The sequence below is a fragment of the Prunus avium genome, chromosome 6 (genome assembly GCF_965620075.1).
Source record: "Prunus avium chromosome 6, drPruAviu1.hap1.1, whole genome shotgun sequence".
NCBI lineage: Eukaryota > Viridiplantae > Streptophyta > Magnoliopsida > Rosales > Rosaceae > Prunus > Prunus avium.
In genome coordinates, this window is record NC_142289.1 from 22,169,561 (window position 1) to 22,241,649 (window position 72,089).

General features: G+C 39.4%; 2 protein-coding genes, 2 non-coding genes and 1 pseudogene across 7 annotated transcripts in view; 3 read left to right on the forward strand and 2 right to left on the reverse strand.

Moving 5' to 3' along the window:
- The window catches only part of LOC110767093 (plastid division protein CDP1, chloroplastic), a 6,045-nt gene extending 2,936 nt beyond the window's left edge, over window positions 1-3,109 (forward strand). For all 3 annotated transcript variants that reach the window (XM_088254220.1, XM_021970530.2, XM_021970538.2), the window contains exons 8-14: window positions 204-572; window positions 736-831; window positions 991-1,110; window positions 1,325-1,390; window positions 1,474-2,247; window positions 2,483-2,673; window positions 2,794-3,109. In XM_088254220.1, the coding sequence (XP_088110346.1) occupies window positions 204-572; window positions 736-831; window positions 991-1,110; window positions 1,325-1,390; window positions 1,474-2,247; window positions 2,483-2,673; window positions 2,794-2,878 (1,701 nt within the window). In that variant the 3' untranslated portion in view covers window positions 2,879-3,109. The remainder of the gene's footprint in view (window positions 1-203; window positions 573-735; window positions 832-990; window positions 1,111-1,324; window positions 1,391-1,473; window positions 2,248-2,482; window positions 2,674-2,793) is intronic.
- Window positions 3,110-3,468: 359 nt separating this feature from the next.
- On the forward strand, window positions 3,469-8,885 carry LOC148293828 (succinate--CoA ligase [ADP-forming] subunit alpha-2, mitochondrial-like; annotated as a pseudogene). The gene is made up of 10 exons (XR_015836362.1): window positions 3,469-3,669; window positions 4,194-4,405; window positions 4,751-4,925; window positions 5,167-5,280; window positions 6,047-6,108; window positions 6,566-6,647; window positions 6,750-7,467; window positions 7,630-7,664; window positions 8,038-8,082; window positions 8,827-8,885. The product of XR_015836362.1 is annotated as a succinate--CoA ligase [ADP-forming] subunit alpha-2, mitochondrial-like (transcript).
- Window positions 8,886-24,215: 15,330 nt separating this feature from the next.
- On the reverse strand, window positions 24,216-24,322 carry LOC148293829 (small nucleolar RNA R71). Its single transcript, XR_015836891.1, has one exon. It is a non-coding gene; the product is annotated as a small nucleolar RNA R71 (small nucleolar RNA).
- Window positions 24,323-39,709: 15,387 nt separating this feature from the next.
- Window positions 39,710-40,129, forward strand: LOC148293830 (uncharacterized). Its single transcript, XM_088254616.1, has one exon. The coding sequence runs from the start codon at window positions 39,710-39,712 to the stop codon at window positions 40,127-40,129; it is 420 nt and encodes a 139-aa protein (XP_088110742.1).
- A 12,162-nt stretch (window positions 40,130-52,291) lies between these two features.
- Window positions 52,292-52,398, reverse strand: LOC148293831 (small nucleolar RNA R71). The gene has a single exon (XR_015836890.1). It is a non-coding gene; the product is annotated as a small nucleolar RNA R71 (small nucleolar RNA).
- Between the last annotated feature and the right edge of the window lie 19,691 nt (window positions 52,399-72,089).

Sequence of the window (72,089 nt, forward strand, 5' to 3'; positions counted from 1 at the left end):
TTGTTTTGCAAAGTAGAGAACATATATCTACATAAGAAAACAAAGTATGGCGGACCAAATGTTGAGAAATTAAGTTGTTCTTAGTCAGATTGACTTGGTGGTTGAAAATTCTAAAATGTGACAAATTTCTGTTAGACATCATTTAACTTTATTCCATGCCTGTACTTGGCCTAAAGTAAGCACATGTTGGTCATGTTTTATAGATAGAAGAATCTTTGGAGGAGCTTGCACCTGCTTGCACATTGGAATTGCTAGGCATGCCTCACTCACCTGAGAATGCTGAAAGAAGAAGAGGAGCAATTGCAGCCTTGCGTGAATTGGTCAGACAGGGGCTTGGTCTGGAAACATCGTGTCGAGTTCAAGACTGGCCATGCTTCTTGAGCCAAGCATTTAATAGACTAATGGCTTCGGAGATAGTTGATCTTCTTCCATGGGATGACTTAGCTATTACAAGGAAGAATAAGAAATCACTTGAATCACAGAATCAAAGGGTTGTTATTGATTTTAATTGTTTCTACATGGTGTTGATAGCTCATATTGCCCTGGGGTTTTCAAGCAAGCAAAAAGAATTGGTAAATTCTTTCTGCTCCTATGTCCAAATTATTATTTTTGAACATGAAGCCTGCTGAAATAGTAATCTTCAAATTCTCTCTCTCTCTCTCTCTTACTTGGGGCAGAGGGCGTTGCTGCATATTCCATTTTGTTAATTTCATCCCTTATAATACGGTTGTGCAGATTGACAAAGCAAAGACTATATGCGAGTGTCTGATTGCATCAGAGGGTACTGATCTGAAACTTGAGGAAACTTTTTGCTTGTTCCTTCTTGGTCAGGTAAAATTTTCAGTTTCCTCCTAATTTTATTTCTTGTGCTGTTTCATTAGAATAGTTTTGGATATCTTGCAGAAACTATGAATTTATTTTTCCTTTTTTCTTATTCAATCCTTCTCTTGTGTTCCTCAATGGAATACTTGGTGATACCTCGGTTTCCAGGGTAATGAGGCTATGGTTGTTGAAAAGCTTCAGAAGCTTGAATTAAATTCAGATTCTGCTGCACGAAATCCAATCTCAGGGAAGGAAGTTAAGCATACTTTTGGAGCGAATCAAACATTGGTATATCTCTTATTGTGTGCTGGAATTCTCATCTTAGCTGTCATTAGGAGCATGCTTATCTTTACTTTGAAACATCGGGTAATGGGAAGGTCCTGAAAAGTTCAATGTGTTCTATATTGTGCCACTTCACACGCTACTTATTTCACTACAAACTTTATGTTTGTTTTAGAGGTGAATACTTTCTCATGTCGGACTGCCTGTTGAACTTGATCAGGAAATGTGGCTGAAGGATGCTTTCCTTGTTGTGTTTCCAGACTCACGAGATTGCCCTCCATCGTTGGTGAGATTCACCAGAATGGACTGTTAAAGGATAATAGCTTTAACTTTACCAGAGGGTTTATGTATGTATGTATGCCCTTGCAGGCCAACTTTTTTTGTGGTGAAAGGAGGACTTCTTTGAGCAAGAAAAGCAAAGTAGCTCCACAGAATTTGCCTATTTTAAGTCACAGACCAATTTCCACTACTCTCGTGTCAGAGCGGAGAGATTTCGATGAGTCTCTTTCCCATATGAACTCTTCTCAACATCTTGGAGCAGCTGTTAAGCAGCTGGCTCCAACTGATCTTCAGAGTCCCTTGATATTGGGCAAGACTGGCAGTGGAAGCAGTGCTAGTGCATCATCTGTTCAATTGAAAAGGAATCTTGGCATGCACCATGACAAAGTTTGGAATGGTTGGGTTGCTAGAGGAGTTTTGGTGGGAAGGATCACTTTTGTGGCAGTACTGGGGTGCATTGTTTTTGCTTCCTTAAGGTTAACAGGCATGAAGGGAAACAAGATGAGAAGTGCTTCTAAATGGGGCCCTAGTAAGCCAAATACGCACACAAGTTCCAGTTCTTGGACAACAGATTCATCTGTGGATTCTAGTCTAGTACCTGCTTATATCAAGGGAAATGGACTATCTGGCAGGCTTAAGAAGTTTTTGGTGACTTTTATGAAGCAGGTCAGGACCTGCTCAGATGCCGAAAATCCACAAATTTCATATTTGTCTTCTTCGACAGCTGTGTTCCGGAGGCTAATGTCTATTGAAGAAGCTGAAGACCTTGTGAAGCAATGGCAAGCAATTAAAGCTGAAGCTCTGGGGCCTAGCCATGAAATTGATAGCCTCTGTGAAATCCTTGATCAGTCAATGCTTGTTCAGGTATAATTTGTGGAGGTTTTTGAATATTTGATATTGTTATTTAAATAGTATTATCTTAACAAAGTTCAGTGTATGAATACTTATGACATGGAATAAGTTGGATATGTCCCAAACATTTTATTGTAATACGTTCGGTAATTTACTTTAACATGTTTTCTTTTCGTTGATGCTTCATTTAAGTTTACTGCTTTACTCTACGTATTTGTTTGGTTACTTTCGCGTGCATGGTTCACAGTGGCAGGCTTTGGCTGATGCTGCAAAAGCGAGGTCTTGTTATTGGAGATTTGTTTTGCTACAATTGTCTGTCCTGCGAGCTGAAATTTTATCAGATGAAGTTGGCGGAGAGATAGCAAAAATCGAGGCTGTCTTGGAGGAAGCAGCCGAACTTGTTAATGAATCTGAACAAAAGAACCCAAGTTATTACAGGTGAGTTGAATTTATGATGTGTATTTAATGGATAATCTGTATTTGAGTATTAGATTTTGGTTTGCATGTTTTTAATGCTAAATTTGATATTTGACTTCTTTTTTCTTGGATTGACTGCAGCACGTATAAAATTTGGTATGTTCTAAGAAGGCAAGTAGATGGTTCGTGGAGGTTCTGTGAAGCGGAAGTGCAAACACCATCATAACATTGGCCTAGTTACTGGAATGCATGAACCAGCAGCTGCCACACCGAATAATGCTTTGCTAACTTGGTTCCTCGCATCTATAATTTTTCTTAACTAATTAGAAATGTGGATCTCAATTTAGGAGGTTTTTGGCAGAATTCTAAAATTTCAAATGGGTTTAGTTTTGTTGATGTTGATAACTTTTACTTGTAGCTGAAATAGAATGAGCGGAAAATAGTTATTGGTTTCCTTTCCTTTGTGTCGTTGTCTCCGATTACTAGAGGCATTTAAGGCTAATTGAAATTGAATTGTTTGACATCAACTATCGGACTACTGTACAGATTATCTAACTCAATGAGGATCCGATATGTCATCTGAGTGTGCTTATTTTAGTTTATTTTTTTTGGGTCTGAGTGCTTATTGTTTATTTGGGCCTGAACTGAAGCCATTGTTTTTCTTTTTTTATTTATAAATTTTTATATTAATTTTTTCGATGAATTGATGTAAATTTAAGCCCATATAAAAGCAGAGCAGAATCTGAAGCTCCTTTAAAAGACTAGACTAGAGAGAGAAGCAGTTTGTTGATCGAATCCTTGAATTGAAGCACAGCATCAAAAGAGGTGATGGGTCGCCAAGCCGTAGCCAAGCTGATCTCCGTCTCCATCAACTTCTATTCTTCAGTGTCGACATTACTCCCTGGCTCCGCCACCGCCGCTGGCGGTGTTTGTCGACAAAAACACTCGCGTCATATGCCAAGGCATCACCGGCAAGAATGGCACTTTCCACACCAAACAAGCCATTGAATATGGCACCACTCGTCTCTTTTATTTGCTTTATTGAGTTTTTGGGGTTCTTCTTTCTTCTATTTTTGTTTTTCCTAACCCAAGCTCTGAAATCAATTACGGAATTAAGAAAATTATGCTTTATTCTAGTGCCGCCTGAGATTATTTTGCTGTATTACAGTTTTGGGATTTTCACTGATGCTGGTACTGCATTATTTGTGCTTAGATTCATTTTCTCATTTGCTTAAACATGCATGTCTCTTACTATCAAAAGGGGAGTTTGAATTGGTGAAAATAATTGGAAAATGAGTTCTTGTTGACATGTGAAACTGAGATATGGGTTTCTTAGGCTAATGCATTAAAATTAACTGGACTCCTAGATTAGAATTGTCACGACTTTTCACAATTAATTGACTAAGTTTGAAGGTTTGAATTTCCCATGATAAGTTTTCCTCTGAAATGCTACATAACGTTATAAATTATAGTCACCTTCTTTGTTTCAAACTGTTATGTATTTTTCCTTTCTTTCTTTCATTTCTTTATACTATTGTGCTGAAACAGGTGGGTGGAGTAACACCAAAGAAGGGTGGGACCGAGCATTTGGGACTCACTGTTTTCAACTCAGTTGCAGAAGCAAAAGCTGAAACAAAGGCTAATGCCTCAGTCATTTATGTTCCCCCACCATTTGCTGGCAATTATGGAGGCAATGGAAGCAGAGCTGGATCTTGTTGTGTGCATCACTGAGGGGATCCCGCAACATGATATGGTTGTATATTTTTATCATTTTAAATACGAAAGATAAGTTTACATATTCATACATGACAATTTGGATCTTGGGTATAACATTTTGTTTTGTCGATATAATTCAATTTGTATCACAATCCTATTAGCTGATATGTCAGTTATGAAATCTTTTGGGACTTCCAAATGCTTGGTTATTGAGTTTTGTCCTTCCTGGACTATCATATGATTTGGAATGTGAACTTTGTTGAACTTGGTCATGGCTCTGATTATTAATTTCAGTTGACTGCAAGCCCAGTTGTTAAGCTTGAGTTTAGTGTTGTGTGATTCATGTGAAACTGTCCTTGAACCTAATAATTATGAATTTCAGGTACGTGTGAAGGCTGCTCTTAACAGGCATTCTAAAACTCGGCTCATTGGACCAAACTGCCCTGGAATTATCAAGCCTGGTGAATGCAAAATCGGAATTATGCCTGGTTACATTCATAAACCTGGTCGTGTAGGAATCATTTCTCGATCTGGTACCTTGACCTATGAAGCGGTGAGTACGAATTGTGACCCAGTTAGGATGTACGAAGGGAGAAAGAAATATTTTGCCTTTCCAACAGAAAATTTTGATAATAAATTGGTTTTTCGGAAGATTGGGTACTATTATTATGGTCATATCTTCATCCTCTTCTTGTTCAATGTTTGGATTTTGTGGGTACCACCTCCAATTTACATTTTATGCCAGTTTTCTTATACTTCTAACTAATATTGCCCCTTTACCTCGCAGGTTTTCCAAAGCAACTGCTGTTGGCCTTGGACAGTCCACCTGTGTTGGTATTGGAGGTGATCCTTTTAACGGTACAAACTTTGTTGATTGTATTGACAGATTCCTAGAAGATCCTCAGACAGAAGGTTAGTAGTTCGTATTTTTTGGTGGATCCTCAGACGGAGCTTGCTTCTATGAATTTGCTCTGGAGGTATCTATGCACTCTGTTTGTTTATGGTTGCATGTATAGGTCCATGGTTTGCCTTTTACTCACCAGATCTGTTCGTGTTTTAATGCGCGACTGTGCTTCATGTAAGCTATTACTAGTGCTCATTTACGAAGAATGTTGTGTATCATATAAAATATCAGGATACTCTGGGCCTTAAGAGCAAGTGTATAGAATTCTCTCTCTCTCTCTCTCTCTCTGCCATTTGCTTGAAATATTTATATCCATCAACTATAATGTTGGTGGTTGCCCATTTGTCAAGTAATGAACCTAGGCTTGATCTTTTGTGATTCAGATTTGTGTGGTGTGCCTTTGCGTGAGTTCTTGAATACTTGCCATTCAAGTTCAACCCTTAGGACTTTTATCTTTTCTAATTGTGGATGCTCGCCTGACTCTTTTTTATTGCTTAAAAATTCCATTGAGCACATTTTATTGATATAGTATTGTATGTTAGCTAAACTTCATTGATTGGAAAAGAATTATTTGGATATAAGAAAAACAAATGAAGTAACTCTTGTGTGATGATTTTTTTAAATTTTTTTTTTTTTTACGTGCCCCTTTTCACTTGATGTAAGGTTTCTTACCCTTTAATTTGTGCGGATGTTTTGGGTAAGATTTACAGAAAAAAAAGTGTTGAAGTAGGGGACATGCGATTTGAACGTAATTCTAGGATGTATGTGTTTCAGGTATCATTCTTATTGGAGAGATAAGTGGGACTGCAGAAGAGGATGCTGCTGCATTGATAAAGGTAACAATCCCACTATCTTTCACCCCCACCCTTTGAGCAGAGTAGAAAGTTTGATAAACCCTTTTAGCATTTCTATTTATAACATAGTACTCGTAAATATGCTCTACGAGTCAAGAATTGAGTTTTGCTAAGGGGATAACCGGAGAGAATTATCTTTTTGTTGACCCTTACCTTTTGAAGAATCAATTGATCCACATATTTAATTTTAGATGAACATTTTAAGATAAATACTTGATTTAATTTCAGTTAGTTGTAAAAGAAATGGTTTCTTCCCTTTCCATTTAAGGAAAGAGTCCCAACCCCTCCCCCCCCCCCCCCCCCACCCCCCACCTCCCCCACACACACACACACACGCTTGACTCTCAGCATCGTAAATTCTCACAGTTAGCTTCACTGCTACCATCTTTATCTGTTGTCTGTATATGGGTGGCAACTGATTATCTGACCAATCAAACAGGAAAGTGGAACTGAGAAGCTTATTGTTGCTTTTATTGCTGGACTAACTGCTCCTCCTGGCCGTCGTATGGGTCATGCTGGAGGTAGATGATCTCTTTCTCTCATTGTCTATGGTTGAGTGTGGTTTCATATCATTCTCATAGCATGATAATCACACATGTCATTGGTGGCATCTGCTTGTGCAGCTATTGTGTCAAGGGGGAAGGGTACAACACAAGACAAAATCAAGACCCTTAGGGAAGCTGGGGTGACAGTGGTGGAGTATCCAGCAAAAATAGGGGTTGCGATGCTTGACGTCTTCAAACAGAGGGACCTTGTGAATTAGCTTGGACAATAGCTGTTCATTTGCAGTCAGCTGCCTATAATGTTTTATGGCAAGATGCCCAAAACAACATGATTATCTCCAATTCTTCACTGATTATAACTGTGGTAGAGCATTTGAGTGCTCAGAGTTTTCCCTGCCATTTGCCACATTGGGTGGTGTTTGGGGATCCATTAGAGAGTTGATCAGAAGGAAAATTTTAGGCGAAATTCATTGTGGAGGCTTCCTGAATAAATATAAGAAAATTTGGAAATGAGTTTCCTTAAATAAAAGAAATGGAGATGAATAATTTTAGAAAACTGCTTAGATCTACCAATGCCAGTTGAATTATGAAATTATGGGAAACTATATGAATCTGGAAGCATTTTGATTTCCTTTTTTCGTCCATCTTCCATCCTAAAACTCATGATTTATTTGCTCTGTGTATGAATTTGATTGTTGGTGAGTTCTTGAATTTTCTCTAAGATGAAATTTTGATCCTTGGTTTTGATTTGCAGGAATTTCTAAATGTGCAAAAGCGATTGCACTTTTTGGCATGAGAAAAATATGATATTGGGTGCTAGAATTTGTCGAAGGATCAGGTCTGAGTTTGACTAAAAGTGATGTTAATTCTGTTTTCTTCTCTATTTCGATCCCTTTTGTCTCCTAATGTCGTTTGGTGTTAATTCTGTTCCCACTCATTTACCTTACACTTGATATTTGCCTATTTTTCCAACAATTGAAGTATCATATCTACATTTCAGGCCCACGGAGAAATCAAAATTCCCAGGATTATCAGGTATTTAGCTTCTCCATGATTTCGGTGCAGAACAAGTTGAATGCTTTTAAGTGTTAAAATATCTCTGTCTAGATATACTATAGGCTTCTGTTCACGTTTGCATATATGCACTACATGCGCACACAGGCACCTATATTGGGGGCTGAGTAGAATTGATTGCCTTAACATGAATGGAAGCTTTAGATGATTAAGTCATCACAGCCTAGGCAGGCCTTTTCCTGATTTCCATTTATAATTTTTCTTCCCAAAATATCCTAACCATAGATTTTGTACCTGGAATTTTTTCTCTAGATCATTATGACATTCAAACTCTTTGTGTGAGAAATATAATGAGTTGAATATATTGAAAGTTGAAGCATTTTCTTACTTGCAGGTTATTTGGCAAGACAACATTGATCCTGATAGCATGACTTACGAGGTTTGCTACTAGTTTTCTCCTCCTCGGAATTTGGATAACACATTTCTATTATCATTAAGTAATCTGTCTTGTCTATTGAAAAGTTTTGATTTTTCTCTAGATTATGTATTCATTAGGATGTTATGCTAACAAAAAGGATATTTTAGCAGTTCATACTGAATTTTGTTCCTTGATGGTGTAGATTTACTTCATTGGTAGGAAGGTTACTTGTGCTAAAAAAGTGTTCATTTCATGACTCTTTTTGTAATTTCAGTTCGTTCTCAATGACGTGATTCTTGCAAATTTGTTAAGACACTGGTTCTTTTCTTTTTTATCTCTCAACTGCACAATTTCTACCTGTTACTGGGCACTGGGCATACCTTGAATTCATACTTTGTTGTCATTAGTTTAAGTGGATTGTTTTTCGTTTTTTGTTTTCCTGAAATGCTACATTCCTTGCATAATAGTGTAGAATATTATATTCCTAGCTAGTCTCATCAGCCTCATCAGCTTTTACTGGTGGATATGATTTTTGGTTCTGGCCATAGAGTTGTATTCTTGGTGGGGATATGACTCCATAATTGTTAGTGAGTGAATCTCTGAAACATAACCATGTTCTCTAGTTTAAGCTGTTGTATGTCTTTAACACCTTGTGTCGTATGGAAACATCTAGTACTTGTTAAAAACATTTATTTGGTTCCTTATATTTTTGTGTTTTTACATATATTTTGAATAAATATTACTGACAATGTTTTTCATGTTCAGGAATTACTTGAGTTAAGTGAGGCAGTTGGAACTCAAAGTCGAGGTCTTTCTCAAGATCAGATTTCTTTGCTTCCAATCTCGAAGTACAAATGCAGCTTTTTCTCGAGAAAGAAATCACGAGATGAGAGGTACTCTCTCTCTCTCTCCAACAGCTCCTCAAATCAAAATTGGAAATCTAAAGTCCTACTTTATGGAACTGCTTATGGTTTATTATAGCACCAGACAGTTTAATATCGACTAATGTTTGCAAGAATAACATTTTCTTGATTTCATTAGTATGGGATTCTGGAGAGATATAGAACACTAATTTATCGGAGAATGAAGGTACCCTTTTGCACAAGGCTGTTTGATCAAAATGTTTCTACGATAGAATGATGACATAAATGTAGCAAATAGGGTATTATAAGCAAGGTAGCTCACTGTCAAGCATAAAAGTAACGACTTGATTTTCTGCTGCATCATGCTTCAGTGGCTCACTGTCTAGGACAATTATGTCGTTTGCTGTCTGTGATAGAAATATATGTCCGACATGTTCGATAGAAATATATGTCCAACATGGTCATTCACTAGGATAGATACTGTTCGGTGTATGAGGTGAGAAAGTTTGTAATAATCCTGTATGAGGACCTATGATTTAAGGTACTGGCTACTAGTCACTAACAAAGTCTTTAGGCCTTATGCTGCAAGACTAAATTATAATGTGTAGTTATATTGCACTTTTCTTGTCACTTCAATTTTATGTCTCATAGAACTCATATCTGCATCTGATGAAAAATTAAATATATATGTCAAGAAGCTTATCATCCATCCAACCTTAGATGGGATTAGATTGGTTTGGGTTGAAAAATCTACAGAGAGACCAGTATAAGTATTGGATTGGATTTAGTTTTGCTAAAGTTTAATGGTTAGGGTTTCATCTTGGTAAGTGATTTATATAATTAGCTCCCATCCCATATTAGAAGTTTTCGGGATCTGTCTGTGCCTACTACATGGTGCCTTCCAATGGTACTGAGTATTTATCTCCACAACCAAGGACATAGTTCAAATTCCCCCTCCCATTTTGCGCTCTTTTGTAACAAAACACTTTTGTTTTTTTTTTTTCTCCATCATTAACTTGTATTCCCTTGTTGGACGTAGATGTGTGATTTGCCAGATGGAATATAAACGAGGGGACCGACGGATTACTCTACCGTGCAAACACCTCTATCATGCTGGTTGGGGGACCAGATGGCTTAGCATCAACAAGGCAAGCTGTTCTAGTATTTTTCGGATATGAATATGTTGGTGTTTTGAATCTGTTGGATTAAGTTTACACTGAGGTGTTTGCTGATGCGTCAAAGTGCGAGAAATAATCCTGATGAACTTAAAAAAGACGAGAGCCTTCAGAGTCGATGATTTTTCTTCTTCAAACGTGGCGGTTATACAGAGATGTTTGCTTCATTTTTCCACGTTATTTGTAGAATCATTGTGTTAGCTGTTATAATAAAAATGAAAATATACCAAGTGAAGAATTCAGATAAGTAGATGGTGTTGTCTTGGGATTATTATGCTTTCTTTGTTATATCATATTGGGCCCTATTTTTTGTTTTCACAGAAGGCTCCTAAATTCCAGGATCGTCCCCATCACAAGTCAACATGGATAATAAGTGCAAAATATAAACATTGGAAATAACACTCTTTGGCTATAATCATATCAAACTTGCAATCATTTGCATCAAACACCTGCCAAAAAAAAGAACCGACTTTACTACTCCTGAATTTTTCTATGAATATCAGTTTATACATAACTAAACAAAATAAATTTTTTGGGTCTGTTGAAGGAAAATGTAAACCTCCTAACATAATTTCATCACCACTATTTAAATAATGGAGTTTTATTATTTTGATTGCAATTGCAAATCATGTCTCTTAATCACATGATGGGATCGAAAATTTAATTGCGATTGCGTCTATTGGGATGTTTGCCTACACACCCTTGGTGGGATCAAACCGCTGTAGTTCCAAGTTTGGAAATTAATGGGTAAATATGACCCACAAATTTAGAATTTGTGTTTGAGAGATTAAATTTAATCATTAACACATGCATTTGTATCCATGCATGATTTGGAGGATTTAAGATTAATAGGCTATTGTGGTTGACAAACCCGTTAATCCATATTGATTCTCCTTTAGTATCTTTTGAGAGCCAGCTTGATGCTCAGTGTATGACCAATTATTTATTTGGATTGGAGTCAACGTCACAACATGGTTGAGTAGCTTGGCACTCCTTTATGAATAGCTTCTTAGCCACAGTGATTGATTCCCACATTTCTTAGTGGGGCTTTTGATGTGATTTTGTACCACCTGGGCTTTCACTTGACGATTTGGAAACTAATACGCATTTTTGGATTTAAGCTCATTAATTCATAATTTGTGGATTTGAGACTGTTTCCATCTTTTCGGCCGTGTAGGCCGATTAAAGGAGTTTTTGGTCCTTCTTTTTTGAGTGCGGGGCGTGCCACCACCAAGCCCCGAATTTGGGCTTGAATGGAATGTTAGTAGATGGATGTGTTGCGTCCGAGATCTGACTTTAAGCAAACGATTGTTCGGCCGAGCAAGGAACCTTCTCACGGCCTAGGTTCTTTCACTACCTCGGAGTCAAGGCTTTATGTGAGCAATCAAATGATGTAGAGTGGGTGGAGATGAAGATTGAAGGTGAAATGTAATGAAACGAAGAACACGTGCGTAAAGTAAAAGGTGCTTGAATTTAAATATAATTAAAAGACAAGTGCGAAAAGTAAAGTGCTTAAAAATAAATAATTTAAAGACGAGTGCGTAATTTAAAGTGCGTAAAATAAAGAATGTAAAAACGATTGTGTAATGTAAATTGCATAAATTAAATAATTGAAATGCGAGTGCGTAGAGTAAATTGCATAAATTAAATAATTAAAATGCGAGTGCGTAAAGTAAAGGGCGGAAAGTAAACTAGATTACGAATAACAGTGAAGATAACATGAATTGAAATTATTGTAATTGAAATAGAATTGAAAAACAAGAACAAGAACATAAAGGCATAATTGAAATCTTCGGAAACTAGAGTGGAAAAAATAAGAACTAGGCTATGGCTACATTATGCTACTCCTATGATAGAAATTGAAGAGAATGTAAAATGACAAGTTGTGTGTTGTGTCGGGGGTCCTTTCTCTCTTCTATAAGCTTGGTATTTATAGGGGCTTCGGTGCGTCTCAATTTGGTCGGTCGTCAATTGGCCTTCAAATCAATCATAATTGCTCCAGAATATCTTCAATCCCTTGTCTCATGCATGTGATTTAATATGAATAATAATATTTGATTTGATTTTCCTTCCATCTTGAGCTCTCCCACAATAACTTCGGTTGACCATCAATCTGGCATAATTCCTTCTATATTTGAATTGTAACCTATGAGAAAATCCTCCTACGAATTATCTCTCTCCTTATTTAAACATTGGTTGATTTCATGTATTCGGCCGCTTTTAGTCATTCGATCGTATCTACACTTTCGGCCACTTTTATGCTCTTGGCCGTATTGATATGCTCGGCCAGATTAATGTACGCAGCCACATGTAGATATTCGGCCACCTTTATGATTTTGGGCTTCTATCCGACCTTATTGATTAGGCCCACTGATTGGGCTCAATGTTAATTTACTTGTTGGATCTTGGGCCTGACCCGGTCAAATTTCAACCAGTCCCAAACATTGCCCCCCAGTTTTTATGAATTTTGCCGCAACCTAAGTTTATGAAAACTTAAATTTAGTTCTTCTTTACGAACACCCGGCCGGTTCAGAATTTTGCTCTCATATCGGCCTCTAGATGCTCTTGAACTTTTAAACTATTATTTGGCCAAAGATCTTACGGGATTCAATTATTTTAAGAAAGGAAGAATATATATATATATATATATATATATATATATATATATATATATATATATATATATATTAATAAGATTCTTCAAGTCAGCCATTAATTGGCTAGAATCATGGAGAAATATTATGGGCAGGTGACTTCTCCCTCTTGCTTTATGAAGCCACGTAAAATAAATGCAATCTCCTTCTTCTACTTGCTCAAATAAAACTTGGTTGTTATGGGAAAGTATTTTATGCCATGTAAAAAATTCTTTCTTTACTTTTCTTCAAAGCAACACAAATATTCTGCCAGTCAAACTAGGATTCCCTCCATTCTTCTATATAAACCTCAGTGTACTAATTAATGAAGTACATCATCATTGTAACCACCAAAAAGAGTCTTCGGCTATTCTCAAGGGTAAGCCACTTCTATCATCTCTTCTTCAGGTCCGTGTACACACACATATATATATTTTTATATATATATATAAATTATGTTTCCTTACTCACTATTTTTCCTTTACTTTTCCGGCACACAATCAAGACTTGGAAGACCACGCGCCATTCAAGACTGTCTCTCAAATTTGTGAGTTTTTAATTTCGGCATAATACTTTGTTAAGGTATTTACCGTTGCTTTATATATGAATAAATATATATTTCCTAGCCATACGAATATTGGCCTGTTAACACACATGGCCATCTGAATTTTTGTCGCTGCAAGGCCACCTAGCTGGCCTCCCTTTTTCTATATATATATATATTTTTTTTTTAACATGCATGCGGTTTTGACCAATTTGGCCCAAAAGGCCATTCATTTTGGTCGTGAGGTTATTTATTTAACCTAGCATGTAAGGACAAATTATATATATATATATATATATATATATATATATATATATATATATATATATATACAGTTATTCTCTTATCCGGATGTCCGCACGTTATTATCGTGCGGATCCTATTGTAAACAGGCAGGAAAACAAAGAGGGGTAGTACAAAATACACTGCGTCCGCATGATAATAACGTCCGGATGTCCGCATAAGAGAATTTATGTATATATATATATATAATAATTTAATATTACTTACAAATAATATTTTTGTAGATTATCAACCTCCTACCTTATTGTCGTTCTTGCATGTCTCCTGAAGAAGCAAGAGAGTACAACAATATCTTGGTTGACGCCCTTAATGAAGATGAGACCGCTTTCTCCAACGACTTTTATGATTTTGCGCCGGTGCCTACCACTCCACGCAACATGGTTCTTGGCCCCTATTTCTACGGCCGTATGCCCAGCTCTGTTGTTAAAGTTATGCGACCGCAATAAAAAGACATTTGTTTGCTCGGAAAATACCTTAATTGGCAAGGTTGGGATCGGCCCAAGCTTATGAGGGGTTGGCCTACTTTAGGGCCAGAAAAATGGAACAAGTGGCTTGATCGATTGTCAAGCTTGTGCAATGCGCAATGGAGGGAGGAGGGCATCTATGATGCAATCATGCTTTGTAAGTCCAGTCTCACATGTGACCGTAATCTTGTCGCAGCTTGTCTTTGTTTTTGGTCACCTTCTACCAATACCATGAAGTTAAGATTTGGGATGATGACCCCAACTCTTCTTGACTTAGCTGCCATGGCGGGTTTTCGACCATGTGGTGGTGAAGTAAGTGCTTTATCTCCATCAAAATGTGAGGTTGATTTTGGTTTCACCAAGAAGAACAAAAGCTACAAAGTTTTCATGGAAGCTAATGCTCAAGAAACAGGGCCACTCACACATAAAGAACATACAGCTTTTCTCATGATTTGGCTATGCAAATATGTCTTCTGCATGGCATCGGGACAAGTTACCTTAGAAGTTCAACCTTTGGCAGAAGCACTAGCGAAAGGCCATCGGTTGGCCCTTGGGCCAATGGTGTTGGCGTATTTATATCGAGGTCTCTACAATATGGTGTCACTCAACCCAATGAATTGCAATACCACAGGGCCGATTTGGTTGTTTCAATTGTGGCTTCAAGTATACTTTCCAGAAGTACGGCCAACTCATGATCTGTTTGCTCCTAATTCTCTTATTGGAGTAAATCTTTTGTCTCTTCCTCTTTCTGGCCTCAAAGTCGAAGATTACTTTAGAATTTTATATAACTGTGAAGGCCGCTCCCCAGACGAATTTTCTATTTGTCTAGACCGAGAATTTCCTTCTTATCTTGGGCTGAAACTAAGTTATCCTTCCCCAGCCAATAACGGCCGAGATGCCTTTCGTAGAAGCCTTTGGGCTAGCATTTTATTGAGTAGAGACTTACACCTTGGCCTGTCAGTGGGTACGCATGCCAACTACCCATGCAGGGTTGAGGTTTATTTTCCTTCCGCAACTGGTCGTCAATTGGGTTTTACTCAAGCTATCCCTCTTCCGATCACAGAGTCTTGCAATATGGGCACATCCCACAGAGCTAAGTTCAAAACAAAAGCTGAATGCAATGTAGTTTCTGCAGACAGCAAGAAAGTGCGAACAGCTTTTAACATGCATATTCGGGATGCCAACTTTAATTCCACAACCCACTTTGATACTTGGTGGAAACACGTCACCCGTGACTGGTTTACATCGGCTGCTGATATTGTTTTTGCCAAGCTTTTTCAGAAATGGCCGTCGACAATTAAGGATGCTACGTCCTGCAACTCGGTCAGTGAAACCGGTATGTGCTATTCATGGCTGCAAGATTGATTTTCAACTGCTCATATAATTATAATGATTCTCAACAATTTTTTACTGCAGGTTACGTGGCCAAAGAGATCAGTTCTGCTTCACCAGCATTACCAAAGAAAAAACTGCTCCTCAAGCGAAACCATTCAACCATGACTGGTAACGTCCTCACTTCTCTCAAAGAATTTTGTTCTCAGGCTTTGTAATCATTTTCATTATTTGGATTTAAACCAGGAGGTTCATCCGGCCATGGTCAGGCCGCTGCTTCGGCCAAGCCTAAAGTAGTCTCAAGGCCTAAATCTCTTGTCATTCACAGTATGTGACTATCGCTTCTCCCATAACTTCTTTTCTTTGGTTACACGATATCATTGTAATTTTGCTTGACTTGTAGCTGGCCGAAAAACTAGCATGACGTACGAGTCAAGTAGTGATGAGGATGATGAATAAATAGCAAAAGCTCCAACAAAAAGGGCCAAGAAGGATCCCATCATTGAGGTACTCTCACTAAAGAATTATGTTATTGTTTTTATAATATTCTTGCACGGGCTAACCATTATTTTTGTAGGATCTACCTGACCTTTCCTCTCCCGGCCATTCTCAAGAAATCATAGGCTTTGAGACCGAAGATCAATTTGATTTGCCGGTCGATAACACTGTCATAGCTGAGATTAATGAGGCCGTTGTTGCGGCCTTAGCTGATGACCACCCAGGCAAACATGTCTCCCCTTTCAATGTGGTTGAAATAGTTAAGGATACAACGCAGGTAGACATTTTTCTTAATCAAACCTCCTCCTTTATCCCTTATGGATGCTCACCCTTGATTTTTCCGGCAGGAAATTAACGTTAGGACTTCAAAAACTATAGCTTCATCACAGACTCCAGTCGAAGTTGAATTTGCTCTACCTATTCAAGACACTACCGCACTTACAACACATGAAATGAGTGTTCTGCAGCCTAAAAAGGTACTTGTTTTAAAATATATATTTATATATATTATGTGAATGCTCGACGGCCATCATGTTGCTCATGTTATGCACCTTTGGCAGGAAACACTCCCCTCAGCGGCTATATTGGAATCACTTCAAGGCATGAGAGATTACTTGGCTGCAGCAAAGGCCGCTACCACTTCTTCATACAACTCTTCCTTAAATATTGCGGCCAAAGCGACTGTCCAAACTATTCTTGACAAAGACTATGCCGATTTAGCTAATGAAGCTCAACATGCTCGTCTTTGCTCATCCATTCAAAGTCTCGTTGATGCCCATTTTTTCCCAACTGAGGACGAATCCACAATCAAGGGTTTCATGAAGCAATTGGCTGAGGGCATCCAGGCCTACAACCAAGCTGTTACAGAGTACAATGCTGGCCAAGCCTTGACTGAAAAGATTCAATCAACTAACCATATTTTGCAAGCCCACCTACATATCTGCCAAGAGGGAAAAGAAGAACTGGACAAACTAGAGGAGGAGCAGAAAAAGATTGAGGCCAGAAAATCAACCATCCTAGCCAAGATTGATAATGCGGTTCAGGACTCTCGGCCACATCAGGTCGAACTAGAAAAGTTTATGCAGCAACATGCCGATTTCCAAGAGAAGGAAGACGACTACAAGACCTTGATGAGCGCAAGGGCCGAATTATGGGTTAACTTCAAAACGGCCATCCAAAAGCATCTCTAAACCCTGTCATGGTCCTTTTATGACCCTTCTGTATTTTTATAACTAGGCTGCATTTGAACCTCAAACTATTTCTCTTTTATTTAGTTGATGAACTTTTGATTTCCATCAATAAATTTCAGCCTTTATTTTAGGCTTTGGATATGACTAAATTTCTTGTTTTTTGAAGAAAATAGTATCAAATTTTATCCACTATTTTGCTTCTAAGTTTAGGCCGTAATTTCGGCTTAACACCTTTGCATGTATCTTCTTCATAAAAATAATTTGCGGCCAAAATAATAGACTTTGGTTCGGCTGTTCTTGGATTGAGAAGAAACTTTTGACGGCTGACACTAATGTGGCCACTTTTGTCTATGAACTTTTGCAGTGCCCAAATCACTAACAAGTTCTTTACTTCTTTCATTTTTTATATAGCCATAATACTAACATGACATTTGTTGGGAATATTGTCGGCCTACTTATTTGGGTATCGGCCGTTGAAAATAATATTTTTATGGAGACCAAGGGGGTGGCCACCCATGCTTAATTCCAAGTCATGACCCCTTCTTATTTTCGGTATGGATTTCGCGATTGCGCAAGCTGTAAATTGGTGTCCCAGTCACCTTGGTACGACCAAAACTGTTTTTTCCCTTTATGTTGGCCGAATTTCCTTGCCCCCCAAGTCCGCTTGATTGGCCGGACTTGGCCTTCTGTTGGGGTCTGATAAACTTGACCATTTCTAATTGTGGTCTAATCACATCTGATTGGTCCCCTACCACCATGTCTATTATGACTACTTCAGGTTGGGTCATGTTCAGACATTTCTCTTTTTGATATTGTTGGTCATTAATTTCAAGAATGGATGTATCAAGTTGGGTCATATTTTGGTATTCAACCTCGACCGCTTGTTGGATCACATTCTCTTGGGGGAATCTTTCTTCCTCAACCAACGTGAGAGTTTCAATAGGAAAGTCGATTTGAGTTTTCAACTCTAGGGCTGACTCGTCCACTTCTCTCTCATTCACATATTCCCGACTAACTTCATTTTCCTATAGGAAAGTTGGTGAAATGGGTGGCCGGACTACAACCATACCGAGACTTTCCTCTTCTTTAACCAATATGAGGTTTTCAAAAGGTAAATGGGTCGGAGTACTGAATTCCAAGGCTGATTCATCCACATCCTTTTCCTTTATATATTTTCGGCCAACCTCATTTTCCTCCACATAGGTAGGTAGAACAAGTGACCGTATTGTAGTCACTTGATGATTTTCTTGCTGTGGCTGAGATTTAAGATTGTGATTAAGAGTTTGCTCTTCAACCGCAAGTCGCGAGGCAATTTCAAGCAAACCTTGGATCAAAAGTTTGTTGGAAGCATAAAACCCATCCGCCATCTCCATAAATACATCTTTCACTTTAGATGTTTCCTTTATGAAATTTTGATGTTCTTTTTCCATGCGGTCAACATATGGCCTCCCACTCACGCTAAGAACATTTTGACCATCATAGCCATTAGGATGATTCGTTTGGTGGGAGCCATAACTAGGTTGATCATAAATATTGGCCGGATTATTTTGGGCATCTAGGTAAGTGTATTGCCCTCCGGCCACCTGATTGTACTGGCCATTATAGTCATGTTGGCCATTCGCATAATTTTGATATATCATATTATTTTCTCCATGATTGTTGTTTCCGCCATGTTGGCCATTGAATTGGCTACCAGAGCTATATTGATATGTAGAATCGTATTGGCCGCTATAGCCACCTTGACTGGTTTGACCACCAAAGCCTTTTTGCTCATTCGAACCATTTTGGTTCATAAGATCATATCCGCCAATATAATTGTGCCCGCCATATTGGTCACCAAATCCTCCAACATAGTTGTGCCCACCATATTGGCCACTAAATTGACTACTTGAGCCATATTGGTATGTAGAATCGTACTGGCCGTTATAGCCACCTTGATGTGTACAATTATATTGGCCATTTTGGTTGTGGTTACCATATTGGGCGGTGGATTGGCTACTCGAGCCATAAGAATTATAGCCACTATAGCTCGTCGGCTGGTAGGAATAATTCCATTGATTTTGATTACTCATATAGTGTGTCCCACTGGGCGTGCCAAATTATGTTTCCCTCTTTTCGGCCCGGTAGGCCGATTGAAGAAGTTTTTGGTCCTTCTTCTTTTTTGAGTGCGGGGCGTGCCACCACCAAGCCCCGAATTTGGGCTTGAATGGAATGTATGGATGTGTTGCGTCCGAGATTTGACTTTAAGCAAACGATTGTTCGGCCGAGCCAGGAACCTCCTCACGGCCTAGGTTCTTTCACTACCTCGGAGTCAAGGCTTTATGTGAGCAACCAAATGATGTGGAGTGGGTGGAGATGAAGATTGAAGGTGAAATGTAATGAAACGAAGAACACGTGCGTAAAGTAAAAGGTGCTTGAATTTAAATATAATTAAAAGACAAGTGCGAAAAGTAAAGTGCTTAAAAATAAATAATTTAAAGACGAGTGCGTAATTTAAAGTGCGTAAAATAAAGAATGTAAAGACGATTGCGTAATGTAAATTGCATAAATTAAATAATTGAAATTCGAGTGCGTAGAGTAAATTGCATAAATTAAATAATTGAAATGCGAGTGCGTAAAGTAAAGGGCAGAAAGTAAACTAGATTACGAATAACAGTGAAGATAACATGAATTGAAATTATTGTAATTGAAATAGAATTGAAAAACAAGAACAAGAACATAAAGGCATAATTGAAATCTTCGGAAACTAGAGTGGAAAAAATAAGAACTAGGCTATGGCTACATTATGCTACTCCTAGGATAGAAATTGAAGAGAATGTAAAATGACAAGTTGTGTGTTGTGTCGGGGGTCCTTTCTCTCTTCTATAAGCTTGGTATTTATAGGGGCTTCGGTGCGTCTCAATTTGGTCGGTCGTCAATTGGCCTTCAAATCAATCATAATTGCTCCAGAATATCTTCAATCCCTTGTCTCATGCATGTGATTTAATATGAATAATAATATTTGATTTGATTTTCCTTCCATCTTGAGCTCTCCCACAATAACTTCGGTTGACCATCAATCTGGCATAATTCCTTCTATATTTGAATTGTAACCTATGAGAAAATCCTCCTACGAATTCTCTCTCTCCTTATTTAAACATTGGTTGATTTCATGTATTCGGCCGCTTTTAGTCATTCGATCGTATCTACACTTTCGGCCCCTTTTAGTCATTCAACCGCTTTTATGCTCTCGGTCGTATTGATATGCTCGGCCAGATTAATGTACGCAGCCACATGTAGATATTCGGCCACCTTTATGATTTTGGGCTTCTATCCGACTTTATTGATTAGGCCCACTGATTGGGCTCAATGTTAATTTACTTGTCGACTCTTGGGCCTGACCCAGTCCAATTTCAACCAGTCCCAAACAGAGACTTTGCACCACTTTGCCAATTGAATTTTCAATGGACAAGTTCATTGGGCTTGAGACTTGCACTTGACAGCCCAACATATTTTAATGGGCATAGCCCATGACTCTATGTCTTGGGCACTAGGCCTTATTGCGTGGACGAACCCATGAAGCCCATAGTCCCTTATTGACTCAGCTTTGAATTTTGGTGGAACTATATTTATTGCAAGTGGACATTAATATGGCTCTTTTTGTATAATTAATACTAGTCCAATTCCATTTTTAGTTACTTTATAATTGAATTTCACCAAGTTCTCCAGCTTGTTTGTGCCTAATAAATCTCGGCCGCGAAAGCCGACCGAGGGAACTTCCTCTCAGCCTTGGCACCTGCCTAGGAAAGGCAAACATGGCAGGGTGTTGTTCGTTTTCTTTCATGCACCTGCTCAGATACACGGCCAAAGTAGGAGAATCAAGTGATATCGCCACATGGCATCATGGCCCCACGCTTCATTGAATGAAGTAGTGCCTCTGATCACAATAGAAAGCCCATGATCCACAAAGAGCATTAATGAGCCAAGAAAGGGGGGACGTGATTGAAGTCAGATGCGGTGAGTAAAATCAGGGATTAGGTGTGAAAATCCCACGATTTTGTAAGGTTAACCCACCAACCATCAGACTAGAGCATTAAATGCGTCTCCACGGCCAAAGCAGAACCCACGATCAAGGCGGCGACCGGGATTTATGGGGTCACACCACCATGCTTCACGATCCCAAATGCCGATTTGACTACCCACTTGCTCTGATCAGGCCCATCATGCAGAGTTTCAGCCTCAATTGTCTCTTCAGAGCTCCTCCTATAAATACCAAGCTCGAACTACATTCAAAGGGTTCAACACCAAACACAAGCCTCCCACGGAGTAGAGTACATTTTTCTGTCATTTACTTCTTGTCATTTACATTCCTGTAATGCCATTTCAATACATTTACTTGTTTTCTTAGGAGTAGTGGCAGTTTGTAAAAAAATCAATTCATCAATATGTCACACGACCCTTGATTTTCAAGGCGTCGGAGCACCATCCTTGTTACTCTTTCGTTCATCCCATATATCATACGACCATCGCCACCCAGCGACGCGTCGGAGCACCACCTAAAACCACCATCAGCACCACCATCAACGGCCTTGTAGCTCAGGCCGTGAACCTAACGGCCGAGATCAGTTCCTCTCTTGGCCACAATCGTTTGATTAAAAGTTAGACTCAAACAGGCGCATCACTCATATATCCAACCAATCATATCACCCTCAAACGCACGGTGAACCGTGCTGGCACACCCGTGCATCCAATCGCACAAACCCAAGAAGGACGACCTGTGTTGACGCAGACCCACTTAGCCCGGAGCACCAGGTCGTGAGATTCGCGAACGCCAACACTTTTTGGCACGCCCGGTGGGACCTCTATATCATTGTCGGAACCTTGTGGTGGAAACTAGGTCGCAGGCAAAGCACAAAAACAAGACAGTCGAAATGACTTATGAGTCTCCTGAGTCAACCTCGCCGATAAATATTGATAAGCCCATATTTTATATATATTTTATGCCTCCTTTACTTATCTATTTGTTAATTTCCTTGGATTAAATTGGTTGTTTTAATTAGTTTTGTGAGATTTGTGAAGGAATTGTAAAATTTGAGAAATTGAGGTAAAAAGGGGCAAGAAGATGAAGATTGGAGATTAATCAAGTCAAGAAGCCAAGTCATTCCTTTTGTCGCAAGGAATGTTGTCAAATTTCCTAATTCAAGATGTTTCAAGTCTTATCAAGTCAAGCAAGGAGAAATAAAGAAGACCCTATTTTGGAAGGAATCCTACTTTTATAATAATTGTAATTATACCTTAGATAGGTAGGATTTGTAGGAGTATTATAAATAGGGAGTTTAGGTCATTGTTCAAAGGACCGATCGAATTACCCACCATCAAATTCCTACACATTCATACTCATAGCCGAAATATCCAAAGGAGAATACGAAGAGAGCTTGCGCAACCTTGGCATTCTACTTGGAGAATTCGGTGCCTTCCATGTCTTCATCAACTATCAAGATTCTCAATAAGTCCTTCATGAACTAATTCCTTTTACTAGGGCTACGATGTAGCCTAGCTATGAATACTCAAATTCTTTGATATTGTTAATTTTATTTATCTATACATGTTGAGTGCTTGTTACCGTTCTTAATGCTTTCAATTAATTGGCCACTAATTGCATGATTGGAAGAATTAGGTTGAAACCGGAAGGAGATTCCTAGTAAATAGCTTCTTGTAACAAGTACCATAAATTACATAGCCGACTCGGAAGATTAGGTTATGGTTTGTGTAATCTTCATTGTTTTCCACAAATCTTAATGGGTTCTTAGCTATCTAAATCCATAACTAGGAATAGAGTGGGTTGACTGTAAGGAATACAACTAATATAACTCGGAAGAGAGTATTAGTGAGGTAAGGGAAAACGATTATCAACATGTTAGGTAATTAGGATTAACAAGCTAGAAGGATTTGGGAGGGATTAGTTAGGTGAAATCGATGCCCTAGTGCTTTATCATCTTTGTTTTCATCTTTTACATTATTTCCATAATCTCAATTTATTTTGCTTGCTTAATTAGATTTTAATCATCATAATTCTCTTTTCGTTTAATTCAAATATAATTAGAAATAAATCACTCTAGTATTTAATAGATTACTTGATTCCTGTTGGAACGATACTCTACTTACTACTATATTAATTTGAGCGATATTGTCCACTTGCAATTAATCACATCAAATTTTGGCACCGCTGCCGGGGATTGACTTAGTCTGTTATATTAGTGCGCTTTATTTTCTAGTTATACCTTGAATATTTAATTAGTTAATTTTTTTTTATTTTAGGTACTTTTTGAGTTCAATTTGAATTCATTTTAAATCAAAAAAAAAGAAGAGGAAACGTGAAAAGCTTCAAACCATCAGCAAACAAAAGGCAAAAAGAAAGAAGCCCAGTGGCAAAGAAAGGAGAAAAGAAAAAAAAAAAAAAAAAAACAGCAACAAAATTTTTTTCACGCAGCCATTAGGAATTCAATTTCTATTTCCATTCAACTTTCTGTTTTCCTTTTACAATTAAAATTTCTTTCCAATTTTATTTGGGTTTTGTTTCCTTCTTTTATTCTATTATCTCCTCCTTATTTAAACAATCCTTTGTCATTGTTTGCAGGTACAACAACTTCGTTTCTGAGCATACAGTGAATGACTGGTACCCGTTCTTCAACTAGCCAACTAGTTGAATTGGAACCTGAGATTGAACAAAAACGTCAAGCAATTCGTAGGAAACAAAAACAAGACAGAGAAAAGAAGAATCAACAACAAGAAGAAGAGATGGCCCTTGTACTGAATGAAACAATGGGAGACCTTGATATCCCAACAATTCCGACATCACCTTCAAGCATCGTTCTCCTTGCAGCTGCCAGGAATTATGAATTGAAAAATATTCACTTTAATATGATGCCTTCTTTTCATGGTTCTGGTTCTGAAGATCCTTTAGCTCATATTAGAGATATTTTTAACATGGTTTCTAACATGGCTTTGACAGAGGGAGTCACTGAAGAACATCTCAGGATGAAAGTCTTTCCCTACACATTGAAAGATAAAGCAAAGATGTGGCTAAACTCCTTACGGCCTGGATTATTGACTAGCTAGACAGAGGTACAAAACAAGTTCTTGGAGAAGTTCTTTTCGACTCAGAAAACTGATGCACTAAGGGATAAAATCATGCAATTCAGTAAACAGGCCGATGAGTCATTTTCAGAAGCGTGGGAACGTTTCAATAATTTTTTAATACAGTGTCCTCACCATGGTTTGCCTACTTTAGTTCTCATGCGTATTTTTCATAAGGCACTAACCGTTTCGAGTAAGGCTGCAGTGAATAACTATGCAGGTGTATCTATTAAGAACAAGACGCCAACTGAATGTCAAACCTTGTTTGATACGCTAGCAATCGAAACACAGCATTCTGATACAAGAGGTAAGCGTGCCGGAATTTATGAAATTGGTAGTTCTAATGCTTTTGCTTCTAAAGAGCAGGTTGACGCTATAACTAGTAAATTGGACGCCTTGCTTGCTATGAATGGGAGAGCACCAACACAAGAGATTTGCTCCATTTGTGCTGTTCCCGGTCATGCCACCATATCGTGTCCTCATGGAGTTGATTTTCCAGAATTTTTGCAAGAACAAGCCAACATGGTGAATACCTATAGACGTCCCGGCAATGATCCATTCTCCAACACATACAATCCGGGATGGCAAAGGCACCCCAATTTTTCATGGAGCAATAATCAGAACGTACAAAAACCACCAGGTTTTCAACCACAAGAGAAGAAAAATAACTTGGAAGACATAATCGCACAACTCGCCACAAATACAAATCAATTCATGAGCAAGACTGAGACGACCCTACAAAATCAAGCCGCTTCCATTAGAAATTTAGAAGTTCAAATGGGTCAATTGGCGAGTGCACTCACGGCACGAGAAAGAGGAGTTTTGCCCAGCCAATATGAGGTTAATCCGAAAAATCAAGAGCATGCGAAGGCAAATACACTTCGAAATGGGAGACCCATCAAAACCGCTATAGATTTGGACATAGAAAAACACCACCAGCAGTTGAGAGATACGGGAAAAGCTGAAGAAAATGCCCGAAGCTCCACCGAAAATTCAGCAACAACGACAATAAATTTGGAAGAGAAGACCAATGAGCAAGCATCCACAAATCTCACCCCAAAATCCTATGTTCCATCGATTCCTTTCCCACAACGCCTGAAGAAAAATAAGAAGGATGCACAATTCTCCAAATTTCTTGAAATTTTTAAGAAATTGCAAATTACCATTCCATTTGGTGAAGCACTGGACCAAATGCTGAACTATGGAAAGTTCCTCAAGGACATCTTAAGCAAAAAGAGGCGTTTGGAAGACACAGAGACGGTGAAGTTGACGGAGGAGTGCAGTGCAGCAATACAAAGGCAATTACCACCTAAGCGAAAGGATCCAGGGAGTTTTTCTATTCCTTGCACCATTGGCACTATTTCTTTTCAAAGAGCTTTATGTGATCTAGGTTCTAGTATAAAATTAATGCCTTTATCTATTGCTAAAAGAATTGGTTTGGGAGAAATTAAGAAAAATACTATTTCTTTGCAGATGGCGAATAGATCCCTTACATATCCTCACGGAATTCTTGAAGATGTACTAGTGAAGGTGGATAAATTCATACTTCCAGCTGACTTCATTATCTTGGATATGGAAGAAGATGTCAACATTCCAATTATTTTAGGCCGCCCATTCCTCATTACCGGAAGAACATTAATTGACGTAGAAAAAGGTTCTTTGATCCTACTAGTAGCTGATCAAGAGGTGGAAGTCAAGGTTTTTGATGCAGCCAAATACCCCATTGATTCAGAGTATTGTTTCCAATTAGAGGTTATAGATCATGTTGTTCGACGACAATTCAAAGTGGAGTACCCGAAAGATCCATTAGAAGCAAGTTTGGTCCATGAGATAGAGATTGTAAACGAGGAGCCACGCATGCTTGAAATGGTGAACTTGCTGGAAGCTACACCGTCGTACAAACCACCCTTCCACCGAGAATTTGAGCCACTTGGTGCCGCCGCCACCAAGCCCGTCCCAAGCACCGTTGTCGCACCAACCCTCACTTTAAAGCCACTACCCTCGCATTTAAAGTATGTCTATCTTGGTACAGCTCAAACTCTCCCAGTCATTATTAACTCTGAGTTACTTGAAGAGGAGGAAGAAAAATTACTTCAAGTTCTAAAAAAGCATAAAACAGCTATTGGGTGGACCATTGCGGATATTAAAGGGATTAGTCCTTCTACATGCATGCATAGAATTGTATTGGGGGAAAATTTCAAGCCAACAGTAGAAAATCAAAGATGGCTAAATCCAAATATGAAGGAAGTTGTTCGTGCTGAAGTTCTCAAGCTTCTCGATTCTGGAATTATTTATCCAATTTCGAATAGTAATTGGGTAAGCCCAGTCCAAGTAGTGCCAAAAAAGGGAGGAATCACGGTAGTAAAGAATGACAACAACGAGCTCATTCCTACAAGGACCGTGACCGGTTGGCGTGTATGTATTGATTATAGGAAGCTCAACACCGCAACTCGTAAGGATCACTTCCCTTTGCCGTTTATTGATCAAATGTTGGAGAGGTTAGCTGGCCATGCCTATTATTGTTTTCTAGATGGCTATTCGGGATATAATCAAATCCCAATAGCGCCCGAAGACCAAGAAAAGACTACCTTCACTTGCCCCTTTGGTACCTTTTCCTATAGAAGCATGCCATTCGGTTTGTGCAACGCCCCTGCTACTTTTCAACGTTGCATGATGAGTATATTCTTTGATATGGTGGAGCGCTTTATTGAAGTATTCATGGACGATTTCTCTGTTTTTGGGTCATCATTCGATTCTTGTCTCTCAAATTTAGCCTTGGTTCTACAACGCTGCGAAGAAACTAATTTGGTTTTGAATTGGGAAAAATGCCATTTTATGGTAAGAGAAGGAATAGTCCTTGGGCACAAGATTTCAGCCAAAGGGATTGAGGTTGACAAAGCCAAGATAGATACTATTGCCAATTTGCCACCACCTACCTCCGTGAAGGGAGTCCGAAGCTTCCTTGGTCATGCCGGGTTCTATCGTCGTTTCATTAAGGATTTTTCAAAGATTACGAAGCCATTATGCAATCTCCTTCTCAAGGATGTCACATTCCACTTTGATGATCAATGCTTGGAGGCTTTCAAGATTCTAAAGGAGAAACTTACATCCGCTCCAGTCATTATCGCACCAACTTGGGAAGTACCGTTCGAAATTATGTGCGACGCGAGTGACTATGCTGTAGGGGCTGTTTTAGGCCAAAGGAAAGACAAATTGCTTCATGTGATTTCCTACGCTAGCCGAACTCTCAAAGATGCCCAATTGAATTATGCCACAACCGAGAAAGAGCTACTAGCCGTTGTCTTTGCATTAGACAAGTTTCGTTCCTATCTCATTGGTTCTAAGGTAATTGTTTACACCGATCATTCCGCTTTGAAGTATTTATTATCAAAAAAAGATGCAAAACCACGGTTGCTTCGATGGGTATTGTTATTACAACAGTTTGATTTGGAAATACAAGACAAAAAGGGGTCTGAAAACGTCGTGGATGATCATTTATCTCGGCTGATCCAAGATAGAGACAAGGAAAAACTAGCTGCTGCCATACCTATAGCTGAGACATTTCCCGACGAACAACTCTTCAGCATCCAATCTTCCATTGCCCCTTGGTATGCCGACTATGTCAACTATTTGGCTAGTAATGTCCTTCCACCCGACATGACTTTTCAACAAAAGAAAAGGTTCTTCTCACTAGTAAAGTATTATTATTGGGATGATCCTTATTTATGGAAGCATTGCCCCGATCAAGTTATCCGAAGATGCGTGAATGAGTCCGAGATGGTTGGTATTCTTCATCATTGTCATTCACTAGCATGTGGAGGTCATTTCGGAGCCACCAAAACAGCGGCTAAGGTACTCCAATCGGGATTCTTTTGGCCAACTTTATTCAAGGATGCTCATACATTTGTCCAAGCTTGTGATCGTTGTCAAAGAACCGGGAATATTTCTAGCCGAGATCAAATGCCGTTGTCCAACATTTTGGAGGTTGAAATATTCGACGTTTGGGGAATTGACTTCATGGGACCTTTCCCACCATCTTACAACAATCTCTACATTTTGGTAGCCGTTGATTATGTCTCTAAGTGGGTTGAAGCCGTGGCCTTGCCTACCAATGATGCCAAGAGTGTGCTCGGATTCTTAAGAAAGAACATCTTTACTCGTTTTGGTACTCCGCGTGCCATAATTAGTGATGGAGGTACGCATTTTCGTAACCGTTCTTTTAATTCTCTTCTTGCTAAATATGGTATTACACATAAGGTTGCCACTCCTTATCATCCCAAAACTAGTGGGCAAGTAGAGGTTTCGAATAGGGAATTAAAACACATCTTAGAAAAGACGGTTAGTGCCTCTAGGAAAGATTGGTCCTTGAAATTGGATGATGCACTATGGGCCTATCGAACGGCATACAAAACACCCATAGGTATGTCCCCTTTTCGACTTATCTTTGGGAAAGCTTGTCACTTACCCGTGGAACTTGAGCATAAAGCTTATTGGGCTGTCAAGACACTTAATTTCGACATGCAAGCCGCCGGTGAAAAGAGAACCGTGCAATTGAATGAGATGGATGAGTTCCGGAATGATGCATATGAGAATGCAAAGATTTATAAAGAACGTACTAAGAAATGGCACGACAAACATATTATTCGGAAAGATTTTTATGTGGGCCAAAAAGTTCTTCTCTACAACTCTCGTCTTCGACTCTTTCCCGGAAAACTCAAGTCTCGATGGTCTGGACCTTGCACGGTATTGCAAATATTTCCGTATGGTACTATTCAAATTCAACATGATGCTCTCGGCACTATCTTCAAGGTGAATGGACAACGTTTGAAGCCATACTTGGAAGCAAATTTTGATCACCAAAAGGAGACCCTTGCTCTCCATGAACCCAAGTGATCATCTTCAAAAAGTCGGGCTAGCGACTATAAACCAAGCGCTTGTTGGGAGACAACCCAACTAGGTACCTTCGTTCCTTTCTTTTCAATTTATTTTCCATCCTTCTATGCCTTTACTAATTGTTACATGCATTTACTTTAAACATTGAGGACAATGCTTAGTTTAGGTTTGGGGGTGTGGAATTTTGTTATTTTGTTATTTTTGTTGTTATTAGAGTTTTGAGTCATAAAGAAAATAAAGAAAAGAAAAAAAACAGATTTTATGTTCCAAAGAAAGGATTTTTGTGTTTCAAAGAACTTTTTTTCGATTTTTTCTAGCCCCAAGATGATTGGACCATGTTCCAGATGTGTTATAGATGTAGTTTTGGTCATTAGATGACTTTAAAACCCAGAAAATAGCAAAAGAGGGTATTATGTTCTTATTTTGGTCAAAATCAATATTTTTGCCTCTTTTCTTTTTTGTTGTTTTTCATGTAAATTTGAAGCCACCAACATGTTTAGAATGGTTATTATGATGATTTGAAACAGGTTTGGGGGTCTCAAGTTGTTTACATGACGTTTTAGGAGGATTTGAAGCTAAAAAAGTGGCCTAAAACCCAAAAAAGGCTAGCTGCAAATTGCCCAGAAATATGAAGATTTTTTGTCACAAAAGGGTTTTAGCGACGACTGTGCATCAGATTTTTCGTTGCTAAAGGTTTTCAGCGACAGTGTTCATCAAATTTTTCGTCACTAAAGGTCAATTTTCCAGAATTTTCTGATTTCATTCCAAATCAATTCCGATCTATTACATTCGCGATCAAAGATTTCTAGGAGCTATTCCAGGTGTGTCCTCTTCCTTTTGATGAAATTTCTTTGTTCATAAGCGATTAGAACTCATAAATTCATGCATATTTGTTTACAAAATCACAAAATTCCTTTAACTTTTTAAAAAATAAAAATTTGTTAAAGTTTTTACTTTCTCTTACTAATAGTGATGTATATGTAATGTTTAATTATATTTCTTTAACTAAAGTGTTGCCATGAAATTTTATGCATCATAATTATAGCACTTCACATAGCCATGCTTCAAGTATTTTGATGGACAAGGTAGCTATACTTGGATGATTGTGGAGAAATAGTGGAGACTACCATTGTGAAATACTTGAGCCAAATTGCCATTTATTGAGAGAGTATTTGAGATTATTCTTATTAGCTATTTTCATTCCTTCTTATTATTAGATTGATCTCATTAAGCTTTTAAATTGAATACTAAAAACTAATCTCTATTTTGTATGAGTCATCTTATGCTTTTACTTTTGAGTTGGATGGACCTTGAGAGATGATGTTAGGCTATGCATGTTTTAACCATTAAATAAAACCTCATGTCCTACCCTTTGTGTGTGCCATCAACCCTTTGAAGCCAAACACTAAGCCTTTTCTTTCATCACCCACAATTTTTTATTACCCCTTCTCACCCTATTTTTAGCCATACCCTATAACTTGAGAGATGCCATGGCACATGAAGACAAAGATGAAGGTTGAGCTCTACATCAATAAAAGAGGTGCGTGTACCTAGGAAATATGTGCTCAAAGTTCAAGAAAAAGAAAAAGGAAATAGAAGAAAAAAATAAAGAAGATATATATTCAAAAAGAAGAAAAAAAGAAAAAGAAAGAGAAAAAAAATAAAATAATAAAGCATATCAAAAATCCTGGACGCCTTTGTGAAGTAAATTTGAAGAGCCAAGCCTTATAACACGATAAATGCCTTGGTATGTCTCAAGTTCTAGTTTTCCTATCCTTTCTTTCATAACCCATAACCTAGCCCTTCATTACAACCATAGTAAAGACCTAATGGATCTTTGGGGACTTCTTACTCAAAAGTGGAGGTATGTACTTCATCTATGGTTCTTAGTATTTGATTTCCTTTCCATGAGATCTATTTTTAGAAATTTCCTTTTATTCATTTGGATGCATATGTGTCTTATATTTTGATTTCTTCACCTAACTTCATTCACATATGCGGGGTAAGAGTGCAACCCTAGGTTCTGTGAGAAAATTGAGTGTTATCCAGTGAGGCATAGAGTCGAGGCGAATTTGTACACACGCCGAGTGTGGTTATCTTTAAGTTCGAATGCTTGAAGTATTGGCTTTACACTTTACACTATGGTGCATTTTATTTGTAGTGGCATAACTTTAGTTTTTGAATTGTGATTGACATTCATTGGTTATTATTAGTTTGTTGGAAGTATTGTTTTAACGAATTTGTTTTGCAAGGAGCGTTTGTGGGTGTCGTGACTGGTAAACCCTCAGGAGACACAACTCCTCCTATACTAGGGACACCTAGAGGTTTAAAGGCTTGTGGCACATGCTAAATGCCATCGAGATTACCTGCGAAAGTGGTTTAGTTTAGTTTGTTTGTTTTATTTTATTTTTTATTTTTAGTTTTGCTCGAGGACTAGCAAAAGATAGGTTTGGGGGTATTTGATAAGCCCATATTTTATATATATTTTATGCCTCCTTTACTTATCTATTTGTTAATTTCCTTGGATTAAATTGGTTGTTTTAATTAGTTTTGTGAGATTTGTGAAGGAATTGTGAAATTTGAGAAATTGAGGTAAAAAGGGGCAAGAAGATGAAGATTGGAGATTAATCAAGTCAAGAAGCCAAGTCATTCCTTTTGTCACAAGGAATGTTGTCAAATTTCCTAATTCAAGATGTTTCAAGTCTTATCAAGTCAAGCAAGGAGAAATAAAAAAGACCCTATTTTGGAAGGAATCCTACTTTTATAATAATTGTAATTATACCTTAGATAGGTAGGATTTGTAGGAGTATTATAAATAGGGAGTTTAGGTCATTGTTCAAAGGACCGATCGAATTACCCACCATCAAATTCCTACACATTCATACTCATAGCCGAAATATCCAAAGGAGAATACGAAGAGAGCTTGCGCAACCTTGGCATTCTACTTGGAGAATTCGGTGCCTTCCATGTCTTCATCAACTATCAAGATTCTCAATAAGTCCTTCATGAACTAATTCCTTTTACTAGGGCTACGATGTAGCCTAGCTATGAATACTCAAATTCTTTGATATTGTTAATTTTATTTATCTATACATGTTGAGTGCTTGTTACCGTTCTTAATGCTTTCAATTAATTGGCCACTAATTGTATGATTGGAAGAATTAGGTTGAAACCGGAAGGAGATTCCTAGTAAATAGCTTCTTGTAACAAGTACCATAAATTACATAGCCGACTCGGAAGATTAGGTTATGGTTTGTGTAATCTTCATTGTTTTCCACAAATCTTAATGGGTTCTTAGCTATCTAAATCCATAACTATGAATAGAGTGGGTTGACTGTAAGGAATACAACTAATATAACTCGGAAGAGAGTATTAGTGAGGTTAGGGAAAATGATTATCAACATGTTAGGTAATTAGGATTAACAAGCTAGAAGGATTTGGGAGGGATTAGCTAGGTGAAATCGATGCCCTAGTGCTTTATCATCTTTGTTTTCATCTTTTACATTATTTCCGTAATCTCAATTTATTTTGCTTGCTTAATTAGATTTTAATCATCATAATTCTCTTTTCGTTTAATTCAAATATAATTAGAAATAAATCACTCTAGTATTTAATAGATTACTTGATCCCTGTTGGAACGATACTCTACTTACTACTATATTAATTTGAGCGATATTGTCCACTTGCAATTAATCACATCAAATATTGCTGAGACCGTGCAAATAGTCAGCACCTCGGCCAGCGCTCCAATGACGGTCACTTGCATAGCCGAGTCCATGGAAGAACAAGCTCTGGTGGAGGATCTGATGGCTAAGCAGGCCCACAGGATAGAGACATCCTCTATGGCCACAATGGACAAATTTTCCTCAGAACTACGGACGCTCTTTCAGGAGAGGATGCCAATAACTTCGCCCGCTACACCCCCCAGAGCCGGGCAGAGAAGCCAAGAGCGCGAAAGGATTGAGCCCTACAGGGAAAGCAGCAGCCTCGGCGCCACTGGCCGCGCACCAGCGTCAGGCTACGGTCAGCATTCTCTGCCGTCGACGAATTGCTGGGGGCAGTCCCAGCAGACATGGGCAAATCCCGGCCCAACTTACCCAGCAGAAACGCCGTACGGCCCAATCCATGCTTTGGCCGTATCATTAGGGCAGAATAGCCCCACACATTCCGCGGCCCAACAACTCAGTCCAATCCATACTTTGGCCGTCCAAACGCAGCCTGGCCCCAACGCGTCCACGGCATCATTACAGCAGTACGACCATAAAACTATGGCCGTAGTGCAGCCATTGCAGACGCCGATATTCCCGTCGGGTTCCCAGCTTCAGTACGGTTCGGCCGTCCCGACGACAACACAGACGTACTCAGGCTCCCACTACCAGAGTGGTCCAAACCGGCAACAGGTGGCCACGCCTTTGCGGCAGGTAGACCACACGCACTCTGGCCAAGCCCATAACGCTTACCAAGTGCAGTTCGGTTCAGTCACCGCGGCCGAGCCCATCGTTTAAATGGCCCAGCAGATAAGGCCACAGAACGATGCACAACAGGTCTTGCGACCGTTTGCAGCCCAGCTGGAGCCGCCCCCTCAGGGTCTTCAAGCCGAAGAGGTTCGGCAAATGATGTTGTTCTCCGGGGACGGACATACCTCCTCCATCGAGCACATAGGCCGTTTCACGGCCCAATGTGGGGAGGCTGACTCAGATGCCCAAAAACTCCAATTGTTCGTTCATTCCCTAACCGGCGTGGTGTTTTCCTGGTTTATAAACCTTCTACTGAATTCGGTAAGGGACTGGGCCGACATGGAAAGGATCTTTCATGAACACTTTTACCAGACTAATCGGGAGATAACCATAACCGAGCTGGCAAGGATGAGTCAGGCCGTAGACGAGACACCCCGTGATTACTTGCAGCGATTTAAGACGTGCAGGAACTAGTGCCGAACGAACCTACCGGAAAGGGAGTTCGTCAAAATGGCCGAAGAAGGGTTAGAGTTTGAGTATCGGAAGAAGTTTCAGGGGATCGAATTCCGAGACATGCACGACATGGCGAACAAAGTAGATCGGTACGCTTCCTTGCTAAAAGAGGAGATGCAGAAGAAGACGGCCTCAAAAGAGACGTATTACAAGAACCCCATTGTCTGCTACGCCAAGGCAGACGGCCTAGTCGAGGCCAAGGACGGCGAGATTGAAATAAGCTCAACCAAAGTCAGCCTAGACAAACCGTTCATCTGTAAGGAACTTGTCAAGACCGACAACAGCCGAACCAAGATCCACGATGCCAAGTTTGCGGCCCGAGAAACGAAGGCCTACACCTTCGACCTGATGAGGGTTGAGGCTGTCTTTGATCTACTATTGGCCGAAAAGAAGGTTAAATTATCTTTTGGTCATAAGATTCCAAAGGCCGAGGAACTCAAAGGGAAGACATTCTGCAAGTACCACAGCTCCTGGTCCCACAGCACGAACAACTGTATTGTTGTACGGGACGTTATTCAGAAGCTGATAGATGAGAAGAAACTCCAGTTCTCAGAGAAGGCCGTCATGAAGGTTGACGCCGAACCGTTCCCTCCGCCGGTCATCAACATGGTGAACGGCCAGTTTCAGGCCGAATACAGGGAAGTGCATCGGCCTGGTAAGGCCGCGGTAGGAGGCTCGTCGTCAACAACAACAATGCCGGCCAAGCAAGAGGAGTTATTGCCCGAACCAGAGCTAGTGTTTTGCGACCGATGCAAGGATGAGATCGGCCGAGCCAGGCCACAGGAGAACAAGAGGAAGGCCACAGAGTCTTCTCGACCGATCGCGAAGAGGTTCGCCGATCAACACGGCCACCGACGGCTCCATAAGGCCGTTTTCGATCGATTGGGGGCACGTCCTCCCAGTATCTTGGATAACCATGAGGCCCAGGCCGCCCCAAGACACATCAAGACCTTCAAACCTCCGGCCGTGCAGGATGATCGCTGGTACCATGCACGGCCTGGAGGCAGGACAGAGCCGTTGACAAAAACCCAACTAAGAAGGATGCAAAGGCAGGCTCAGTAGGCCAAGGCGCAGTCAGCCCAGGTCGAGGGTTCCAAACGCCTGAAGGAGACGACAGTTGCGGACGTACGGCCGTCTTTCTTAGCTAGCACTTTTGTAACCAAGGAACCTGCCACTAAGGGTACGGAAGTATGGCGTCCTCGGCAAGACAAGAACCCCTGTGGGGTAGCAAACACCCCCAATGAGGCGAAAGCTGCGGCCCCAGACGGGCCAGACGAGGGTACCGTCGACGTTTACCGTGGAAGGGACCCCCAATTCTCGGCCAACGGTTTGTCCTTCCTCATAGAGTTCCACAAGGATCACTCTACTGCTGACCTATACGGTATGGTACCTGAAAACCGAGAGATCGTGGAGCTGGCCCTTAAGAATACGAAGGCAGAGGGGCTCCTTATTACCAAAGAGTCTAACGCGGCCATCAAGGCCGTGTACCAAGCAAGCCGGGAGGCTAGAGCGAAAGGAATGCCGGGCTACCAACCTAATGAAGGAGGATTGGAGGTCAAGGCTCCTTTTAGCAAAGACAATCTGGAGTACCTCCGCCAATACTTTACCATAATCCGGGCTGATTCTATCTTCGGTCTGATGGCCGAGGAAAAGATCCGGGTTAGCCGATTGGACGAGTACTTAACGGCTAGAGATACGTTGGCTAAGGTGAGACGAGCCCTCAAGGGGAGGTCTAAGGTTTCGAGCTTCTCTGCGGCCAAAATCACCAAGAGCGACATCCCTGTGACCACGAGTCCTATGGATGACTGTGCGGCTGAAGAAGAAGCCGATAAAAGAAACCTGCACAGGCCGAAAGAAGTAAACATGAACATGGTGTTGGTTTTGCCCGCTGAGTTCACGGCCCCAGGGGGATAGAGCAGCAGCCTGGACAATGACGTGTTCGAAGAGCAGTCTAATCAGAGGCCGAAAACAAAGGAGGAGTTGTTGGCCGTGGCTTTTAACGAAGTAATACCCAAAGACGAGCCAAACAAATACCGGCATCTGAAGCCATTATACATCTCGGCTCATGTCAAGGGGATGCCTGTGTCCAAAGTCTTCGTTGACTGCAGTGCAACGGTCAATATTCTCCCCTATTCCCTGATGAGAAAGCTAGACAAATCAAAGGAGGACCTCATCCCTAGCGACGTAGTCATGAGCAGCTTCGTCGGCTATAAGTCCAAGGCCATTGGGGTATTGCCGTTGAAAATCACCGTGGCCGATCAGACGAGAGTCATGGCCTTTTATGTGGTCGAATCTAGTGTGGACTACAACATATTGCTCGGTCGTGACTAGATTCATCAGTCCGGGTGCATACCGTCTTCTCTCTTTCAACTGTTCTTCTTTTGGGACGGCCAGAAGGTATCCATACACCCGGCTGACGAGAAACCATTCGAAGCCAACGCCGTACAGGCGCGGATTTACGACGACGACGTCGAATGGGTCATCCTCACCGGCCACGACCCAAGCGGCCGACCAACCAGGACAACGGCCTAGAAAGTGCTGGAGCTAGGCGCCGAGAATGTCCGACAGGATTCAGCGCGCGAAGGTTTGATCGACCTTACTAGCCTCTAGATGACAGACAAAGCCACCAAAGAAGAGGGAACAGCGGCCATGACCGACTTGCTAGAAAGGCTGCTGGAACATTGGGCGGAAGAATCCTTGCGGCTGAACTCACCTATCAACTTGATCGAGTTCCTCCACGAATCAGATGACGGGGACGTCTTGACCATCGACAACTTGGAAACGGCGCCTACCGAGATGGAGGATGACTACCCCGAAGTTCAGGACCCTTTACTAGAAATAAATGTAGGGACAAAAGCCGAACCACGGCCTCTTTTTGTAAGCCAACTTTTGAATCCTAAGTTAAAGGCCGAGATTATCGGCTTGCTCCATGAATGTAAAGATTGTTTTGCTTGGGATTATCATGAGATGCCTGGGTTGCCGAGAAGTTTGGTCGAGCATGAATTAAAAATCACGGAGGGGTTTAGACCTTTCCAACAACCACCGAGGCGGTTCTCGACCGAAGTACAGCTTAAAGTCAAGGAGGAAATTGAACGGCTCCTTAGAGCCGACTTCATCCGAACGGCTCGATACGTTGAATGGCTGACTAATATCGTACCAGTTTTGAAAAAGACTGGGGCTTTGAGGGTTTGCACCGATTACAGAAACCTGAACCTCGCAATCGCGAAAGACGAATATCCCATGCCTATGTCCGACCTCCTGGTGGACGGGGCCGCGAAGCACGAACTCCTTTCCTTTATGGACGGCCATGCTGGTTACAACCAGATCTTTATGGCCAAGGAAGATGTCCACAAGACAGCATTCAGATGTCTAGGTATGGTCGGAACCTACGAATGGGTGGTCATGCCATTCGGCCTAAAGAATGCCGGTGCAAGGTATCAACGGGCTATGAACCTTATTTTTCACGACCTTATTGGCCGAACCATTGAAGTCTACATCGACGATGTGGTCGTAAAGTCTCCATCCAAGGCCGACCACGTGGAACATCTCCGTCAAGCCTTCGACCGATTGAGGGTGCACGGTCTGAGGATGAACCCTAAGAAATGTGCTTTTGGCGTCACGGCCGGGAATTTTCTCGGTTTCTTGGTTCACCAACGAGGGATCGAGGTGGATAAAAATAAAGCTACGGCCATTATGTAACTCCAGTCCTTCCTCGGCAAAGTCAACTTTTTGAGGCGTTTCATATCCAATTTAGCAGGGAAGATCCGGCCATTGACTCCCCTGCTCAAACTGAAGGACACGGAACGGTTCGTATGGGGGGCCGAGTACCAAACGGCCCTCGACGAGATCAAAAGATATTTATCTCAACAACCGGTCCTTATGCCACCAAGGAGAGGGAAGCCTTTGAGGCTCTACATTTCGGCTTCTGAGGGTTCTATCGGCGGGAGCAGGCCGTACATTATCTCAGCCGCACCCTTAACACGGCCGAGTTGAACTATTTGCCAGTCGAAAAGCTGTGCTTGGCACTCTACTTCGCGGCCACTAAATTACGACATTATATGCTTCCTTCAATCGTTCAGATCATTTCCAAGACCGACCTTATCAAATACATGCTCACCAGACCGATCATATGCGGCTGCATTGGAAAATGGACGATGGCGTTATCAGAATTCACCTTCCAGTACGTGGCCTAGAAGTCGGTCAAGGGTCAGGCTCTTGCCGATTTTCTGGCCTACCACTCGGTTCAAGGGCAGGAGGAGGAGTTGGAAGTTGAGATTGGCATGGCCCGCAAGGAGAAGAACTACTGGACCATGTACTTCGACGGCTCAAGTACCGAGACCACATCTGGGGCCGGGGTAGTGATTGAGTCCCCTCAGGAGCAGAGATGGCAATTCGCATTCCAACTTGATTTCAAATGCACCAACAATTAGGCCGAGTACGAGGCACTCATCATCGGCCTTGAAATTTTGAGGGAAATGAAGGCGACTCGCGTTTTGGTCTACAGCGATTCTCAACTAGTGATCAACCAGCTAACTGAGGAATATCAGTGCACGAGCGAGAATTTAACTATGTATTACGTAACGGCCCTTAATACGGCCGATGAATTTTTTAGGATTTCTTTCGTTCACGTGCCGTGTGCTGAAAACCACGAGGCCAACGAGATGGCCCAGGTAGCGTCAGGCGTGAACATTCCGGACGGTGACCACAACCTCGTGATAAGAGTCGAGAGGCGTACCCTGCCGGCTTTGGCTGAACGAGGAATGACGAGACAAGTGTTTTCAGCCAAAATCACCAACGAAGTCGACGCGGCTGAAGCGGACTGGCGCTACCCTATAGTTAAGTGTCTGCGTGACCCCTCCAGCAATCATGAAAGGACTACGCGCTTCCGAACTCGGTGTTATTTGATCTATCAGAACGAACTGTATCGAAAGGGGTCAGACGGCCTATTGCTCCTATGTCCTAATACTGAAGACGTTTAGGTGATTATGGCCGAGTCTCATGAAGGGATTTGTGGCGCCCATCAGTCCAACATCAAGATGAGATGGTTGGTTTGAAGGCACGGCTACTACTGGCCGACTATTTTAAAAAATTGCATAAATATGTAAGGGGATGCATCAAATGTCAAATCTACGGCCCCATACAAAGGGTACCGGCTGAAGCCCTTCACCCGATCACCAAACCATGGCCGTTCAGAGGATGGGCCGTGCACATCATCAGCAAAATCTATCCGGCCGCGTCCAACCAACACTCATGGATTTTGGTGGCAACTGACTATTTTACTAAATGGGTCGAGGCCGAGTCATATCGGTCAATATCTAGTGCACAGGTAGTTAAATTCTTTGAAAACCACATTGTCCATAGGTTCGATATACCTGAGACCATCACGGCCGATAACGGCCCGGTTTTTGCTTTCGCTGAAACCCAGGAGTACGCCGAAAGAATGGGGATCAAATTGGTTCATTCGACGCCCTACTATCCTCAGTCCAACGGACAGGCCGAGGCAAGCAATAAGGTGATCAAAGGTATCCTTGAGAAGATGATTGATGAGAAGCCTAGAGCTTGGCACGACTTGCTCCCTGAAGCCCTTGGGCTTACCGAGTCTCAAAACGCTCGGCTACTGGCACGTCCCCTTATGCCTTAACTTAGGGCCATGACGCTATCGTTCCAATGGAGTTAAAGGTTCGGTCTCTCCGTGTGACCGAGCAACCAGGGCAAGAAAAGAAGAACTACGTGGAAGCCATGGCTCAGGAGTTAGAAGATTTGGAGCAATCGAGACTTGATGTTTACAACCTGATGCAAGCTCAAAAGCAGATCGCAGCAAGGGCCTACAACAAAAGGGTCAAACAGAAGACCTTCGTCGAAGGCGACTTGGTATGGCGTGCCATACTTCCTATCGGGACTAAGGATCCTCGGTTCGGCAAGTTTTCACCAAACTGGGAAGGGCCGTTTGTTATTGAACGAATTCTTGGCCGAGGAGCGTTTCAGTTGAAAGACAGAGATGGGGAGCGTGACAACTTGCCAATTAATGGCCAATATTTAAAAAGGTACGTTCCATCGCTATGGGAGACGGCCGAGAATGGAGCATAAACAGTAAATTGGCCTGAGATAAGAGAATTTACAAGTAATTCGAAGAAAAGATATACTTGCTTCTTTTTGAAATCAAGAAAAGAACGAGGTTCGTATCTACAAGGAACGGCCAGTTATGGCCAACTAAAAATATACGTAAGATATAAAAGTAAGTCTATTAATGGCCAAGAGTTTAGATTTCATTTAAATTGGAGTTAAAGTTCGTATTTACAGAAAAACGGCCACTTATGGTCGAGTAAAAATGTGTACATATATACATAGAATGTTATGGGTCCTAAAAATCTATAAATGGCCGCCTAGACCCCCTCGCTGAACATTCCCCAAATCAAGCAGGTGATCCGCCTCCAGGTTATGTCCTTGCTGTCTATATCCGCCTGCCACCTCGCCCTGATAAGCTTCCTCTCGGCCAGCGCCTTCTTCTTCTCAGTCGCGGTCTTAAGGATTTTCTTGGCCGAAGACTTCAGCTTGGTGCCGATCGCAACCGCACCGTCTCGACGCTCGAGGATGAGATCCCGATGGGCCTGGAGCTCAGCAATTTGGGCCTCAACCTATGCAAGCTCCTCATTCTCTCTCTGGACAACAAGGTCATTTTCCTTCAGTCGAGCCATAGCAGGTTGGACTTGTTCTTTTATCGCCGCCAGTTCTTTCTCGAGCGAGCACCCCTCGGTCATCCTCATGTTGGCTTCAGCGTATCGGCCGATCATCTCCTCGCCCTTGGCCAAGCGAGCCTGTAGCTCATCCAGCTGAGTCGAATCCAGCAGACCAAGCGCCATAGCTGTATCCAGGCAAGACCTGAACTCCATAAAAGCCTCGGTGGTGGTCATTTGGTGGACTCCCAAGAATAGGAACTCTCGGAGCCGTTCAACAGCGGCCCTGGAATCCTCGTCCAAAGGGGCCGAGGCCGAGCTGCATCCCTCCTCATGAAGGCTAGCGTATAGTTTGGCGAGGTCATCGGAAGAAGTAGGCTCCTGTAAAGGGGGAAAAAGGTTAAGTGCAGAAGGAACAAAAGTTAAGGAAAAGAGAAAACGCTAGAGGAACAATTACCTCGGCGGCCAGCGGCACGGTAGGGATTTCTGCAGCCATGAGCTCAGTCAAAACCGCTGAAACAGCCAGCGGCGGGCTCGGCAAATTAGTGACCATAGCCTCGGTCACGACCGTTGACTCCTGGGACAAAGGTGCTGGGGGCATGGTCACAACACCCGTGGACAGGGGCAAGGTTGGTCTGGGGGGCTGAGAGCAAGAAATCATTGGTTAGGGACGCATAGCAAAATTTGAGGAACTAACGTGTTACGAAAGAGCGAACACTTACCACTTGGGCGACGAGGGGAGACCGACGGCGGCCAACGGCGATTCAACAATTGAAGGAGACCCAGCCACGGCGGCCAACGGTGATTCTGCAGCGGCCGCCTCAGCATGTGATGCCTCTGCGACTGCTATTTCGGTGCTTGGCGCCTCTGCAGCAGCTTCCACCGCCATACCCTGAAAAGAAAACCAAATTGTTAGTACAGAGATATGGCATGAAGCGGGCGAAAAAGGAACAAGGGGATTCCCTTACGGTCGCAGGAGGAGCTTCCTCCTCGTCCTCGCCCTCCGAAAGAACGTCATCACGCCTTTTCCCCGGCGGTTCCACGACCGCCGCCCCAGTCGTCTCCTCTACGGTCGGCGCTTCTACGCTTGCGCCAGCCGTGGCTTCTACTACCCCTGCCTCATGAGGGGCCTCGGTGGCCGTGACCTCTCGGCTCCTTTTGCGGCTTGGAGCTATAAAATCGAACGAATGAGCCAGACATAGGTCAGAAGCAAAGGAAAGAAAGGAAAGAAGAAATGAGGGAGTAAAAGGACAAGTACTTACCAGCAGCAGCACTCGGTCGAGCTGGCGGGGGAGATGACGCGGTCGTAAGCGCCACGGTCCTTGGCGCTGCCACTGCAGCCACCGTCATTGAAGCCGGAACCGTGGGGGATGCTGCGGCCGATGCCCTCGGTCGTGTCACGGCCTGAGCGCTTGGCCCAGTTATCGGTGCATGGCGTTGTTCGGTTGTTGCGGGCCGAGGCGCGGGAACCACGGCTGCAGATGTTGTTTTCTTCCCCCTGTTAGTCTTGAGGAGGAGGGGATCCCAATCTGCATTCTTCAAGGCGCCCCTCACGGCCTCCCCAACTGGCCGAATGAATATGGCTGAGATAAATTCCTCGTACCAGACCCTCCCTTCTTCGTCGGTCGCGTTACGACGCATCCACAGCCTCAGAGTGAGGAAGGTCATCCCCTTCTGAAACTAAAAGGAGATCCCAGCCACGCTGTGGTTCTGGGGGACATCGGCCCTCTAGGACGAAAGCCGGTTGGTTGACAGAGGGAAGAGGGGAACTGTCTGAATCAGGCCGAAATTGCCTCGCCGGGCAATTCGGCAAGTAGACCTCGGCCCCGGCCTTGGAGAGGCCGCAATGAAGGTCACACGCGACCAGAAAGGAGCCCCAAATCTCCTTCAGATCATTCTCTGTTTCACCATCAGGGATCACAGAGAGGTCGTGCGCCAAGAATAGGGGGAACTGCGGAGTGAGGCACACGTGGAACTACGACCCAGTCCTCTCGGCCAGCTCATTGAAAAATTTGAAGCAGAAGGCCGTTGTGTTGTGCTTTGTTAAGCTCATAATTTCATACATATACATGCCCAATTTACTTACTTCTTTTGCTTAGTTTCCTATAATTCTGAGTTATTTGCCTCTATTTGTGTGTTTTGTAGGCCAATAGAGTAAGAGAGCATAATTCATGCAATTCAAGCATGTTTAGGCCTGATTTGGATGAATGGAAGAAGAGCTTAAAGACAAACTCATTTTGGCTACAGCCCCCTGCCAGTCCAGTTCCGTAGGTCATATTGCAAGCTTTGTTTCAGCAATCTACACAGCTCGGATGAGGCAGAATTCTTCATGAAAGTTGTTCCAATGGGTGTGTACTATAACATATCCAAACTTCATCCCCATTGGATAAATCTGGAGTCCGTTACCTAGCAAACACAGAACCATGCTCAGGATGGATTTTGTCAGCGAGCAAAACGAGTTAGCAATTTGTTTTGGCCTTAACTTCTTCATCCGAGCTTGGATTGGGCCAATACTTGTGTGGTTGGATCAAACACATTCTGAACTTCACAATAGACATCTTAAAGTCATCATTTGGTTCAGCCTAGCCCAATTCGTAAGCCCAAGAAGTTGCTGGTGAGCTAGGCATGAGCTATTGTAGCTGGTTGGAAGCTTGGTCATGGTGACATGAAGATGAGCTAGGGCTACTGGTGGGATTTATTGGTGAAGTGCATCAACCAATTCAGATTTTATAATGCAAGTGTTGTATGCATTAGTGAAGTGCATCAACCAATTCATCTTTTATAATGCAAGTGTTGTATGCATTAGCCATATTGAATTCAGATTTATCACTCCCCTCTCCCTATAAATACCACATCCATTCCACATTCAAGACACAACAAATCCTGGGATTCACAACCCCACAATTCACTCCAGCCATCCTCAAACACTCTCAAAATCCCAAACACTCCAACAATCACCAAAACAACTCCAGCAAACCTCTCTTCCATTTCCCTACGAATTTCATCTTCCTTAGCCATCACCACTCACTCAAACTCATCCCAAATCACCTCCATATCCTTCATACATCTTTCTAGAAGTGGGGAAGCTCTTGGAGAAGCATTAGAAGTGGAGAAGCACTTGGAGAAGCCTTGGACACCACAAGAACTTCAGAAAAAGGGTTTTTCTAATCTTATTGCATTCATTATGTTTTCTCATTTCTGTTCAAGTCTCTTTTCCATTATGAGTAGCTAAATCCATAACTAGGGCTTCGATGTAACCTAACATGAATATTCTGGGTTTATAAGTTTGGAGTTTCAAGTTTGATTCATGATTCATGTTCTTATTCATTATGCTTATAAGTTAACATGCTTGTTTGAATGATTGATCACCATTAGAACTTGTTTGTTAACTATCTTGGTTTGAATTAAGAGTATACACCATGCTTTAATTCGAATTGAACTATGAATAGGAAGAGTATGTATGGACATTCGACAACAGGGATTAGATACATACTTGGTTGTTTAAAATGTTCTTCTATGCTTAATGGGTTCCTAATGCTTAATTTTAGGTTAGACAACAAATGATCAAATTAGGGAATTAGGAACACAAGGTTAGGACCAAACACCATGGCCTAATCATACTTTAGCTAGAATCAATCTTTGAATCTGAATTAGACTTGTTACTTGAATCTTTATAACCCATAATTGAATTGTTATGGTGATTCGAATGCCCTAGTCTCAAAATCTGTTTTCCAACTCTTAAAACCACTCTTTGTTACATTTGTTTACTTGTTTTTGTTTGCAATTTCATTTTGCTTCTTTTGTTCAACAATCACAACCACTCTTGTTTTAAATTCTGTTTTAGACATAACCTCCTACTTTCTTGAATTTGGTAATCTAAGTACATAACTAGTTTTAACTTCTCAGTCTTCGTGGGTACGACCTCGTACTTGTCTTGCTATACTACTAATTGCCCCGTACAATTGCGAGTTAACATAATATTAACAACATGCTTCCTGGGGGCCCTAGGAAGTATGCTTGAAGCCAGAACTGAAAGGCCCAGAAGGGGCCGCCGTGCTTCGGTTTCATCCCATCAGTGACGATGTCATGAAGCGTACGGTAGATGTGGTCGGGGAGAAATGGGCCGAGCGCCAGTGTTCCGCCTTGCGCAAGATAGTCGGCCAGGTGGGCGAACTACAGGGTTACCTTGTTCGCCTGGGTACAGAACACGAACTTGCACAAAACCAGTACAGCAAGAACGCGGCATGTTCAACTTCGCCGAGAGAGGCGACGGCGTCGCCTTCGGCGTTGTCCTCGACCCCAAAATTGCTATAGAAGCTGGAGTAGTTGAGTATGTTCTTCGCCTTGCTCCCAGCGAGCCTGGCGACTGTGGGCCACGCGGCCTTGAAGCTTCCCTCAGCCTCAGGGGCAACCAGTGCGGCGTACACTTCCATGCCGAGAGGAGAGAGGCCGAACAGGGCGGCCATGTCAAGAACAGTCGACGTCATCATGTCGAACCGAAGGTTCATGGTGTTCGTAGCCGAGGAAAAGAAGCTCAGAGCCACGGCGAAAAGCGACTGGTCCATGATGAGTGGCCGATCAAGAGCTTGATCAAGTGGTAGATGCCTTGATCTCTCCACTGCTGGCCGAAGAAGTGCTCCATCCTCGACAGCCATTTTTCCCAGTCTGGGGTCGAGGTTGGCCATTGGGGCTGCGGCCGAGCAACGTTCCAATCTTGGTAGTCCCCCCCATCAAAGACCGAGAGATCCACCATGTTTTTTAGGTGAGAAGCCAGCCTCTCTGGCATACCACCGTCCAGAGAAGGGCTGAGGACGCATGAGTCAGTAGCGGTGCCGTCATCATCAATCCAAGGCGCAACGATATCGAGTAGAACCGAGCCTTGGATTTCTCGGCAGAGGTTTTCAAAGCCAGTCTGGAAGACTTGGGACAGAGCCTCGACAGATGTAGAGGTGCTGGAGGCCATTAAAACAGATTGAGGTTAGGTGTTTGGGAGAAAAGTGTAGAGAGAAAACGATGAACACAAAGAACATCGAAGGAAAACCCAGAAAAGGCTAAGAACTTGTGAGCTTTTAGAAAGTCGAAGTTCAAGAATGATGAGTCAAGGGAGAATCGTGGTTACAGACAAGAATCACTAATGAACTTCGAGACTTAGAGTTCAAGAGGGTTGAGGGATTGAGAGAGAATTTTGGCAGAGCTTCGGCGTCTGAGAATTCTGAGAGCGTAAGGAAAAAACGAAGAAGATTGGGCTTTTATATTTGCGCTCAAATACGAAACGAAAGGGCGTGGCTTTCTCGAGAAACGTAACGGTCTGACAGCGCACTCTAGTGCGCGATGACGTGTCGAAACCCCAGAGGCCGTCGTTTCAATTGACGAGATGAAGTGACAGCTCGCGCGAATCAAGGCGATGATGGTCTAAATGACGTGCTTATGTATTAAAGACGCCGACCGACTCGCGCATTTAAGGCACCAACTGTGAAACTCTGGGAATGTGGGGGCAATGTTTGTGCCTAAAAAATCTCGGCCGCGAAAGACGACCGAGGGAACTTCCTCTCGGCCTTGGCACCTGCCCAGGAAAGGCAAACATGGCAGGGTGTTGTTCGTTTTCTTTCATGCAACCAAGATGAGGTGTGAAGGCGAAACTCCCACGGCCTCGGCATTGCAGGCCGAGGCCGAATAAAACAAACTCCTCAGATACACGGCCAAAGTAGGAGAATCAAGTGATATCGCCACGTGGCATCATGGCCCCACACTTCATTTAATGAAGTAGTGCCTCTGATCACAACAGAAAGCCCATGATCCATAAAGAGCATTAATGAGCCAAGAAAGGGGGGACGTGATTGAAGTCAGATGCGGTGAGTAAAATCAGGGATTAGGTGTGAACATCCCACGATTTTGTAAGGTTAACCCACCAACCATCAGACCATAGCATTAAATGCGTCCCCACGGCCAAAGCAGAACCCACGATCAAGGCGGCGGCCGGGATTTATGGGGTCACACCACAGTGCTTCACGATCCCAAATGCCGATTTGACTACCCACTTGCTCTGATCAGGCCCATCATGCAGAGCTCCTCCTATAAATACCAAGCTCGAACTACATTCAAAGGGTTTAACACCAAACACAAGCCTGCCACGGAGCAGATTTAATTTTTCTGTCATTTACTTCTTGTCATTTACATTCCTGTAATGCCATTTCAATACATTTACTTGTTTTCTTAGGAGTAGTGGCAGTTTGTAAAAAAATCCATTCATCAATATATCACACGACCCTTGATTTTCAAGGCGCCGGAGCACCATCCTTGTTACTCTTTCGTTCATCCCATATATCATACGACCGTCGCCACCCAGCGACGCGTCGGAGCACCACCTAAAACCACCATCAGCACCACCATCAACGGCGTTGTAGCTCAGGCCGTGAACCTAACGGCCAAGATCAGTTCCTCTCTCGGCCACAATCGTTTGATTAAAAGTTAGACTCAAACAGGCGCATCACTCATATATCCAACCAATCATATCACCCTCAAACGCACGGCGAACCGTGCTGGCACGCCCGCTCATCCAATTGCACAAAACCCAAGAAGGACGACCTCTGTTGACGCAGACCCACTCAGCCCGGAAAATTGGAGTAAAAACCCTTATGACCAAATACCTCTTAAGACATATCCTTAGTTAAATCTCAATTACAACTACGGTGATTATATCGGTGCCGGGTACACCATATTTTATCATTAGCATCCCGATTTCAGTCACTCATGGTTCATTAATTTCGATGCCAAATTCGATGCCCAGTTCCCTTTCTGGTTTCTTCAATGGTGGAAAATTCATGGCCCTCATTGGGAAATCATTACAGCCAATCTTCAGAAGTCAGTCAATTATTTCAGTCATAAAAAGAAGCTCCATCAATCAGAGAAGTTTTTCCCTATACTCCTTCATTTTATGGCCAAGTACAAAGTCCCTTGGATTCTAAAATGGAGTTATCAAGTCAATTGGGACACCAGAAATTTGTCTCGACATTTTGCAACAAAACGGTGGGATAAATTCGGAACCGACAGAATCATATGCCAAGTTGACGCAGAGTATCCGCCTCTCCAAGCGCCAGTCAATCCAGTCAAAGATGCCTCTCCCAGCAGTTCTTGTGCCTCTCTCAAAGGCAAGTCCAAAGAAGAGTTAACAGAATTAGCTGAGCAAATCCTAGCCCAAGTTACACAAATGAAAGATGAAGATAGTGATGATGCCAGTCCAAAATCTGAGTCCTCTTCCAGTCAGCCGCCGAGCCAGCCTTTCAGTCAAAAGCCTAAGCCCAGATGGTCAGACTATGCTCCCGACAGTCAGGACCCGTATGATTTGAATGAAGACTGAAAGCAAAGCAAGACGCCCCTGAGTTAAAGCAAAAGACATAGTTAAAGCAAAGATGCCCCTGAGTTAAAGCAAAAGTCAAAGTTAAAGCAAAGATACCCCGACAAGTTAACGTCCAAAGTTTTTCATCCAAGTTAAAGTAAAAGTAATTTCAAAAGTTTTTTTGTTTCCTTCTACATTCCAAGTCTTTAAATTGTTACCCCAAGTCACTTGTGTTTCCCAAGCTTGACTGAGTAAGCATTGTAATTTTTTCAGTTTTCAAAGTTCTCTCAGTGTTCTAGACCTGAGACAACACTTAGTCTAGGAGTGTGAGTGTCCTTCGTGGCATTGCTCGAGTGTTGTAAGAGTGAGAGTGTGAGTGTCCTGCGTGGCATTGCTTTCACTAGGAACTAATATTTCTGTAGTTTTTACATTGTTTTTCAAGCTTCACTAGTTAATAAAGTTAATTTCAAGTTAATCCTATTTTCGTTCCTAAGCATTATTTTGAGTTAATTCATGTATGAAGGATACTTAAATTATTTTTACATTCCATATTACGTATATATTCTCCAAGTCTGTATTTATTCAATTTGCAGATTTTATTTTTATTTCTATCGAGTTATCTGGTTAACCTTACCCACAAATCACTATTATACTCTCTTCATGCGTTATTCTGGTTCCCGTATTCCCTATGCCTATCTCTAGTTAAATCCAAGTCTTCCGTTGTCTCTGCCTTCTGGTATCAGAGCCGTAAATGTTGAAGGAGTTGAGTCTAAGTTTGCTACTCATATCGCCCAAGTGGATGATTTAGGACTTCTGAGTTAGCAAGTTTTTGAACAGTTATTCCAAACAGTTATCTTAGAGTCATCTGTTCCTTTTAGGTTCCATCTCTTGAGAGTCTGAACCCTTATGTCCAGGGCCAAACAGTAAGTCCCAGGAGAGGCCTGAGCGGTTGCGGCAGGAGATCGGTGAGAGAGAGAATGCCTTAGGATACAGGTACCTTTGAGCTAACCCTAGGAGTTTCTGTAGATCTTCTACCTCTAGAGTCTTGAGTCCAAAACATGGATAGCATGAGTCGTCTATTTAGAACCAACTCAGTTAATTCTTCTAGTTCTAGAACCAGTTTGAGTCAAGTTCCAGACATAGTTAATGAAGAACAATTAGAGTTTGAATCAACTAGTAATGAGTTACACTGTAATGATTGGAACATACCCAGAGTCTCTAGTAAAGAAATTTATAAGCAAAACTGGTCAATCAATACATTCAAATCAACTACGCATATTAAGACAGTAGAACAAGTTTATGCTCTAGGAAAAGAACATGAAACATGCCAGTTACTTAATCTTGAGTCAATTAAGAAACATAGGAAAGAAGGTAATAATTTTTTGCATATAGGATTAGTCCAAGTTGCAGTTAAACCATTAACTAAATTAGGTCTTAATGCTTCAATTTTATTAAGTCTAAGAGATGCTAGATTTAACGATTTCCAGGATGGAGTTTTAGGAATTATTGAGTCAAGTTTATGTCATGGTCCAGTTCATTTTGATTGTTACCCAGATTTCACAGTTAGCTTAAGCGATCCCCACATATTAAAAGTTTTAACCTTAAATATTAAAACTCATGGTTATAAGGGTCGTTTGGTACGGCGGACTGTCATGGACTGGACTAAATCCTGGGACTGTCTCGGATTAGCTCGGATTGGACTAAGCGGGATTAAGTCCTGACCTACGTTTGGTGCTGCGTCGGACTAAGAAGCTGGATTGTAAAAATAGTGAAGACCTATGTTTGGTGTTGTGTCGGACTAAAAAATAATTATTTTATATTTAAAAATAATAATTTTTAAATAATTAAATTTAAGTTTTTTTGTTATTAGAATTACCAAATTGACATATATATATATATATATATATATATTTCTTTTCCTCCAAACCAAATTCAAATGTACATTTTCCTCCAAACCAAATTCACATGTACATTTCATATGTGCAAAAGTTAGAAATTCTTCATATATGCCAAAGTCATCTACATGACTTAGAAATTAGAGGTTCAGTTCACTACATACAATTCTACCATTAGTACATACAAATAAACATCCACAATTTCAAAATGAAACTAAGAAGCCCCACAACCATGAACCATCTGGCTTTAATGCTAGCAAAATGTTATACAATTTGTGGTGTTTCCAAAATGAAGCCAATCTTGTGAATGCATCATTTGTGGTGTTTCCAAAAAGATAGATTGATGAGCACATAAACTATCACATTTATTATCCCTAAATATATTTGTTAGTAATTGATTTTCTTACAATTTTAGTTAATTAGGTTTGTTTTTCACTTTTGCACTTGCTTACATACCCATTACATAATTGATGATGATTTCATTATTTTATCTTAAGGTTGAGGAATTATCAAAGAGAGACTTGGTGGCATTAAACAATTTATAGTTGGGAATGACCAAATGAATGATGAAGTTTAGTGCCACACCAAGGCATAAAAGAAAGGAAAAGAAGCAATGGATGGAGCAACCAAGAAGAAAAGAATTGAAAAGAATGCATGAAGTGCCACACCCATGCCAAAAGAAGAAACAATGAAGAGATGGGTTACGGTTGTGCATTGAAGAAGATGAAGAATTTGGAGAATGGAGTCAACAACACTATGGAATAAGTAATATAAGCAAATTGGCAATTGGTTTGATGGCAAGTGGAATACATATTAAATTCATGAATGGAGGGATTTAATGAATTTAGAATTGCTCCCATTTTCCTATAAATAGGAGGAGCTATGGCATTGTAAAAACACACCAAACTCCACAACTCTTGAGCTTTCTCTCTTCCCTCCATCTTTCTAAGTTTTAATTTCTGTTTTTAGTTTTATTTTATTATGGGGAACTAACTCCCTAGCTAAGGCTAGGGAGAAAGCTTTTAATATAAGTGTGTAATTTTTATTAGTTTGATCCAAACTTAAGCTTTAATGTGAATTTGTAGTTTTTGTTCAAATGGAATTTGTAGTTTTCTTTTTAATTAATTGATGAATGTTTGATAATCTATTTCATGGGTTCAATCATGTTTTTCCCATTGTGTAGTAAAAACTTTCATGCTTTTAAAAGAGAAGAGAATTACCAAAGATTAATAGAATTTTGATGAAGATTATTTTTTGATAGTTTGTTGCCAATGGTACAAGTTATGCTTAGAATACTTCTAAAGGAAATTAAAAAGGGCTTTAATTATTTTGAACAACTACAAAGGAAAATATTTTGTGGATCAAATTATTAAGAGTTGCATGCTTATGTTAAAAGTGGAAACCCAATGCCTTAGTGTTTTAATCAATTAAATTTTCTCTAAATCAAATCTTGCATAAATCAACCTCTCAATCACACTTGTTCTTTTTCTTCTCTGTTATTTTCTTTACACTGCTCTCTGTGGATACGACACTGGGACTTCCGAGCTACACTGCTATATGACACCTCCCTTGGGTTTTGCAAAGTGGTGCGAACAAAATTGGCGCCGTTGCCGGGGAGCGGCTTGTCAAAGAGTACAGAGATCCCCTTGGTCAGAGGTTTGCTGGTTATGTGAAATTCTTCACATATGGTACACTCTTTCCAACTTTCATCCTATTGTTAATATTTTTTTTAAAATTTTTTTAAAATTTTGTTTTTGTTTATTTATTTATTTACTTTATGTGACCTAGAGATCATCTAGGAAGGTTTGTCAGAAAGTCTGAAACTGTTAATTTAGAACATTCTGCTTCAACTTCTTCAACTGAAATATCCAATAAATCTGAAAGCATGGCAGCAATTGTGAATGATGAACAAGAAATTGCGAATAATGAACAAGAGGTTAATGCTCAGATTTTGAATAATGAAATGAGAGAAGAAGTAGTTGCACCTAGAACTTTAGAGACATTTTTGCATCCTATTCGTGCACCAAATCCTTCATGCATCATGTTTCCACCTAACATGCCAAATTATGATTTCAAACCTGGAATGATTCAATTACTACCTATTTTTCATGGCATGGAAAGTGAAAATCCTTATGTGCATGTTAGGGAATTTGAAGAAGCAATTGGCACCGTTTACAATGTTCAACTTGATAGGATTAATTTCATAAGGTTGAAATTTTTTCCCTTTTCCTTAAAAGAAAAGGCTAAAAGTTGGTTGTATTCATTAAGGGCTAGATCCATAGGTTCTTGGGGGGAAATGACTCAAGCATTTTTCAACAAGTATTTTCCTAATCACAAGACGATTGCTCTTAAGAAAAGAATCTCAAATTTCTCTCAAAAGGAAAATGAAACTTTGTATCAAACTTGGGAAAAATTTAAAGAGCTTTTGAATTTGTGTCCACACCATGGCTTTGAAAACTGGCGTCTTGCTAGTTATATCTATGAGGGACTTCTCCCTCGTGATCGCCAATTTGTTGAGTCTATGTGTAATGGAAATTTTATGCAAAAAGACCCTGATGATGCCTTAGAATTTTTGGATGAAATTGCTGAAAAAGCTCATCAATGGACTGTCCCCAGTCTAGTTGAGACCACTGATCGTTCAAGAATTGCCACATCGTCTACTAATAAAGGAATTTACCAATTAAAAGAAGAAGATGATTGGAAATTAAAATTTGAGGTTTTGACTAAAGAGATAGCTGCTTTGAAAACGGAAAAATCAAATTTGCCTCAACCTGTTTTTCAAGCTGATGTTAATCAAGTATGTGATTCTTGTTATGAGATTGGTCATACTGTTAAAAATTGTCCAATTTTTCAGGAAATGAAAGGAGCTTATGAGGAGCGTTGTGCTGCTATTGGAAACTTCAAACAACAATATTCTCCTTTTTCCAACACTTACAATCCAGCAACAAGGAATCATCCAAACTTTCGTTGGAGCAATGATTCACAACCTCAGGTAAGTGACATGAATTCTTCCAATAATCAGTTTCAAGCACCTAATGCATTCAATGCTAGGCCATCTTTGAGCGATACTCTTCACACATTTATGCATGAACAACAGAAGCAAAATCAAAGGTATGATACTTTGCTTGGTCAATTGGTTGAAGAAAATAAAGAACTTAAGAGTCAAATTTCCAAGTTGACTAACTTTTTGGCTGTTAATGAAAAAGGAAAATTTCCTGCCAACACTCAACCAAATCCAAAAGGGGCCAATTATTGTGAATCTTCACTTGAGCATGTAAAGTCTGTCATTACTCTTAGAAGTGGTAAAATAATTAACTACACACCTTCACGTAAGGAAGTTGAAAAACCTAAGAATAATGATGAACTTAACATGTCCAACTTGAATGAATCAACTGAATATCATTTTCCTGCTCCTTTTCCTCAAGCTTTAAATCCTCCAAAGAAATTGAGTCAAAATTCTGAAATTTTAGATGTCTTTAAAGAGGTTAAAGTGAATATTCCTTTGTTAGCTGCTATTAAACAGATTCCATCCTATGCTAAATTTTTGAAAGATTTGTGCACAATCAAAAGAAAGCATCAAGTGAAGAAAAAGGCCTTTTTAACTGAACATGTGAGTGCATTGTTACAATATAAAATTCCTCCAAAATATAAAGACCCTGGAAGTCCTACTCTTTCGTGTGTAATTGGAAATAATTTTATTGATCGTGCATTACTTGATTTAGGCTCCAGTGTAAATTTATTGCCTTATTCAGTGTACTTGAAGCTAGGTCTTGGTGACCTTAAACCTACAAAGGTAAATTTGCAATTGGCTGATCAATCAGTAAGGACACCGCGAGGGATTATTGAAGATGTGTTGGTCCAAGTGGACAAATTTTATTATCCTGTTGATTTTATTGTTTTGGACACTGCACATGTTTCAAATTCTGATAATCAAATTCCTGTGATTTTAGGACGTCCTTTCTTGGCTACTTGTGATGCTAACATTAATTGCAGAAGTGGAGTCATGAAACTTTGTTTTGGAAATATGACTATGGAAGTTAATGTTTTTAATGTTTATAAACAGTCTTCTGGGGAGGAAGATGAACCTGAATCTGTGAATTCTATCTCAACTTTATCGCATGATCAATTTGCGAAAAGTAGTGTTGTTTCTTGTGCAGAAAAATTTCAAATTAATTCTAATGGTTCTGATTTAACAAGAAATTCACAAATTACTGAAATTGGTTCATTATTTGATTCTTTATAGGTACAGGAAGGGATTGGCTGGAAACCCAAAATTGACAAACTTCCACCTTTATATGATGAGCCTATGGTGTCAAGTGTAAATGAGGCTCCTAAAGTGAAAGTGAAATTGTTCCCTAAGTCTTTGCCGAACACTAAAGTTGACACTTCTCCTGTGGTATCCATTTCTAAACCTAATTATTTTCAGGGAGAAAATTATTCAAAGACTTTTCAGCATTTAGGTGACTTCTATCCCACTCGTTATAATTTCGTTCCAACATGTCTCTCATATTTTTCTTTTATAACACATTGAGGACAATGTTTCATTCAAGTTGGGGGGAAGTGGAATTATTTTTGGCAATTTGTGTGTTTGTAAATTTTATTTTATAAAATTAAAAAATTAAAAATAAAAAAAAATTTAAAAAAAAACCTTCATGCTTGTTGTCATCAAAACAGACTTGCATTAAATTGAGATTTGATATTCATGCATGAGTTTAAAATTGGGAACACTTGAGCGATACGATAACTAATCCAGTCTTTAGTCTTTTTCATTTATTTCTATTTAATGAATGATTTATGAGCTAAGCTTTGAAAAATTCACACTCACACTAATGATTTATGAGCTAAGCTTTGAAAATACGATAACTAATCCTGAAAACCCTCACGAGACTACAACTCGTCCACTAGGGCAACCTAGGGGTTTAAAGGCTTATTGCATACGCTAAATGCAATCGAGATCCCTACGAAAGTGGCTTAGTTAGTTTTCATTTATGCTTAGTTTTTAATTTTAGTTTGCTCAAGGACTAGCAAATTATAGGTTTGGGGGTATTTGATGAGCACATAAACTATCACATTTATTATCCCTAAATATATTTGTTAGTAATTGATTTTCTTACAATTTTAGTTAATTAGGTTTGTTTTTCACTTTTGCACTTGCTTACATACCCATTACATAATTGATGATGATTTCATTATTTTATCTTAAGGTTGAGGAATTATCAAAGAGAGACTTGGTGGCATTAAACAATTTATAGTTGGGAATGACCAAATGAATGATGAAGTTTAGTGCCACACCAAGGCATAAAAGAAAGGAAAAGAAGCAATGGATGGAGCAACCAAGAAGAAAAGAATTGAAAAGAATGCATGAAGTGCCACACCCATGCCAAAAGAAGAAACAATGAAGAGATGGGTTACGGTTGTGCATTGAAGAAGATGAAGAATTTGGAGAATGGAGTCATCAACACTATGGAATAAGTAATGGAAGCAAATTGGCAATTGGTTTGATGGCAAGTGGAATACATATTAAATTCATGAATGGAGGGATTTAATGAATTTAGAATTGCTCCCATTTTCCTATAAATAGGAGGAGCTATGGCATTGTAAAAACACACCAAGCTCCACAACTCTTGAGCTTTCTCTCTTCCCTCCATCTTTCTAAGTTTAATTTCTGTTTTTAGTTTTATTTTATTATGGGGAACTAACTCCCTAGCTAAGGCTAGGGAGAAAGCTTTTAATATAAGTGTGTAATTCTTATTAGTTTGATCCAAACTTAAGCTTTAAAGTGAATTTGTAGTTTTTGTTCAAATGGAATTTGTAGTTTTCTTTTTAATTAATTGATGAATGTTTGATAATCTATTTCATGGGTTCAATCATGTTTTTCCCATTGTGTAGTAAAAACTTTCATGCTTTTAAAAGAGAAGAGAATTACTAAAGATTAATAGAATTTCGATGAAGTTTATTTTTTGATAGTTTGTTGCCAATGGTACAAGTTATGCTTAGAATACTTCTAAAGGAAAGAGCTTTAATTATTTTGAACAACTACAATGAAAAATATTTTGTGGATCAAATTATTAAGAGTTGCATGCTTATGTTTAAAGTGGAACCCCAATGCCTTAGTGTTTTAATCAATTAAATTTTATCTAAATCAAATCTTGCATAAATCTACTTTTCAATCATAATTGTTCTTTTTCAGCTCTGCTATCTTTACACCGCTCTCTGTGGATACGACACTCGGACTTCCGAGCTACACTGCTATACGACACCTCCCTTGGGTTTTGCAAAGTGGTGCGAACATAGATGCATCAAACTTAGTTAGGCCATGTCCTCAAGCATTGTCACTAAGCAACTGCTCAACAAACACTTTCTTGATATCATCATCCAAAGACATGAATATAGATATATTTTGTGGCTTCTCCAAAATGAGTTTTAGTGCTGCAATTTGATCTAAAGGAGAAAATCCCATTTTCTTGAGTTATTTGGCAATATCATATCAATCTTCATTACCTTTTATTATAGCCTCAGTCACCATTTGCATCCTTTTCCCAGATGCTTCAAACAATTTCTCCAATACAGTCACAATCTTCTCTTCATCACTTGAGCTTGCAACTCTTTTCCTCTTATTTTGACTGTTCATGGATTGGCTTCCTTCTCTGTTTAAAGACATAGGAGATGCATCTTCCTGGACACAATTATCACTAGCATTAACTTCATTATTGCTTTGCTCTTCCATCATGTTAGCAGGGGCTTAAGCTCTTTGTCCGTTAGCACAATCCTTTCCAAAGATATTAGAAAGTCTATCAAACAAAGGAAATGGTTTGCTCCTCCATTCAGCTGCTTCCTTGTGGTGCTATGATAAAACAAGGCACCACTTAGCTTATTTTCAATATGTAAAAAAAAAAAGTAACAAAAGCAAGTTTAAAATCTACACTCATCAAACCCACTTGACATCTTTATGTAAGAAAAATAGCAAAAATAAGTAATCATGTACCTGCACATAAGTTTCCCATGCATCATTACTATCAACCTCAACACACTTTTTTATATCATTCCAAGCAAATCCACTTGTGTTTATCATGTCATAGACTATACTATATTGCTTTTTCCACTTCTTCAATTTTGATTCAATATGAGGGCATGCCTTTAGCCCCGAATTAGGACATTTAATATTCAAAGCCTTCTCCATTTGGACCACAGTACCAGATTTGAAACTACCAGTCTCACAGCGGTGGCCTGCAGCCACAAAATCATCTAGCACGTTCAAAAATGCATCTTCTTCAAACTTGGACCATGACCACCTAGTTCCTTTCTTTCCTTGTTCAAAGTTTTGACTGTTACCTTCACTTTCCATCCCTAAGAATAATCAACACAAATAAAATAATACCACAATCAATAATTGGAATCTGCAAAGAAAACATAACTTTGTTTCAAAGCATGACTCTTCTCTAGTACATCACATAACCTCAAAAACAAAATGAAAAATAAAATCTGCAAATAAATTGATAAATTGACTACAATACCACAATCAATACATTGTTAAGGCTGAATTATCATGCCTCAAATACAAATTACAATCACATAAAAAAGAAAACACCTTAAGAACTCAAACATAAATAACAAGAGTTGGCTAGTTATTCGCATTTCCTTGCCACTCATTATACATTTCGAAGGCCAAGTCATTCCTCCAAGTAATCCATTCATCCGATGCTCCAATGGTGCCAACCATATCACCTTCTATCATATTTTCCGTCTCTTCAATTTCAATTATTTCATGCTCTAGTGGATCTCTAGACATCTCCCTCCTAATGAGATTATGTAAAAGACAACAAGTCGTAATTATTCGACATTGTGTCTTTATTGGATAAAAAGATGGACTCCTTAGTATGCTCCATCTAGCTTTTAGCAACCCAAAACAACGTTCTATTACGTTTCTTGCTTTAGCATGCTTCATATTAAAATATTCTTGATGATTTACAGGTGTATTTCCTTCTCTCCATTCCAATAGATGATATCTTGTTCCTCTATATGGTGCAAGAAATCCCTCACCATTTGTGTACCCACCATCTACAAGGTAATAATAACCTAATAACCAAAAATAAAAATAAAAGAAGTCAATTCCTATTATTGTGTGGTATAATTATATAAACTTACAATTATTTATAAAGTGGACACTAGCTAATGGCCTTACCGGTAGGAACTCTTAATCCATTAGGCCTAGTTATGGCATCTCGAAGGACTCTAGAGTCGGATGCGGATCCCTCCCAACCCGGCAACACAAATATAAATTGCATGTCACGTGAGAAAACGGCCAACACATTTGTTGCAATTTCTCCCTTTCTAGTCCGATATCTCGGTTTTTCAGTTTCAGCTACTCGCACTTTAATGTATGTTCCATCTAGTGCTCCCAAGCAATTCTATTAAAATAAAATAAAAAAGGACAGGAGAGCTTTCATTAAGTTTATATGCTGCACATATCATAGAAAAGAAAGCCAAAGCATAATAAACATACCTTAAACCATTTCCATCTATTATCTGTGCAGTTATCACCTACAGGTTCCGGTACTCTCAATAGGCTACCTTGTAATCTTAAAATGCCTTGTAACACGGAATTGAAGTACCTACTAATAGTCTCTCCTGATTAAACAAATCTATTTCTAATAGTACGATTCTTAACATGATGAGCAAGCATATGCAAGAACATACATACTTGCTCCACCATAGTCACCAAACCATCATTCTTTAACCTTCCATCCGTGCGAAGCAAATCACATAATAAACCAAACGTCTTTAAATCCATTCTTAGTTCACTCACACATGCTCTGTCATTGCCTAATATACTGTTCAAATAACGTAATCGATTCTCATGTCTAACAAACGAACGGTTATTGAGGGAACGTCTTTCTAAAGTCTTCGATTTCTTCTCATATTTTTTAGCATCATAAGAACAAGAATCGTGCAAGCACACATGGTCTCTAAATGCCACATCTCCAACAATAATATCAACAACATTCGTCTTTGATCCATATCTATTAATAAATAAATAAAAGAAGAATTATTGCACTTAACCAATCCTATTGAAAGTGAAATAACCCCAAATTGAAAATAAAAAGTTTCATATGCAAATAGAAACATAACAATTAATGCAAAGCCATAATTAATACCATTTGCAAAGTATGGAAAATTCACCCCAAATGGACCAAAAATTATCAACCAATGTGTGCCTAATACCACAACAAATATGAAGAAAAGAGTTGTAGGATTATTTCACTTTTGGCCAAAAGATGCTGCTGCTGCTGATTAACACCATGTTATTTATTGCATTTTCTTATTTGAGAGACCAAAACCAAGTGACATTCATGCAGGATGCAAATTGCTCTATCAAATGACAGATACAATCAATCACGGGCAATTGCAAACTCCAAAACTATAAATCTTTCTCCAAACAAAAAGAAAAAACAGAGCATGACTTTGCTTTGACATGGCCAAAGAAAAAAGAAAAAAGAAAATTGAATCACCAAATCACCAACGAAGAAAAAAGAAAATTGGCAAACTCCAAAACTACAAATCTTCCTCTGTGTAATCTTTTAGCACTAAATCACCAACCAAAAAAAATAAAATTCGCAGACCTAGGTAGTGCCAAAGTTAAGACAAAGGCCTGCAAATAATGACAATGGGGAAATAGGGAAAAAGACTTACAAAAAAAAGGAAAAAAAAAGGTACAGACATTCTTATGTTAGTTAATCTAATTGAATACAGTTTGAACGAGAGTAAGTTGAGGCTGCACTTCAAAACTTACACCTCAACTCAGAGTTGGGCATCCAAACTATTTCTTACCATCTCCAGATCTCGGAGTTTCACATGTATAGACCAATTAAATACATTAGATAGTAATGAAATCCATAAAAACTGAAACCACAAGGATGCATCATCCCCCATGAACCAGTAAGTTCAATAAACTCAGGATTCATGTCCAAAGTCTACTCTACTTCTGAATTTCTAGGTTTTCTTAAATACCCAATTGCAAATTAATTGCCAATAGTATATATATGTCACTACAATAGATATGGATTCTACGAAAATTAGAGAAGAGAAGAAGAAAATAAAAGAGAAAAGGAAGGAGAGATTCTCAGAGCACACAGTCAAATTTTTTTAGGACAATTGCAAAAATCAAAGAGATGGAAGAAGGGATGAGAGAGGTATCCAAAGGGAAAGACCAGAAAAACTTGCCTAGGTCAAGATTCGAAGAAGATGAGTCGATGTTGAACGAAGGAGAGTTGGAGTCGCAGAGGCAGAGTCGCGAACCACAGAGAGAGGCGTGATCAATATAGCGAACGCTTATTTGCGAACCCATTTTCAGCTTCTTTGTATAGCGAGACCGAGTGAGGTGTTTTTGGTACTGTTGGGCTCTACAATCCCACTTAAATTAGTCCCCTTTCTAACCAAACATGGGCTTCAGGTACAATATAGCACAGTCCTATCTAGTGAGCCCTACCAAACATGCCCATAATGTTTTACCCGATAGTCAACCTTTAGCCTTAATTTATAGAATTTATTACAAAGTCACAAGAACAAATATGAATTTCCAAGCCCTTAGTAAAAGTCCTAAGAATCAAACGCTTTTAATTCAAAGTCACACTTCCAATGCTAATGTCACGGTTCCTCAAATGATTAGATGGTCCGATGTTAAATTACCCCAGGATTTGTTTTTAACAACTGAATACCCTCCGAAGCCGGTCCAACGTAGTCTAAATGATTTAGATTACATCCAACCTTATTTAGATGGTACAGTTAAAATCAGTTTTGATAGGCCAGTCAAATCCACAGTACAATTAGACCAATTACCAACCCCTAGTCAGTCTTTTAAGATTCCAGCCAGACGTTCATCCACCGAGTCATCCTTAGTTACAGAACGAGATTTGGAAGCCGATAGAGCCCTACTCGATTTCAAAATCAATGAAGTAAGGAAACAAAAACAAGTAGTCCAACCAAGCTATGGGAAAAACCCCATTGCCCCTCCTGAGCCTGAGTCACCTACTAGGTCAGATATGGAAGGTTCCACTTTCGAAGTCTGTGATGCCCAATTAAGAGTTCTTAATAAACCATTTAGGATTCATTGGTCAAAGTTAGATGCCCATTTCCAAGCCCCCGAAAATGAGTCACGAAAAGCCAATTATCATGCTTCTTTCCCCAAAATTCAAAGAAAAGAGATTTTCAATGAATGGAAAGAATATTTAAAAAAGACTAAGTCAGAAACACCTTATCTTGATTATGTAGAAAGCAAATACATGAGTCAAAAGTTAGTTACTTTAACCCAAGAAAAATGGGAAAAAGCCGACAATACCAAAGTTACCAGCACTCACCCCCCGATAGAAACAATAGTAATCAATCATAGGAATACCAAAGTTATTGCAAGCCCTTACAAAGTCGCTGAGTCAAAAGATGATCAGGATGAGAAAGTCATTGAACAAAATAATTACACCAACACAAGTCTAATAGTTATAGGACAACAATTAGATAAAATAGAAACCAAAGTTGATAGGTTAACCCCCCAGGAAATAACTCTGAAGCCTAAGAAAGAAATGCCCCTAGTTCATTTTCATGAATTAAAACCTGAGTCTGCTCTTAAAGTTAGCCCAACAATGAGGAAAATTGAAGAAATGTTCCACGAGTTAACCCCAGTCAAACCTAAACCAAATAAAGATAAAGACAAAGGCAAAGAAGAAGAAACCTCGGTTAGAGTTTTACAGTTTGAAGTTAATTCAGATAGTGAGTCAACCATGTCTTTAGAATCAGTTTCCAATCAAGAGTCAGAATCTAGTAATATTTCTAAAATTGAACAAGCCTTTAGGAACCTACAAGTTAACCAAGATTCCCAGAGTCTCAAACTTAGTCGTTTAACAGGAAAAGTTAACACCACAAGTCTTACCAAAAATTGGTATCCTAAGCCTACGCCCCCAGACATCCAGTTTGAAGAAAGAACCCAGAGTCAGTTCTCAGTGTCTTCTGATAAGCTATACGAATGGAATATCGATGGCTTGTCCGAACAGGAGATACTCAACAAGTTATAACATATGTCTATGGTTGCCAATAGTTATGCCACAAATCACCAGCTAAGACAGTCAAAAATAGTAACCTTGTTAGAAACAGGATTCACAGGAACACTTCATTTCTGGTGGGATAAACACCTCACAGAAGATGCAAAGTTAACAATAATCCATGCCTTTTAGAAAGGTGAAGAAGATTATCCTATTTTAGATGAGCGTATAGGAACAAGTATAGAAGACGGAGTCAGTGTCCTTTTATACACAATAATTGAGCATTTTATTGGTACACCCAGTAACACAACAGCTAGGATTCATGACCAGTTATGTAATTTACGTTGCCCTAAGTTAAGTGATTTTAGATGGTATAAAGATGTTTTTATTTCTAGAGTCATGTTAAGAGATGATAGTAATCAACCATTTTGGAAAGAAAAATTCATAAACGGTCTCCCTAACTTGTTAACCCATAAGATTAGAACGGTCTTAAGCAACAAATCGGGTCAAATTAATTACGATGAGTTAACCTACGGTAATATAATTAGTACAATTAACCAAGTCGGTATGAAAATGTGTGTAGATTTAAAAATAGGTAAATCATGATAAACGCTTCAATAAAAGTAGCCATGATTCCCGTAAGAGAAATTCTTTCAGAAATAATGATGAGTTTTATAGTAAAAGGAAGTTTACCCCTAAGAAAAGCAAATGGTCAAAAGGTAATCAACAAAGTAAAAAGAGTCACTTTAAGAAAAAGACGGATAAAAGCAAAGTTAAATGTTTCTGGTGTAAAAGATTCGGTCATTTCGCTAATGAGTGCAAAGTTAAAGATACAATTAAACAGTTAAAATTAGCATCCGATGAAGAAGCCAAGTTAATTAAAGTACTTGAATTAGCTAACACTGAGTCAGATCCTATGTCCTCAGCTAGTTCACATGGTTACAGTTCAGATAGTTCCCAGTCAAGTGCACCAGAAGTCCAATTAGGTTGTAAAGATAAATGCTGTAGAATCTTGAATAAATCAATTTGTGTTCTCACTAAGCAAGAAGAACAAGAAGAATTATTAATCGAGTTAATTAGCAAAGTCCAGGATCCCGAGTTAAAATCCGAATATCTTAGAAAACTTAGGAAAATCACAAGTCAGGAAGAGTCTAGTTCTTCTCCTACGCCTCCTAAAATAAGCCTTAATGCCACTTTAGAAAGGTTTAATAAAAAGAAAGAAGTCACCCTTCAGGACCTCCAGTTAGAAGTTAAAATAGTAAAGAAAGAAATTTTAGAATTAAAACAAATTAGTCAAAAGTTACAAACTGAGAATCATGGGATTAAACAAGATTTAGTTAAACTTTTAGAGTCTAGAGCAGAGTCTAGTAACCCCTTTGGAAAGTCTAGTTCTGAGTCAGAACCTGAGTCCTCCGATAGTAATAAAAGTAACAAAGTCATTAAGTTAATTAAGCAAATTAATTTTAGAAAATGGTATTCCCGAGTCAGTATTTTTATTAATGAATTTGAGTTAAACACAGTTGCCTTATTTGATTCAGGAGCCGATTTAAATTGTATTCAAGAAGGTCTAGTTCCAACCCAGTTTTACAAAAAGTCAAAAGAAGTCTTAGGAACAGCATCCGGTAAAGCCTTGAAGTTAAAATACGAGTTACCCAAAGCCCATGTATGCCAAAATAAAATATGCTTTAAAACATTCTTTGTCCTAATTCAGGATATCACGGATGAAGTAATTCTAGGTTTACCTTTTATCTCACTACGTTACCCCTTCCAAGTAGAATACGTTGGAGTCACCTCAAGTCAATTAGGAGAAAGAGTTAAATTTGAATTCTTAACCAAACCAGAGTTACACAGTCTTAAGTCACTACAAAAGTCAGCTATTTCTAAGTTAGTAAAATTAATTCAGAGTAAAACAAACCAAGTTAACTTTTTAAAAGAAGAAATTAAGTTTAAAAGGACAGAACAACAGTTAGCCGATAAGTCACTTCAGTCACAAATTAGTAAATTTGAAGAAAAGTTAAAAAATGAAGTTTGTTCTGATATGCCCAATGCTTTCTGGCACCGAAAGCAGCATATCATTACTTTACCTTATGTCAAGTCATTTAGTGAAAAGAATATTCCCACTAAAGCCAGACCAATTCAAATGAGTCAAGAGTTAAGGTAATTATGTAAAAAAGAAGTCACAGATTTAGTAAACAAAGGAATAGTTAGAAAAAATAAATCACCATGGTCATGTCCAGAAAAATGCCGAGTTAGAAAGAGGAGCCCCTCGTCTAGTTATCAACTATAAGCCCCTTAATTCAGTTTAGAATAGATTAGATACCCAATTCCTAATAAAAGAGATCTAGTTAACAGATTAGAAAAAGCAATTATCTTTAGTAAATTTGATATGAAAAGTGGTTTTTGGCAAATTCAAGTTAAAGAGTCAGATCGACACAAAACCGCATTCGTAACCCCTTTCGGTCACTAAGAATTGAATGTGATGCCCTTTGGATTAAAAAATGCAGCCTATCCTTCATACATGAATTAACTCAAAATAATGCTTAGGAACGAAAATAGGATTAACTTGAAATTAACTTTATTAACTAGTGAAGCTTGAAAAACAATGTAAAAACATACAGAAATCTTAGTTCCTAGTGAAAGCAATGCCACGCAGGACACTCACACTCTCACTCTTACAACACTCGAGCAATGCCAGGAAGGACACTCACACTCCTAGACTAAGTGTTGTCTCAGGTCTAGAACACTGAGAGAACTTTGAAAACTGAAGAAATTACAATGCTTACTCAATCAAGCTTGGGAAACACAAGTGACTTGGGGTAACAATTTAAAGACTTGGAATACAGAAGGAAACAAAAAACTTTTGAAATTACTTTTACTTTAACTTGGATGAAAAACTTTGGACTTTAACTTTGACTTTTGCTTGAACTCAGGGGGCATCTTTGCTTTAACTATGTCTTTTGCTTGAACTCAGGGGCATCTTGCTTTGCTTTCAGTCTTCATTCAAATCATATGGGTCCTGACTATCAGGAGCATAATCTGACCATCTGGGCTTAGGCTTTTGACTGAAGGCCTGGCTCGGCGGCTGACTGGAAGAGGACTCAGATTTTGGACTGGCATCATCACTATCTTCATCTTTCATCTGTGTAACTTGGGCTAGGATCTGCTCAGCTAATTCTGTTAACTCTTTTTTGGACTTGCCTTTGAGAGAGGCACAAGAACTGTTGGGAGAGACATCTTTGACTGGATTGACTGGCGCCTGGAGAGGAGGATACTCTGCATTAACTTGGCATATGATTTTGTCGGTTCCGAATTTATCCCACCGTTTTGTTGCAAAATGTTGAGACAAATTTTTGGTGTCCCAATTGACTTGATAACTCCATTTTAGAATCCAAGGGACTTTGTACTTGGCCATAAAATGAAGGAGTATAGGGAAAAACTTCTCTGATTGATGGAGCTTCTTTTTATGACTGAAATAATTGACTGACTTCTGAAGATTGGCTGGAATGATTTCCCAATGAGGGCCATGAATTTTCCACCATTGAAGAAACCAGAAAGGGAACTGGGCATCGAATTTGGCATCGAAATTAATGAACCATGAGTGACTGAAATCGGGATGCTGATGATAAAATATGGTGTACCAAGCATCGATATAATCAACCGTAGTTGTAACTGAGATTTAACTAGGGGTCTGTCATTAGAGGTATTTGGTCATAAGGGTTTTTACTCCAATTTTCCGGCTTAAGGATTTGGCATATGTAGAAGGAATGGAATAGGGTGGCATTGGTTTCTTTATCTTTGATTTGCCTAATATTTATTGACTGGGTTTCATAGAGGATATCTCTGTAAAATTTGATTGACTTTGAAGGATGACTCGGGAAATAATGGTTATTTGGAGGAAAGAACTTTTATGCTATTTTAACTAGGTCGTTTAACTCTTCAAGGTAGGATTCGATTACAATGAGATTGCAATGGCTTGTGTCTTTGTAATGAGACCTTCTGAAATTGACTGGGCCTGGATTTTGACTCTGGATTGGAACTGGGGAATTGACTAAGAAGGGATCATAACTAGAGATTAAAGCTGACTGGTAATTTGGGCGCAAAGAGGGTTGACTCAGAGGATTAAATATGTTGTTAACTGGAATTGGGGAGTAACCTGGGAAGGGCACAACTTGGGAGGATGACTCTGGCATCATGATAGCTGGGAGGATTCTGGGTTGACTCGGTTGACTTGACTGGCTATACTGCATTTTCTACTTGTCTTTTTCTTTGCTGGACATGATTCTGCTTGTTTGTCCAGCAGGAATTCACTTGTAAGGAAATCAGGAATACTGTTTTCACTCCCTCTCAAGTATTCTAACTCAAAATCAAAAACACTCAGAATGGCTTGCCAATGTGCAAAAATCTGTTTACTAGCAATATTTTTTACATCTTTTTCTAAAACATGCTTTGCTGACTTGCAATCAACTTTGAGTAAAAACTTTTGATTTAATAAATCATCTTGAAATTTACTAATGCATAATACAATAGATAAAATTTCTTTTTTAATAGTACTATAGTTAACTTGGGATTGACTCCAAACTCCGGAATGAAAACGAACAATTTGTTCTGGTGACTCAGGGTTAACTCTTTGTTTTAGAATACCACCATATCCTAACTCAGAGGCATCTATTTCAACAATTTTGAATGAATTGATTGAGGGAATGCCTAGGCATGGATGTGACTTGACATGGAGTTTGATCTGTTTAACTATTTCTGTGTGACTCGGAGTCCAGGCAAGAGGATTGCTCTAGAGAAGATCAAACAAGGGCTTACATAATTTTCTTAGATTCTAATAAAAATCTAAAACATAATTCAATGATCTGGAAATTTATCGGCAAACTGGATAACTCGGTTGATTGGGATTGACTGATGTTGAATCCTAAAAATCTGACATTAACTTGGAATAGTTTGATTTTCTTGGCTGAGATGACTAGACCATTTTGTTTAACTATCTGGAGGAATTTACTCAAGTGTTTCCAATGCTGCTCAATTGACTTAGAAAAGATCAGTACATCGTCAATATATACTATGGAAAAATGACTATATTGATTAAAAATTTCATTCATTATGTTCTGGAATTCTGAAAGCAAAGCAAGACGCCCCTGAGTTAAAGCAAAAGACATAGTTAAAGCAAAGATGCCCCTGAGGATGGCCAAAGACAAACCCAACACAGATCATCTGAAAAACTAGCGTGTGCAGGCTGCTGGGAGTCTCCAACACATGGCCAGACATAAAACCACGATAGACCACCTAAAAAACCAAAGGATCTTTGCGTGTGCAGGCTGCCGGGAATTCAGACCAACACCATTACCCATTTCTTTCCCCCACCAGCGCTTGCCATAAAATAAGGGAGGAAAGAAGGAGAGAGTGTTGCCAAAGATAAGAGATTGTCACAGGGGCAGCTACGAGAAGACTCTAGAGCTCCCAAAAATCTTGTCTATGTGTGTTTGGATTAGGGGGATTTCATAAAATAGGGATGAATCAAAGGAAGAGAAGAGGAATGGAGGGGAGACTTGGCAGATTTAGGAAGAACCAGCTGGGGTTTCTTAGGAAGAATGAGCTTCCAGCGCCTATAAAAAAAGGGCATCTCGTACCCATCATCTCAACCACATCTAGAGAGAGCAAGCATCCCCTCTCACTACTTAAACTCTTCAATTTCGAGCTCTGTTCTCCCATTTCTTCCCCTTTTCTCTTCTGGCAAAGCACGCAAGAGCTTGACGAAGCTTTCGTCAAGCTGCCGGAAATTTGCTAAAACCACCCATTCTTCCACCTTCATCTTTTCCTCTCTTCTGTCTCTCAAAATTCCCTCTCCCCTTAATTTGAACCCCTATTTCTCATAGGAAATCTAAGCCCTCTCTCTCTCTAATGCTAAACTCATGAATGCTCAACTCCCATGCCACAAGCTTCTCAAGCCAAGCCAAAACATTTATCTGTAAGCAACAATTGGTTTTGTTGGTGAAGGAAACCAAGGAGTTTCCTAAGGCTCCATGAAGCTTTCGAAGCATCATTGGGGTTTGATTCTTGAACTTAGACACAGGAGCAACTCCACACATTTGCTCTTTACAGCAACCCAGGCCCATCTACAGCTGCTGGAACCAAAATCCCCCTACAGTAATGAAGTGTAGCAACTAAGATATTATCTTGGTTATGCTCTAAATAGCTAAGTAAATGTTACCATGAGAGCAATTTTTGGTAATGACACTACTACAAAAAGTGAAAAAGACAACCAGAAAAAGACGACGGTAGAAGAAAAAACCGTCGTTGTGTTTAAAAAGACGACGGTAACAAAAAAACCGTCGTGGATAAGTGACTTAAACAACTAAAAAATGGAGGTACTATTGAATATTTTTTTATAACGACGCACACAAATAAAAAAGCGTCGTCTTATTAAAAAGGTTTCCTTCAGAGTTAAAATCTGACCAAAAAACGACGACAGCAGATATGACAAGCATCGTCTTTTAAAAATCAAGTGTTCTTTTTTTGGTAAAGACATGGTTGTTTTGAAAAAACTGTCGTCTATTATATGTAAAGATGACGGTGTTTTTTTTTAAAAAGAGTCGTCTATTATGAAGTAAAGATGACGGTTTTTTAAAAAAAGGGTCGTCTATTATATGTAAAGATAACGCTTTTTTGTAAAAAAGGGTCGTCTATTGTGAAGTAAAGATGACGGTTTTTTTTTTTAAAAGGGTCGTCTATTATATGTAAAGATGACACTTTGTTGTAAAAAAGGATCGTCTATTGTGAAGTAAAGATGACGGTTTTTTTAAAAAAAGGGTCGTCTATTATATGTAAAGATGACGCTTTTTTGTAAAAAAATGGTCGTCTATTGTGAAGTAAAGATGACGGTTTTTAAAAAAAAGGGTCGTCTATTATATGTAAAGATGACGCTTTTTATAAAAAAAACCATCGTCTATTATATGTAAAGACGACGGTTTTTTTATAAAAAGGGTCGTCTATTATATGTAAAGATGACGGTTTTTTTTTAAAAAGCGTCGTCTTTTAAAACACGCTAAAAAATGGTCGCTTAAGTGAATTCGCGCTCGACAAATTTTCAAATTTTCACCCGTCTTTGAAAACCTTATCTCTCATTAACAAGCGTCGTCTTTTAAAACACGCTAAAAAAAGGCTACTTAAGTGAATTCGCGCTCGACAAATTTTCAGATTTTCCCCCGTCTCTGAAAACCTTATCTCTCCCTCCTTGAAACCCTCCTGCACTCTCTAAAACACCCTCATGAAACTCTCTACAAAATCATCAAAAAATCGATATCAATGAAAGAGTTGAGAGATTTTCGCAGATCCATAAGATGTAGAGGGAGGTTCTGTATTTGAGAATCAAAGCTGGTTGAAAGGTTTGATTTGAAAGTCACCTAATCTCTCAATACCCTTCTATATCTTGCTAGTGAATTCTGGATTAGTCTCTTTGCGTTTCTAGTATGTTCTTTGTCTCCCTGATTTCAAATTTTCTGTCTCTCTTGATTTGTCTGGTTTGTTTACATAATTTTTTTTATATTTCTAGTTTCTTTTTAGATTTTCTGATTTTATTATCAGGAGATGAGGAGGAAGCTTGCAGATTTATAACTTTTTCTTTTGCAGGTTTTATATGTGAGTCGTATGTTTTTTTGTTGTTGAAAATTTGTTACCTTCTCGTTTCACTATCATTTTATTTATAAATTTTTTCTTTTGCAAGTTCTCGATGGTCTTTTTTATGCTCATTTTACAAGTTTTCTATGGAAATATGGTCCAATGGTAAAATTTCTCTTCCACCTAATTTTTTATGTTTATAATCTTAGCTTTTTTTTTCTCTCTTTGTCATTTTGATTTATTTACAGGGATGATGGAGGAGACTTCAGTTGTGCATCATTTGTATGTTTGGATGAGGAAGGCTTGGATTAGGAGTACGTAGGTCTTGTTAGGAATTATGTTTGTTGTAGAATAAAGATTGGTTAACTATGTAATAACTATTGAATCTTCAAGTTTTATGAAAGAAACTATTTTTGAGTGTATATATTCATTAATAAAGCATTATGGTTGGTTTTATAGTTAAAATCGTTGTATAGCATCATAGGAAATCAAAAAGAACTAAAATGTAGCAATTTGGGAACGTATTAGACGACGATTTTTATAATAAATCATGATCTTTACAGATAATTAACGACGGTTTTTATAAAAAAGGTCGTCTATTATAGGTAAAGATGACGTTTTTTTTTAAAAGGGTCGTCTATTATATGTAAAGATGACGGTTCTTTTAAAAAAGGGTCGTCTATTGTGAAGTAAAGATGACTTTTTTTTTAAATGGTCGTCTATTGTATGTAAAGATGACAGTTTTCATAAAAAACCGTCATCTTTACATACAATACACGACAGTTTTTAAAACCGTCGTCTTACATCCTATAATTAACGATCTTTACCTTTAAACAACAACGATTTTCTTTAAAAACCGTCGTCTTTACAGATAAACAACGACGGTGAAAAGCCGTCGTAGTTTGACACCCAAATAGACGGCGGTCGATTTAACGACGGATTTCAAAGCATTACAACGACGGTGGATCCCCGTCGTCTATTTCGTTTTTTGTAGTAGTGTGACTTTTATGCTGTGGATTATTTTTTATGTTAAAGAGAAATGCTTGAATATATAGCTGGAGTGTAGTATTTTTCTTATACTCTAAGCTAATCATTGACTTTTAATATCTTCTGCTAGGAACTTATATATTTCTATAGCTAAGGCTTGAAGAAAATATATTTTTTTAGATTTTTGCTCAAGTAGAGCTTCTTTATTGTGCTCAAGGAGGGTATCTTAATTGGGGTCATTAGCCTCTTTTTCTTTTTCTCTAATATCATACTTAGATTTTGAGGTCTTCAATTTATAATTCTAAAATTCCTTACTATTAGCTCATGCTTTAGCTCTTCATATTTTGCCTGCAAAAAAAAAAAAATTGTTCTTTTGCTCTTCCATAATCATAATTATAGACTAAGAATTCTTGATCAAAGGGCCTTGATTAGTTTCTCTTGCCATTTTCTCATGCTTTCAATATTAGTCCTGATATTTCAAAGATTATCTAAAAAGAGTTTTTGTTTTTCTTCTAATGATGATTGAGTGCGATACTTTAAAACATGGTTTCTAATCTCTTGTACTATATTACATTCTAATAATAAATATGTACTAGCGGTCTTGTTGGACTATTTATGCTTAATGGGCTACCATTCTGTGATGGTGTACCATTTTTCTTACTGCCAGAGGATGAAGGTCCAAAAATAAGTAGCTTCACATTCATGCTCAAAAATAGGGCTCAAAATATACAAAAATCATACACTACCTAAAACTATATAATAAGAAATTCAAATTAACTATTTAATGGATACATGAGAAGAGAAACTGGGAGTAAGAAAGTTTTAGTAAAAATAGAGAAATCCTAGAGAAAGTTCTATTGGTGTAGCATTACCAATGTATTAAATATCGATAATATCTATTTTCGCACCTATCCATGTAATTATGGTCAATATATCGATATTTTTATCGATATTGTCGCATTATTTGGACAATATATCGCGATATGATATATGGATAATATCGCGATATGAAACCCAAAAATACAAGAAATATGTTGAAAAGTCTCCCTATTGCGCATAGAAGGATTCAAACCCCTCCCTCTGTGAACCAGCCACTGCGCCTTATCCAACTCAGCTGGGGATGTGTTTGTGATTGTATTTTCGGGGTGTAATATTTATAATGTCTTTAAATTTGTCTGCAAGCTAATATTTATTATCTATGATAAATTTCTATATTAAAAAAAACACCAAGGGGATTCAAACCCCTCCCATTTTACTCCTTTAACACCTTAACCACCATATCACTTATGTTTTTGTGAAAATATGCTAATATATATATATACATGGTTTTGTTTTGAATTCTTTTTGCAAGAAACAAATTTTCACATGAGAATGAATCTTTGACCATACAATGTATAAAGTGTAAAATATTGTAGTAATTCGATATATAAAAATGATAATGGTGTGGTTAATCTTCTTTCATTAATTACTACATATTTTCTACACTCGCAGTGTTTGCCAACTCGC

Coding starts and splice junctions, on each gene's coding strand:
- LOC148293830 (XM_088254616.1), top strand. CDS start 39,710: ATGGAGTTAAAGGTTCGGTCTCTCCGTGTGACCGAGCAACCAGGGCAA.